Raw genomic sequence first — 72089 nt, forward strand, 5'->3', positions numbered from 1 at the left:
ATCAAAAAGTGGGCAGAAAATATAAACAGACAGTTCTCCAAAGAAGACATACAAATGGCCAAAGAACACATGAAAAGATGTTCAACATCACTCATTATTAGAGAAATGCAAATCAAAACCACTCTGAGGTACCACCTTACACCAGCCAGAATGGCCATCATCAAAAAGTCTACAAAGAATATGTGCTGGAGAGGGTCTGGAGAAAAAGGAACCCTATTACACTGTTGGTGGGATTGTAAGTTGGTACAACCACTGTGAAAAACAGGATGGAGATTCCTCAGGAAACTAAAAATAGAACTCTCACTGGATCTAGCAATCCCACTCCTGGGCATCTATCCAGAGAAAACCACGACTTGCAAAGACACATGTACTCTGATGTTCATTGCAGCACTATTTTCAATAGCCAAGCCATGGAAACAACCTAAATGTCCATTGACAGAGGAGTGGATAAAGAAGAAGTGGTACCTATACACAATGGAATATTACTCAGCCATTAAAAGGAACAAAATAACAGCATTGGCAGCAACATGGATGAACCTAGAAATTATCATGCTAAGTGAAGTCAGACATACAATGAGACACCAACATCCAATGCTTTCACTGACATGTGGAATCTGGAAAAAGAACAGACTGAACTTTGCAGAATAGATGTTGACTCACAGACATTGAAAACTTATGGTTTCCAAAGGAGACAGTTTGGGGGGTGGGAGGATGTGCTTTGGTTATGGATGGAAATCCTGTGAAATCAGATTGTTATGATCATTATACAACTACAGATGTGATAAATTCATTTGAGCAATAAAACAAAAAACCAAAAAAAAACCCCAAAACCAATATGTTGTTTACTAGAAATTGCTTCAAAAACAAACAAAACACCAAAAAAATTAAAAGAAAAATTAAATCAAATTTATGATCACCAGTGGTGGGAGTTGGGAAGAGGGGAAATTGGATGAAGGTGGTCAAAATGTACACACTTCCAGTTATAAGACACATAGATAATAGGGTTGTGATGTAGAACATGATAAATACAATTAACACTTCTGTATATAAAAATTGTTAAGAAACTCAATCCTGGGAGTTCCCGTTGTGGCGCAGTGGTTGGCGGGTCCGACTAGGAACCATGAGGTTGCGGGTTCAGTCCCTGCCCTCGCTCAGTGGGTTAACGATCCGGCGTTGCCGTGAGCTGTGGTGTAGGTTGCAGACGCGGCTCAGATCCCGCATTGCTGTGGCTCTGGCGTAGGCCGGTGGCTACAACTCCAATTCAACCCCTAGCCTGGGAACCTCCATATGCCGCGGGAGTAGCCCAAGAAATAGCAACAACAACAACAACAACAAAAGACAAAAAAAAAAAAAAAAAGAAAAAAAGAAACTCAATCCTAAAATTTCTCATCACAAGGAAAAATATTTTTTTTCTATTTCTTTAATGTAATATCTATGTAGATATGGATTGTCACTGAATGAATTGTGATTATCATTTCATGATATATAGTAGACAAATAATTATGCCATACAAATTAAATTTTATGGAGCTATGTCTACTACATCTCAATAGAACTGGAGAAAAGACAAAAATAATACATAATGTGGCTGTGTTTTTCTTGAATATTGGAATAAAGTAGATATTTGATAAAAAGTATTATAAGTTGTGTGAAAATTTTTAAATGTCACATGAAGAGGCCAAAAAAATGAGAAAAATGACATTCCAAGCCATCCTGTCCAGATGATAGCAGGTTTTATTTATATTATAGTCACCATATGCCTACTTCATATGCACTGAAGTGTTATTTATGGCCTAGATGTAGTTATATTGAGCTTATGCTCTGTTAATACATGTGAATAGATAATAAATGACTTGAGTGCTATTTGCCCTCTGGCTTCTTTTTTTCTCATACATAGTTTCTCTCCTTGTTCCTTCTTTCTCCTTTATTGTTCCTGGAATTGTTATGTATTCCCTGTTACGCATTCTCACTATTTCAGGGGAGGAAAGAAATGTTTACTTCTTTTGAACAGCAAGAATACAAATAAATTATTGTAGGACTTAAAAATACAATCAATTTAGCAATAGGAAACAGCAAATGCTCTTGAGAGTACTTCTCTTTTAAGAATTGAAATCACTTTCCCAATATGCTACAATTAGCTCCTATTATTTAATGTTCAATTAGAAAAGTGGTCTGGGAAACACTTCTATCAATGTTCTAGAATTTATAGTCGTTTATCCATATGATTTGAGAATTACCATCTAGGCATAATAGACTGATAAATTCATCTCTCTCCCAAGTCCTTAATGTATATGCTTTGCCTAGTATCAATATAATATTACTTTCTCAGCATATCACAAATATAAATGTCAGAATTAAAAGAACATTTTATTTTCATTAAAGTGCTGTTGATTTTGGTTATGTTATGAGATCTATTTATCTTTTTTCTATGGTTATATTATGTAATCTGATGAAGATTTATGCATATATGGGTCCTTATACTTACTAATTATGGCATGTTGTAAATTGCAGTCACAAAAGAAAGGTACAGTATTTTATGGAATTTTTTACTCTTTCTCATGCCTTTCAGATATTGTCAGTTAATAAAAGAGCTGTATACCAGTCTTCCAAAAAAAAAAAACCGTCCAAAATTGTCAAGACCTTTTACTTAATTTATTTCTTTCCTTCACTTTATTGTAGTTTCAGTAATACAATTATAAACTATTTAAAAATTTGAATGTGTTAAACAAAACCATACTATAGTATAAATAGTATTATCTTTTTAAAGTATAGTTGATTTACAATGTTTCTTCAATTTCTTTTGTACAGCGAAGTGACCCAGTCACACACAATTCTATGTACTGTAGTAGGGCAAAATTGCCTAACTATTCTGTTTGCATCCAGAAATGATAAACTGCCCATCCATTCCACTCTTTCCCCCATCTGGGAAACACAGGTCTGCTCCTCTTGGCCATGATCTGTTTCTATTTTGCAGAGAGGATCATCTGTGCTATATGTTTGTTTCCACAAATAAGTGATATAATATGGTGTTTGTCTTTTTCTTTCTGGCTTACTTCAATTAGTATGAGAATATCTAGTTCCATCCATGTTGCTGCAAATGGCATTAATTTATCATTTTTATGACTGAGTAGTATAGTATTGTATGTATGTACCACCTCTTATTAATCCATTCATCTGTTGATAGACAATTAGGTTGTTTCCATGTCTTAACTATTGTGAACAGTGTTGCAATGGACATGGGGTACATGTGTCTTTTTCAATGAAAATTTTGTCTGGATATATGCCCAGGAGTGGGATTCCTGGATCATGTTGTAGTTCTACACTTAGTTTTCTGAGGTACCTCCATACTGTTTTCTGCAGCGTTTGTACCAATTAACATTCCAACCAACACTGAAGAAGGGTCCCCTTTTCTCCATACGCTCTCCAGCATTTGTTATTTTTTGAATTGTTAATTATGGCCATTTTGACTGGTGTGAGTTGGTACCTCATTGTAGCTTTGATTTGCATTTCTCTAGTAATTTTGAGCATTTTTTCATGTGCATATTGGCCATCCATATGTCTTTTCTGGAGAATTGACTTTTTAGGTCTTCTAACCATTTTTCAACTGGGTTTTGTTTTTATTTTTTAGTTGTTGAGATGTATAAATTGTATATTTTGTAAATTAGGCCCTTGTCTGTTGTACCATTTGCAAAGATTTTCTCCCATTCTGTGTGTTGTCTTCTAATTTTTTAATGGTTTCCTTACCTGTGCAAAAGCTTTTGAGTTTAATTAGGCCCCATTGGTTTATTTGGGTCTTTACTGTCTTCATTCTAGGAGGTGATCAAACAAAAAAAAAGGTGTCGCTGTGATTTATGTCAAAGAGCATTATACAAATGTTTTATACTATCTGTCCTTATATTTAGGCCTTTAATACATTTTAAGTTTATTTTTGTGTATGCTGCTAGATAGTCTTCTAATTTTATTCTTTTACATTTAGCTTTCCAGTTTTTCTAGAACAATTTATTGAAGAGACTATCTTGCTTCCATTGTATGTTCTTGCCTCCTTTGTCATAGACTTGTTGACCACAAATTCTTGGGTTTATTTTTATGATTTCTCTCCTGTTGCATTGATCTATATTTTGTTTTTGTGCCAACACCATATTGTTTTGATAACTGTAGCTTTGTAGTATAGTGCAAAGTCAGGAAGCCTGATTCCTCCATTTCCACTTTTCTTTTTCAATATTGTTTACCTATATGGGGTCTTGTGTTTCCATACAAATTTTAAAATATTCTGTTCTAGTTCTGTGGAGAATATCCTTGGTAATTTGATATGGATTGCACTGACTCTCTAGATTGCCGTGTGTAGTATTATCATTTTGACAATTCTTCTAATCCAAGAGCAAGGCATTCCTTTCCACCTTTCTGCGTTGTCTTTTGTTTTTTTTTTTTTCTTCAGTGTCTTACAGTTTTATCTCCTTAGGTAGGTTTAATACTAGGTATTTTATTCTTTTTGATGTGCTGTTAAATGGGATGGTTTCCTGATTTTTCTTTCTGATATTTCATTGTTAGGATATAGAAATGCAATCAATTTCCGTGTATCATTTTTGTATTCTGCAAATGTGTCAAATCCATTAATGATTTCTAAGTTTTCTGGTGCTGTCTTTAGGGTTTTCTTGGTATAATATCATGTCTTCTGCAAATGCTGGTAATTTTACATCTTCTTTTCCAATTTGTATTTCCTTTACTTCTTTTCTTTGCTGATTTCCATGACTAGGACTTCCAAAACTATGTTGAATAATAGTGGTGAAAGTGGACATCCTCGAATAGTGTTATCTTTTAATTTTCTGATTCTATAGCTCAATGGCAACAAGATATGTATTAGTTCCTGTTGAAAATAAGCTTTTCAAATTTAGGTTATCTTAGGTATTTTGAACTGAATTTGGATTAAATTAATGAAAGCACAATAAATGTCATTTTATCTGAAGAGAGAGCAAAACTATGTAAAGGAAGTTGCTGAACATATGGGGACCCAGTCCAAAGAGTTTTGGAATGTGACTGCCAGCAATGTCCCTAGTACTACAGAAATTATTTCATTTTATTTTATTTTTAAATTAAAAACATATTAAATTATGGTAGATTCACAATGTCATGGCAATTTCTGCTGTACATCAAAGTAATCAAGTCATACATAAATATACATTATGTATGAACATAGGGGTGCATGAATTTTTTGAATTGTAGTTTTGTTCAGATATATGCCAGGAATAGGATTGCTATATCACATGGTAGTTCTATATTTAGTTTTCTGAGGAATCTCTATATTCTTCTCCATAGTGGTTACACCAAATTACATTTTCACCAAGTGTAGAAGGGTTCCCTTTTCTTCACCCTCCCTCCAGTGTGTTATTTATAGACTGATTAATCATGGCCATCCAGACTGGTTTGAGGTGGTACCTCACTGTAGTTTTGATTTGTATTTCTCTAATAATTAGTGATTTTGAGCATTTTTTTTTCATGTGCCTACTGCCCATCCATATGTCTTCTTCGGATAAATGCCTATTTAGGTCTTCTGCCTCTTTTTTCGTTAGGTTGTTTGTTTATTGTTGAATTGTATAAGTTGTTTGTGTACTTTGGAGGTTAAGCCTTTGTTGGTGCCATCATTTTGGGCTATGTTCTCCAATTCTGTATGTTGCCATTTTGCTTTGTTTATGCTTTCCTTTGAGTGATTAGGTCCTATTTGTTTATTTTTGTTTTTATTTCTGTTGCCTTGGGAGACTCACCTAAGAAAACATCTCCTGGATTTATGTCAGAGAATGTTTTACTTATGATCTCTTCTAGGAATTTTAGGGTGTCCTGTGTTATGTTTAAGTCTTTAAGCCATTTTTGAGTTTATTTTTGTCCATAGTGTGTGTGTTCTAGTTTCATTGATTTCTGTGAAGCTGTCCAGTTTTCCCAGCACCACTTGCTGAAGAGATTGTCTTTCCCATTTTATATTCTGGCCTCCTTTGTCAAAGATTAATTGACTGTAGGTGTCTAGGTTTATTTCTGGGCTCTCTATTCTGTTCTATTGACCCATATGTATTTGTACCAGTACCACACTCTCTTCATTCCTATAGCTTTATAATAGTGTCTGAAGTCTTGGAGAGTTATGCCTCTTGCTTTGTTTTTTTGTTTTATTCCCCATGCCTCCCCAGGATTGTTTAGCGATTCTGCAACTTTTATGGTTCCACGTAAATTTTTGAAGTTTTTGTTCTAGTTCTGTGAAAAATGTCCTGGATAATTTGATAGAGATCACATTAGAGTTATGATTTTATTCTAATTAATTAATTAATCATTTATTTATTTGCTTTTTAGGGGCTCATGCACAGCATATGGAATTTCCCAGGCTAGGGGTTAAATTGGAGCTACAACTGCCAGCCTACACCACAGCCACAGCAATGTGGGATCTGAGCCACATTTGTGACCTACACCACAGCTCATGGCAACACCGGATCTCTGACCCACTGACAAGGCCTGGGATCAAACCACATCCTCGTGGATACTAGTGAGATTCATTTCTGTTATGCCACAATGGGAACTCCCTACAGTGAAGATTTTAGATTAACATTGAGCAGTGAACATTTTAGTAACTACCAAATCTAAATTACTTCATAGTTTAGTTGAAAAAATTTTGTCTATTACCTCTGTGTATAATACATTTATAAACACATACACATGAATGTGTGTATAGACAGAGAATGAAGGCAACATAATATACCCTGCCTCTATGTCGAATGATGCTAAGAGTGATAAAAATAATGTCAACTTGCTCTGGAAATAACTATTCCTGAAAGAGATGTATGTAAAACAACTAATATCTTTTTTGTTATGTTTAATAATTAGCTCACCAAGATTCATATCTAGGCTCTTTCTTCTCTATGTTCCCTAATCCAAAGACATCAGGTCAAACACTGACCATTTCAAACAAGTCTTTCCCTTTGTGACTTTCCTTAAAATCATTCAGTCTCTACTCTAAAACTTAAATAACTTTCACTATTTTTTCTATTTTGAAATGTTTCCAAGATTGTGATGTATGTATTGTGTGTTTGCATTTTGACATACATATATATGCATATATATTACATTATATGTATATATATTCATATATTCTCCATAATTCTCTATTTAACTATAACTGTAAATAACTGCTAAAACTATGTCATGTGTTGGATATTTATAATTTGCCACAAAATGTGCTAGGTATTTTGTCTCTTTAATCCTATCATAAAACCTACCAGGCAAACAATAATGTTATAAACATCTTATAGGTGAGAAAATCTGAGCTTAGGTAGGTGAATTATGTGTTTACTATATCCATAAGTATTGGCAGGAATTTTTACCAAAACTTCACAAATCCAGACACCAATATGCTAAACCATATTCAATGCCATGGCTTAAGGCAAAGGGAAAATTTAATGGTAAGATGTGTTTTTATTTAAATTTTTGATATTTTGTTAATTATGAATATTTTGTATCAATTTGTTACTTTTAAACATAATTTCATTGGTATTGGTAACTGAGATTTTAGTATCCCATTAGATATATCTCTATATATTTCTATATATCTCTCTATATATCTCTCTCTATATCTCTATATATCTACCTATATATATCTATATATATATATAGATATATATATTTTGTCTTCTTAGGGCCATAGCCACTGCACAATGGGGTTCCCAGGCTAGGGGTCTGAAATGGAGATGTAGCCTCCAGCCTACGCCAGAGCCACAGAAACATCAGACCCAAGCCACATCTGCGACCTACATCACAGCTCAAGGCAATGCCAGTACCTTAACCCACTGAGTGAGGCCAGCAATCAAACCCGCAACCTCATAGTTCCTAGTTGGATTTGTTTCCACTGTGCCATTGTGGGAACTCCGGGTATTCCATTACACTTTAATTATTTTACTTTGTTCTTACCTTTGTGACATATCTACTTTGGAAATAAAGGGTCAAATTGAAATTTTTGATTCACTACTTTGATTTAATGAGCATAAAAATTCACATAATTTATTTCTCCATCAATGAAATGCAAATTTTAACACAAAACATAAGATGTTATTATGTGGATTCCCGTCATGGATCAGTGGTTAATGAACCTGACTAGTAACTATGAGGTTGAGGGTTCGATCCCTGTCCTTGCTCAGTGGGTTAAGGATCTGGCATTGCCATGAGCTGTGGTGTAGGTCACAGACATGGCTCAGATCCTGCATTGCTCTGGCATAGGCCTGCAGCTACAGCTTCGATTCAACCCCTAGCCTAGGAACATCCATATGCCTTGCATGCGGCCCTAAAAAAAAGAGACAAAAAGACCAAAAAAAAAAGAGATGTTATTATAGATACTCAGCAAGTGATTTATAAAGTACATTATAAATAATACTCGTTTTATTATATTTACTTACAGGATATTTACTACAAAGCATAAGATCAGGAAGGTGGGTCTTATAATCATTAGCCCTTACCTGTGCATATCATATTAGAATTTACAAATATTTAAATTATGTCAACAAAATAGTTTTAGTCCTCTAATATAACCATGTTAAGGATATGTGGCAAGCAACTTTATATATATTTTTTTAAACTGAGGACAATTGGACATCGAAAAAAATGAACTTAGGAATTAAATAATTCTCTTCACTTCTTAGTCCATTGCTGAATTATCTCCTTAATGCTGCTGAGCTCCAGTTACCCAATGAAAATATTGATATATCTGAAAGGTACATTGAAATTGCTCTAATTTTATTACAAGAACAGTATCATGCTTCACCTGAATAAAAAAAAAAGCACTAAGTGAACATCTTCTTTCTATTATTGACAACTCTTTATAAGTTTATGAAAGTGTGAGCTGGATTAAATTGACAACTTGCTGTGGTTCTGGAAAATATAATCATTGTGGGATGTTAAGTGTAGGATACAAACAAATTTTGTACTGTATTTGCAACTACTTTTGAGCTTTAAACTTTTAAAATAGATATTTTAAATTAATTTTTAAAAACCCTGAGAAAGAAAATTACTTGTAGGGAAGTGTCACAGACATTTTAGAATGGTTTGTGGACAAATTATATAAAAACATTATGTACTTATTTGTTCATTTCTTATTTTGAATCATGAGAATAGGGTTTTAGTAAAACAAACTTTTTTTTCAGGTGGGAGGGTATGCCTGCAGCTTGTGAAAGTTCCCAGACAGGCACCAAAACCATGCCACAGCAGCAACACGAGCCACCATGGTGTCAATGCCAGATCCCCAACCTGCTGTGTCATGAGGGAATTCCAGAGCAGGAATCTTTAAAACCTCTTAGAGGAACTTCTTTTATTCAGAACCATAATGAGAATGAAATGAATTTAAAAAAGAAATTTGCCTTAGGATAAAAGTAATCTATAAGTTGCTATTTATTGTTATATGTTATAGAAATTACATTACTATCTATATCAAATTAAGTTATATACAGACTACATAATGTTTTTGATCATCTACTAGAATCCATTACCTTCTAAAATCTTCTTCCCCAAATTTGCTTCCTCAGCTACAGTCTTTTTATCTACTTTAACTGTAGTCTATTTTGTTGTTACAGTCAGAAACCTCACTCACTCTCTGGCCTCACCAAATTAATCAAGAAGTATATTGAAATAGTTTGTTCCAATATTTCCAAAATTGTCCAGGCCTTCTTATAATTTTTGGCTTCAGGCCACTGAAGTCTCTAGTTTTGAGTTCTTTTCTGATACATTGTTTTGCATATGTCAATTCCAATATACTTTCATATGCAAAGTGGTGTGTAATAGAATGCAAATATGGTAATATCAAAGTTTTGAATTTGTCCTGATCGAACTTTCTTAAAAATGACTCTATTGACATTTTGCAATATATAACTTGTTGCTGTGTGTTAGCCACTGTTAGATATTTCACAGCAACCTTGGTTTCTACCTGCTCAATATCAGTAGTAGAGCCATCCTCAGAGTCTTGCAAATGAAAATGTCTCCTGTCATTGCCAAATGTCCCCTGCTGAGGGAAATATTGCCCCTTGTTGAGAAGTACTCTTCCAGAGTGTCAGGGGAAAATTCACATCTCTGAATACAATATATATGAGTCTCTTAATTAGGTAGCATTTGCCAATTAAAGAACTGAAAATAGAACCTTCCTTCCTCATTTATTGCAAGGTGACATACTCGTTTGATTAATGTCTTTGAAAGTAGGTGCAACTGGGTGTTTTGATTATCGTAATGTTCCAAACATATAAATTGCATAGAAATAATTTCAAGCAAATCCAATACAGGTTCCCTAGCAACACAATTATTTCTCACTTCCCTGCCTCTAGGGATAAGGCTTCTAATGAATTCTCTGCCCCATTAAGGAGATCCTCATGCACTGGAGAACTGTGATTTATAGATGCAAAGGTTTTGACAAGGAATACTGATGTTGATGCCAAACACCTTTCCTGAAGGGAAGAGCAGGTTTATACAGATAATAGAGAAAATAGAATTAACAATTTAAGTAATAAATGAGCAAATTGAGACTTAAAATATCAGATAAGTTGCCCTGTGTTTCCAAATTTATTTGGACAATTCAGGGTTCTGAATTTTTGAGTAATTGTTGAGTACTATTTCAAATAAATCAAAGAGATTTTGAAATACTAGAGAAAAAGAGACTATGAACTTCTCAATAAAGGAAAATATTTCTGCCCAGTGTAAGAGTCCCTAAGAATTATATGGCATGATAGTGCAACTGGTAAGCTATTATTTATTCATTGGTAAAATAAAACAGTATTTGAAGGTACTCTGCTTAAAGAAAGTAATATTGTTTAAAATGTTTTATTAAAATATTCAATGTTTTCAAAATAAAAACGTTTTGCACTTTTCAGGAATTTGGAATCAACTTTGAAAAAAATAGCTTTCCTAGAGATTATAGGACTTTCTTTCAACAAGCAAAAAAACAAAATTTCTCTTACCCTATGGTTAAAAAGAAAAACCATGATATAGAACTATTTTCTGAACTATAAACTATTTAAGCTATAAATTGTGAATTGAATAAAATTCCATATATCATAAAAAGATTATTTAAAGCAATTTTATATATTGTACACATATATATATCTTAAATCACTAAATATATGTTAAAATGGGAATTTATCTATCCTGTAAAATAAATCAAGTTTTCCACAAGTAAATTTATAAAAGCAGTAGTTATATGAATGCTTGAGTCTAAAAGACAGTACTGACAATATAGCAAAGTCCCTGCTGAAGCTATTTCATAGATACAATGTAGGAAGTGTTAAAATTATAAAGCATTTGGAGACTCATGATGCCATGGCAAATAATTTTTTAAAAAATTCGCAGTAGACCTAACAAAATACTATCCTCACAAGTGTGAAATATAGAGATTTTAATACTTTCCTATAGGACCTTTCTAATTTTTGTTAATCTCTTTGTGATTAATTTCTTAAGAGTATAAATTAAGAAATGGAGTTATAATATATGATCAGTGATTTTTTTTCATTATACCAAAAAATGTTATTTTAATATTTTAGAAATAACATGTGCTATATATTGTGTTTTGGTGTTGCTTAGTAAGAAAAGGATCTTAAAATATTTTTTGAAAAATAAATGATTAAATAAATTATCTAATTAATGAATAAACATCACTAACTAAAAATATATTTAGCTCAGGCTTATAGCTGACATTGGTTGACTAATTTTCTTTGGCAACTTGTGAGTGCTTTATATTAATTATCATAGCCAGTCCTCAGAACAAGAATCTGAGGTGTGTTTAATTACTCTCATTTTTTTCTGATTAAAAAATTGAGAAGAGAACCTCAAAGAAAATAAATCATACTCCACTGTTATGCATCTTGTGAAAAATAAATTAGGATGCAAACTCTATGTTTCCTCCTTCATGATTACCATATCATCTCAGCTTTTTCTACTATAACACATTGCCTCTGAATGAATAAATAAAAGATGAGTGAACTGATCACTATTCATGGCTTTACCAAGGAATGAACTTCTACAACACCTTTATTTGTATAAGTTAATTATCTGACCCCCTATTGTAGTTAGTATGATAGGTAAAATAATTCCCCTCCTTTCCAAAAATATCTGTGTCTTAATTCCAGAATCTATGCATGTGTTATGTTACATAGAAAATGGAATTACCATTATAGATGGAAGTAAGATTGCTAATCAGTTGAGCTTAAAAGAGGGAGATTATCTTGTATTATGCAGATAGACCTATATAATCACAAGGGTCATTAATAGTGGAAGCAAGAAGTACAATGTTCAAAGCAATGTAACCTGGGAAGAAATCACCCATTGCCTCTGGCTTTGAAGATGATGGAAAAGGGCCATGTATTAAAGAATGTGTGTAATCTCTGGAAGCTAGAAGGTCAGGAAATGGACTCTCCAGAAAGACACAGCACTGATGACACTTTGATTTTAACCCTTGAAATCCTTGTTAAACTGACCTACTGAACTGCAAGATAATAAACATATTATTTTAAGTCCTTAAATTTGTAGCTATTTGTTACTACAGTAATAAGGAACTAAGAGTTAAGCCTTATAGATATTGTCTTCAATAAAGTACACTGTTCTATCTAAAATAGATAAAAATGTTATTTTGCATTTAGTTAACTGTTTTAAGAGAAGCTGGCACGTAGTTTGAGTGGGTGACTATCAAACATAAAAACAGAGTTTTGACTCTTCTAAGGGGTCTGGCAGCCCTGGGGATGCTTGAACACATCAAGCAAATAAATTATTTTAAAAAATAATATACCTAGTGGAAATAAACTTATTGCTGTGTAAGTCCTAAAGCGTCAGCCTTGGCAAATAGTATTTTCCAAAAAGTTAAAGGTATGAGTATTGTAGGAATAGAGAATAAATATATGCCAAATATTGTAATCAATCACATAAGGATTCAAAAAGCACTTTGAAAGACTGGATATTGTATACTTTTAGAAATAAATATTAGAAGGAGATTGTCACAAATATTAGAAAGGAATCCTATACAAAATTTTTGGTAATATCCTACAGAGCAATAAAACTGAAACCTTGGGATTATTTTTTTAATTGAAGTTGTTTGTAATTAACCTTTTCTAGATTTTTAAGTTGGAATGTAATTTCACAGATTCTGTGCCATGAATTAATATGAAATATCTATTTCAAACATAGGACATTTTTGGAGTTCTCTTGTAGTGCAGTGAGTTAAGGATCCTGAATTGTCACTTCAGTGGCTTGGGTTGCTGCTGTGGTGCAAGTTCATCCCTGGCCTAGGAACATCCACATGCTGTGGGTGTGGCCAAAAAAGTACTCTCCAAATATAGGACATTCTCCACCACCTTTAAAAAAATGAAATAATCATTGAATATGCTTTTAACAATGACCCAGGGGTACACTGAAAAGTCTTACACTGTGTTCTCTTTTGCTTATATACAAATTTTGGATCAATTTTATTAATGGTTCCCCAATTCTGATCTCAGGTAAGATTCTAAAATTATTCCTGATGACAAAAATGTACATTTTATTGTATATTGCCCTGAGTATTTCCCTAGATGAGGCAAACAGTGACTATTAAATGTACAAGAACTCCTTGAAAGTTCAATATTAAACATCTATTGAGGTCAGAGATTTTTTTTTTTCATTAAGGAACACAAGATTAAATATTTTAAAAGACTTTTACTGGAGTTCCTGCTGTAGCACAACAGGATCAACTGTGTCTTGGGAATTCTGGGATGCAGGTTCCATCCCCGTCTGGCCCAGTGGGTTAAGTATTCAGCATTGCCAAAGCTATGGCTTGGGTTGCAACTGCAGCTCAAATCTGATCCTTAGCCTGGGAATTCTATATGCTATGGGGTGGCCCAAAAAGAAGGAAAAAAAAAAGATATTTATTTTTTCTTTGGAAGCTGGAGAACAAAGAACCTCTTCAGAGATTTCTCTTGTGATACCTGTAGATTTTTGTAGAATTTTTCTCTTTGTTCATTAAATTTGTCACTGACTTGCCAGAAAATGAACTTTATACAATTTATGAGACTCAGACACTTATATATATAGAGTAGGTATCAGACTTTCCCTGAAAGGACTCTGTAAGCATTATTGTACATGTTGAGTACGTAACTTGTTTCTTAATGATGAGCTTGCTGTAAATAATTACAAGTGAATGAGCACTTCTCAAATGTCATACTACATGGAATAAACTTTGCTGCACAATTTCACACTGCTTGTTTCTTATTTTCCCTATTCAAGTAACTATGATATCATGAAAAATCATAATTCATTAAAATTATTTGATTCTAAATTCAGAATTTTGGTGAAATTAGATACCATTTAAAAATTTGTACTTCCAAGAGTTCCCATCATAGCTCAGCAATAACAAAACTGACCAGTATCCATGAGGATTCAGGTTCAATCCCTGGCCTTGCTCTGTGGGTTATGGATCCAGCGATGCTGTGAGCTGTGGTATAGGTTTCAGATGCAGCTTGGATCCTGAATTGCTGAGGCTGTGGTATAGGCCAGCAGCTGCATCTCATATTCAACCCCTAGCCTGGGAACTTCCATAAGCCACAGCTGTGGCCCTAAAAAGACTAAATAAATAAATAAATAAATATTTGTATTTCTATTTGTAAAGTAATATTCTACTAACTTGAAAATTGTAAATGAACTAATAAGAAAGACTTTCTCATATAAACATGAGAGAATGAAACATTAAAAATAATACCAAAGATATTCCAAAACAAATAACTGCAATTAAATTTCATGAGTAAATAATTATTGTTCCTTTGAGTCTGGGTTCACCAATCAGTTTCATAGAGTTGCTTCCTTCTGGAACTGAGTCTTTGACTTTGTGTTTAAGTACAGTCTTCAGAATTGTCTCAGCAATGCCAGCTTTATGCTCTGAAACCCATGCTAATAAATACATTTCTTAGAATAACATTAATTGAAAGTACATATATTGTCTTTTCCATGAGGCTCAAGATTTTCTTTGTTGAAAACATAAAGTTTAGCCTGTAGCTTATGTATCTAAATCTTCAGGTAAGCATTAGAAGAAAGGGGAAACTTCATGTTGGTAGTATTGTTACATAGTTGTTGTTAATTTCTTTGCTGTACAATTTTCCTGTTTTTTTTTTTGTCTTCCTTCCCCCCCAGCTTTACTGACATTTAGTCAATATATAATAAGATATAAGGTTAAGGTTTACAATGTGATTATTTGACACGTATATATTGTGACATAATCAAGTCGGTTAATTTAAAAAAAAATTTTTTCTGAATGTAGGATAGTAAAATTTTCTTTTAAATAAAATAATTATTGCATGCTAATTTGAATATATTTTACTTTAAAGATAAGAACTTATTATTTATACTGAAGATATTAAGACAAATACAGAAATACAGGGTATTTTAATCCATTCTGCAAAGAGCACAATCTCTGAAACATCTATGCTAAAATATGTTACAAAATTGTCCTTTGATTTGACAGCTCTTCTCATGAAGGTCCTACAATTGTGTTGAATCTAATTGAGAAATATGAAGCATTCTAAACAAATCAAATTATCTAGTATATGTCTTTTTATACAGTGAGAAAGTAATTATTTCAAATTGCCTCAAAGGACCTCTGGGGAAATTCAAACAGAGTTTTAAGAGTGAAAGCTACACTCCTTTTTAAATATAGAATTTGCTCTCAGGGAGGAAGAATCAAAAGAATTATCAATAGAAACTTGGTCACTTGATTAAGCATGATTATAATCATCATGAAATGATGACTTCTTACTAATCAAGGTGGCAATGTAATACTTTAAATGAACACAGAAAGAAACACAGTACAAGGGACCTTAACTTTTTACATAATCAGGACATTGCAAAGTTAGTAGAAAGCCAGCAATTATTCTTGTGAGACATAAGATACTTTACGTGAAAAAATTGTGCATTTTTACTACCACTTGTTAAGATAGAATTAATGATCTCAGATCAACTCAACATTTCTCAGAGAGAAAACCTACTTCTTGTTTTGCATTAATATAATATCGGTCAGAAAAGAATCCACACGTTCCCTCCTTCTTTTTCAATTATCATATAAGAACATAAAACATTGTTTAAAAAAAGATTAATGCATTTATGCTGCTTTTAGATTTATTATTTGCAGTTGCTATAAATCAAAGCAAATTATTTGCTTTCCGAAAATTATAATTTTCTGTATTTAAATATTGTCTTTATCTTTTATATTTGGAAACAGGCAGACCATGCTTTAGGACAAAATTAGGCTCATTTTTTTTAATGGATAATAAAAACTCACTCCATCACATACATAAAAAGTTGTTCTTTTCTGCCATTTTATTTCTAGTACAGTTTTAACAAAGGCGACTAAATTTTAATCTAATTAACCAAATTCTATTTCATTAAGTCGGTCTTTAATTTTATAACTCATCTCTGACTACTTGGAAAAAGGAGGAAAATGTATTTATAAAATAAACAAATACAAACATAATTTTTAGAAATATAATCCAGATAAAATATTTTTATATATCCTTATCCTCAAGTTGACCTTTAAGATTATATTTCTCTAAGAAAAACAAATGAGAAATCTCTGAATCAAAGTTGTCCATTTTTAATTGTTACCACATAAATAGATACCTGTACTGTTTCTTAAGCAAAAGTCGTTAAAATTCCACCACAACAGCCATTACTTCTGTTTTTTTGGATCATCCCCTGGAATTTATTGTGAAACAGTATCTTCCATATACATTTTTGTTGTGAATTTTATAATGGTGGTTGTTTTTTGTGTCTGCTATAATCCAAATTAACTTTTAGTGATAATTCAAGAAAAGCATGCTACTCAAATAAATTACTTAAGGTTTTCCTCCTTTATATTGCTCTAATTTGACCCAGAAAATACTTCAGAATACAATAATTATTGGGTAAATGGATGGTTCCTCTCAGTCTCTGTGTTTTTGATATAACCACATAAGCGCTCTTACCAAAGCTGATTTATCCTCAATTCTTCCTTCCTTGATTTATGTAACTTTTGTTTACATTCTTTCAGGTTTTTTTTTTTTTTTTTTTCTTGTAAGTCCCTATGGGCCATATGTTAATATAGCATAGCAGTTTTAAAAAATTAATTAATTAAAAAAAACTTTGGGTGGCCTCGTGGTAAAGAATCTGATGTTGTCACTACTGTGGCTCTGTATACTGCTGTGGCATAAGCTTAATACCTGGCTTGGGAACTTCCATGTGACAGAGCAAAACAGAAAAACAAACACAGAGAAAAACCTCTGAATGCATATCCCCAGATTTGAATCCTGCCTTCAGCCTGTGACAACTTCTACTCATCAGTCTTCTTGTGAGCCAAAAAAACAGTGTTAATAATAGAAGCCAGTTGACAGGGGTACAATGAAAATTAATATATATGTGTACATATATACATACATGAATATGTTATAGCGTCTGACATTTCATAAGAATTTTACTAAGTGTTAGCTACTATTAATTATATATCTTGGGCACGCTGCACAAGGATGGAAGAGTTTAAACATGGAAAATAGCTCACCTGAGATTGGAAGATATATACTGTTTTGCTTTCATTACACCCTCCATTTTCAAATAGCTAATTGAAAGTGGCAAACTGCTGAGGAAATTATTTCATAAGACTAGCTGAAATGGCATCAGAAGAAAGAGTTTACATATGCATGTGTGTTTCAGTTTGGGGGAGAATTAAAGTGATACATGAGAGAGGGACAAGAATTGGTGATAAACATGGACTCCTTGGAGAAAGTTATTTTGTTCAAAAAAACAGATAAGAGAAGTCCCCCGAAAGTCCATGTTTATTATCACTCTTCATAGGGCAGAGAATTTCTTACTAAAAAGGAAGTCATAGTTGGCCACCGTGAATTCCTAGATATAGGTAAGGAGTTCAAGGAACTGTCATCAGTGAGTGATCTCTATTTTTTGCTTTCCAAAGTACTCATTTATGCCACTCACTTTTGACTGATCTCTTTACAGCTACCTGGACAGTCTGAGGCCTCTCATGAAAACTTTTTTTTTCATTTTGTTTCCTTTTTTAATCTTGCTCATAGATGTTCGTTTTCTCACTATTCATCTGTACCAAAAAAAAAAAATAAAAAAGACTTTGTAATTCCTTGAACTCCTTAATTTAAATAACTTTTAGATCTTCTACATTTTACTTGCATGCCTACACAAACAAACCATCTGGTTTACCTTTTCAGTTTAAAAAAAATGGCTCTTCTAAAATGCAGTGCACATCTGATGTCTACACAGTTCAAAGCAAAAGCACACAAACTGGAAATTCTGTTGTATCACTAGAGATTTTCTATGAGAACAAGACACAGCATGCCTTCGTTTTACATCATTAATGCACAGGTAAAATCTTTTCTTATCTTCTCCCCACCTGGCACCAAGAACATATAAGCTCTGGTTTAAAAGAAGCATATAAAGAATTTGTTTAAATCTAGATATTTGCATCCATTAATAACAAGATGAAAAATTATTTTTAAGCTACCTAGACAAAATAAGTGCTTTTTCATAGCCAGTTATCTCTTTCCTGGAAATCTATCACTTTTTTTTCTTCCCTCTCTTGCTGATATTTTCCATGTGGTATTATTATTACTTCAGGCTTTGATTATTGCAATGATTTTTAATGGGTGAATTTGATTCCTCTATACTCTAAGATATTTTGAACACTGCAACTTTTAAAAATTATTGATATAACTATGAATATTTAATTTTATTGCTAAAAATATCTACTAAAATTGACATTTTATATTTTATCATTTATTCATTGACTAAATATGTGAAACCTATTATCGTCTATTCCCGTTTCTAGGTCACATGTAAGCAGTGCTATAAAAAACATAAAATGTCTCTAATATCAGGAAGTTTAACTTATAATTTTTAAAAGTACAGTGTAATATGTTGGGGAGTGATAAGGAGAAAGCTACTTTATAAGGGTTGTCAGAGAACCCCCTCCTAATCTGCTTACCTGATCTAGGGAAGCAAGACAGGAAACAACTTTGGGACACAATATTCTAGACCAAGTGCAAAGAACCATGGAAAGACGCTGGGGAAAAAACAAATTTTGCAGGTCTGGAAAGCAGAGATTATCTGCTCTGCTGTATAGATTGAGGAGGAGACCAGAAAGAGCTGAGGTGGGCAAGGAAGGCGAGACCTGATAGTACTGAGAGGCCATACAAAAGACTCTGTATTTCATTTTAAGTGCAATGTGATGCGTTTAGAATTAGGATTCTTTTGATTTCAAGTTACAGAAGACTCTTTTGAATGAACTTTAGGAAAAATGGTGTGGAGGTTAATAGGAGGATAATAGGTTCACTCACAAAATGCAAGGCTAGCATTGGAGCTAGTTCTCAGAAACAGATGAAGGATTGGAGAGCTACTATAAAGAGATGATACCACCTCTCCATTTTGCTTCTTTCAGTGTGGCTTCATCATTCTCTCCTTGGAATGAATATATAGAATGTATATATATATATATATATGTATATATATATATATATATGTATATATATATATATACACACACACACACACATATACACATATACACATATATATATATTTGCTTTTTGTGGAACTGGTCATCAAAAAGCTCACAAGTGCCATAGGATTCTCCCCTATGCCCACACTACCTCTCACCATCTCTATCTCTCCCTGTTTCAGTCTCTCTTTCGCTGTCTGTGTCTCTCCATCTCCTTGTCTCTCTGATCCTGTTGCTTCCAAAATTTTCAGAAAGAATATTTGAATAATCAGTTATTGTGAAAATGAGACAGACAAAAACCAAGTTACAGATTTTGAAAATACTTACACTTTCTAAACACTTATTTTATACATTTTCTCTAAGCAACAGTACCAAATGGACATTAAATCAATTGTCCTACCAATTTTAGAGATAAAAATAACAATTAAATACTTAATTTCTTGCTTTAGGTTACCAACTAGCTGTTGACAATGGGCCAAATTCTATTTAAGAGACAGTTATCTTCATACTCATATATATAATGCAATCCATAAGATTAAAGAAAGTATTTTGCCTCAGCATTCATGGTCTTGATGATGTGTTGCCAAATATTGGCAACATATGCAATTGTTGACAACGGGTTACTCAGAAGTTCTCGAAGAAAAGCTACAGTCTGTATCTCCACCAAGACCCATTCCTTTAGATACTGTATACCTGTTTACTTTAGGCATCGCTTAGAGTATAAGTCTCCTTGACAGCCACATATGACTTATCCAGATATGACTCAGTATTCTCAATAACCTGATAAAACCTGACAACATTTAGTTCCATATAAAATTCCTGTTCTATCCTCTGAATTCCCTCTTAGTGATTAGAAATTTCCAATACATCTCTTGCACTATTCTCACACATTCTCCTAACCCCTTTCTTTAACTGATGTGTGGCTATTCTTTGATGATAATATTTCTCTAGTGACGCAAAAAAGCCGTAGATATTTACCAGACAATTTTAGAGAAAGATGCATGAGGGCTGCCATTCATCTCAAAATATTTATTCTTAGTTTATAGTCTCCCTTTAAACTTCTCTTATCAGCATCCACGGTGAATTCAACATCAAATTAATAATACCTCCAAGCGTATTTTTATTTGTAGTCCTCTGTGGATCTGAAATAGCCTGTTAGATATTTATCCAGCAAAGATGGCCTTATTCAGGACCAGTAGAGAATTACAGTTTGAGGTTTGACAGGATGGCACTCTACATACAAGTTTCCAAAAAGCAAGGGAAAGAAAACACGTTTATAGAAATGCAAATCAAAACTACTATGAGATACCAGTTCACACCTGTCAGAATGGCCTTCATTAACAAGTCAACAAATAACAAAACCTGGATTGGGTGTGGAGAAAATGGTACCCTCCTACACTGTTGGTGGAAAGTAAATTGGTACAACCACTATGGAAAACAGTATGGAAGTACTTCAGAAAACTAAATATAGAACTACCTTATGATGCAGAAATCCTGATCTTGGGCATATATCCAAACAAAACTTTCCTTGAAAAAGACACATGCACCATATGTTCATTGCAGCACTAATCACAATAGCCAAGATATGGAAATAACCTAAATGTCCATTGACAGATGAATGGATTAAGAAGATGTGTTACATATACACAAGGAAATACTACTAAGCCATCAAAAAGAACAAAATAATGCCACTTGTGACAACATGGATGGAAATAGAGACTTTACACTAAGTGAGGTAAGTCGGAATGAGAAAGAAAAATAGCATATGACACCACATATCTGGAATCTAATATATGGCACAAATGAACCTTTGCACAGAAGAGAAAATCATGAACATGGAGAACAGACTTGTGCTTGCCAAGGGGGAGGTGGAGAGATTGGAATGGACTGGGAGTTTGGGGTTAATAGATGCAAACTATGGTCTTTGGAGTGGATAAGCAATAAGATCCTACTGTATAGAACAGGGAACAAAATCTAGTCACTTGTGATAGAACTTGATGGAGATAATGTGAGAAAAAGAATGTGTATATATATGAATATATATCTATCTATATATATGACTGACTGGGTCACTTTGCTGTACAGTAGAATTTGACAAAACACTGTAAACCAACTACAATGGAAAAAATGAAAATAATGTAAAAGAAAAAAAAAGGAAGCAAGAAAAAAAAATCCAAAACAATTTAGCATCCACTCACAAGTTTCTGCGTCACTTTAGATACTTCATCAGCTCTTTTTGTAAAAGGTATATTAAAAGCAAATAAAACAATATGCTATTAAAGATGATCAATTAACCATACAATCAAAGGAAGTTATCAATAATCATCTATCAGTGGCAAATGCAGAACTATTTCAGGTTTAAATATTCTGTCATTTCAAAGAATATAGACAAGTCAGCTCATCAGATCTCTATAAAATGTTCAGGTAAGGATCCATGTACCTATACAACACTCCTGACTGTAGCACTTATTTATTTATTTATTTGGCCATACACAAGTTTCTGCACCAGGGATCAAACCTGAGCCACAGAAGTGACAACGCTGGATTCTTAACCCACTAGGCCACAGAGAAACTTCCTAAAACACTTAGTTTGAGCACTATTCCCTTCATTAATAATAATAATATATTTTTATTGTTGATATTTCCCATTAATAAAGTTCCTCATGTTGACCAGAAATAGATATAGCTGAATGAAAAGATTGTTGTGGCTTCTTCTGAAAAACTTTTATGGTAGTTTTGATACACAGGGTAAATGTAATCCTGATTAGGACATTGGACAGTTGACTGTTTATTACACACATGAGATTATATACATTTTTGCATAATAAAACCATTAATATCAATATGGCATAATATTCTTTATCTCCCCATCACCTATCCTCTCTCTCGCTCTCTCTCACTCTCCTTCTCTGAGACCATTGCTATCAATATGACATAACTCTCAGAGGTCCTAAGACTGAGAACGGAGACCATTTCATCTGTTTGTTCTAGGAAATTGTTAAAGAAAATAAAATTATAAACCAATTATATAATATCACACTGCTTCTAGAAATTCCTGCAGATTATTTTAACTGTCACAAATTTCTACTCAACCAGATTAGCATTTCTTATCAAGTGGCAATTTAATAGTCAAGAGTCATTCAAAACCTTCTTTCTGCAGTTTAACCAATCCTAAACAATATTAAACAATTTGCCCAATCCCAGCAAATTTCCAACTTACTGGATCCTCTTAAAATGTCTGATCTCAGGACTAAACCCTATGTATATGTCCTCAATCAAATTCTCCCTTCTAAGACATCCCTAAGATTCTGTGAAAGTTGTACTATCCCTTACTATGGTTAATCATGATTCACAGAGGTTTGCCTTATTAACAGGTTGTCTGGTGATATTATCTACTTATATACTGAAGTTTTAAAAAATAAACTACATCCAACCTAACTACTTGTTAACTGTTTATAATGAAAGTTCCATTAAAGAAAGAAACACTTCTATCCTGCTTGCCATTGTTTTCTATTGCTAGACAATACCTGACATAAAATCAGAATTCGATTAATATTTGGGAGTGAATGGAGACATGAATCATTTCTGTTTCTTTCTTTGTATCACCTTTCATATTTCCTCTTAAAATCCACATTTTATTCTCCTATAAAATTCATTCTAAATTTTACTTGATTCAGAAAATCTTCCTGGCTTTTCTATTCTGAACTGCCTTTATTTTTTTTACTACATGCCTTGGCATTAATTTACCACATGATATTTATTTATTGTGTTACTTACTATACTTTTCTACATGAATTCCTTCAAACAATTATCTGTATTAATATATTATAAGGATGAGTGTTTTCTTGATACATCTTTTCCTTTGTACCCATAGTGCTGCTCACACTTTCACCCAGTTCTTCAATATCTTTTGTACTTATAGACATCTACATATTATTTTTAATTTTAATTACAAAAATTTCATCTTCCTTTCCTGCTTGTGATTTTATCCATTATGACTTTTAAATAAGAACAGTTGGGTATATTTATCTAAATTAAATATATCTTAAAATATTTAATTTATTTAGATATGTCTTAATATCTTGAATAAATCTCATCCAGTGGAGTTTTAACTTAGTTACAGTATTTAGATAATGATGAAGTGCCTATGCTTCCAAATATCATTATAAGTATCTCGACTTGACATTCATGTTAGGGATGGTTATTAGTGTCAGGAAAATTATTCTAAGTTCAGAAATAGGTAAAAAAGAATACTGGGTGTCTTGTCAGCACAGTGTTGAGGTTGATGTGTTATTGTCTACTTCACAACTCTTCAGAGGCAGAGGTTAACTTGTAGAATAATGGCCATAGAAATGGAAGTATTTTTCATTTATTGGTGTGAATAACAATAAAGACTGGTTTATAGTCCTACTGGATATTAACTGTGAAACTAATCCAAAAATCTTGTCCCAATATCTCTTTGTTAAATTGCCTAGATTGTCAAATGTTCTTTGGTCAAGTTTTAATATCTTATTGGATCTCTCATTAATTAATGAGTTAAAATCAATTACCATCTTTAATTTATATATTTGCAAGAAGGTCACAATATTACCTTTATGAAAATTATAATGTAAGACTAGGCATGTTTAATGAAATCTTTGTTGATATTGGTGTTTTAACCAAGTTTAAAATCATTTTACCTGACTGTGATTTTTTTTTTTAGTGTAAACAAAATAAATCTGAGCAAGTCTGAGCAGCAACATAATTTAACAATGGTGCTAAACATATATTTTCTCATACAATTTGTAAGAGGAAAAAAAACCCTTCTGTTTCAAAAACATATCTAAGAAGATCATGCAATCAATCTTTGGGATTGAGGAGCTCATTTGTTTGGAAAAATGTGTTAAAATCTTTTGATAAACAAAGATATGCAAAATGTAGTTTTTTACTGGAAATATTTCAGGTCTTTCTCTTCAGGTTTCCAATCTTTTCTGCTGTTAGTAATATGCAGATTCTTGGGCTCTAATTCCAGGAATTTTGATTGAATCGTTCTGCTTGTAGTAACTTTCAATCAGCAGGTAAAGAAAATGGTACCCTGTGCAGATTATTCTTCTTTGGTACCTCTCAACTCATGTGTTTCATCCTTTTCTCTCCTGCTCTGAACACTGAGAGACTGAGTACTGTACAGATTTCATAACACCAGCTCCCATTCCCCTGGCTTCTGGTTGGCTTCGAGCAATGAAAGCATCTAGCAGGAGGTCAAATAAAGGAAAAGAATGAGTTCAGGATGCTAAGCCCCTTACAACTCTGTTTTCTTGTGGTTCTGAAAGTACCTGCATCCTCCCATACTGTAACTTCTGACAGGTGACTAAACTTACACTAGGATTCAGTGTAAGAAATGATTTCTGGCGGTTACTAGTCCTGGAGTGGCTTGAAACCTCTTACGAAACAATTTCTTTCCATCTACGGCACTATATACAGCTACTTCAATTAAGGCATTCAGAAATAACAGGTTGAGTGGGTTGTCTTTTGAGGGAACCATGGTTGATATAAACAACTGAGGTGCAGGTTGGCCTTGGATTCTAATTCCTAAGAACAATGCTCTAAAATACCTTCGCATACTTCAGCCAGTTTAAAGGAGTTTTTTCTCTTTATATCCATATGCTAGAATGGATTACTGAATAATTTTGATAATGGAGGCTCTAAAAGAATAGAATTATTTTAGTGATTACTTGTTCTAGGCTTTTTTGCCTTACCGTTTTTTATAAGATGTTAATTATATATCTTCTGTAGTAAACACACACACACACACACCAACACCCACAGACAACATGGAATTTTACATGAAAAACCTAATGGTTTTAGGTACCTCAGATGAATAGAATTCTTGCCTAGAATATAGACAATTAATCCAGCAGAAAACTTGCTGATAGGATAATGGAATTTTAGTTCAATTTTATATATTATATCTATATATATGTACAAAATTAATCCCATCAGATTCATGACATATGTTGTGATAATTGCATTAAAGGAAACATTTATAAGCATGCATAATAAGCCTGAAGAAATACCTAGATAAAATAAAAATGAGATCACAGTACCCTTACTTTCAAATCTGAGATTTCTTTTTCAATAAAAAGTTATGTGTTGGGAGTTCCCTTGGTGGCTCAGTGGAATCAAATCTGATTAGTAACCATGAAGATGCAGATTCAATCCCTGGCCTCATTCAGAGGGTTAAGGATCTGGTACTGCCATGAGCTGTGGTGTAGATTGCCGATGTGGCTCAGATCTGGCATTGCTGTGGCTGTGGCAAAGACTGGTGGCTAAAGCTCCGATTCAACCCCTAGCCTGGGAACCTCCATATTTTGCGGGTGCATCCTTAAAAAGACAAAAAAAATTATGTTCAATCACATAAAGTTGCAATCTTATTAAATTAATATAATATATTTCTTAAGTTCTTCTTTTGGGACAATAAAAAGATTCAGGATTTTATTATATAGATAATGCCTGGGAGTTCCCATTGTGATTCAGTGGTAATGAACCTGACTAGTATCCATGAGAATGCAGGTTTTTTTTTTTTCTGTATTTTTATTTATTTATTTATTTAATTTTCCCACTGTACAGCAAGGGGATCAAGTTATCCTTACATGCATACATTACATTTTTTTCCCCCCATCCTTTGTTCTGTTGCAACATGAGTATCTAGACATAGTTCTCAATGCTACTCAGCAGGATCTCCTTGTAAATCTAAGTTGTGTCTGATAACCCCAAGATCCCGATCCCTCCCACTCCCTTCACAAACAGACTTGTGGCTGCCTGATGGGAGAGGGAGGGAGAATGGAGGTTTGATACTGTCCTCACTCAATGGTCAGAGATCTGGCATTTCTCTGAGCTGTAGTGTATGTCACAGAAGTGGCTCAGATCCCTTGTTGCTGTGGCTGTGGCATAGGCCAACATCTGTAGCTGTGATTTGACTCCTAGATCAGGAACCTCCATATGCCACAGGAGTGGCCCTAAAAAGCAAATAAATAATAAATAAATAGATAATTCCCCTTTTCTCTGAACTATCAAATCTATATTCAGTTACAAAAATATAAAAGAAATCAAGATAAAACAATATTTTTGTTACACACTTTTGTAAAATTGCTACACAATTAAATACTTTCCTTTTTTAAAAATCGAGACACAATAATAGCTTTTTGTTTCCATACTCATTTGCTTTTAGGGAGCTGTCCATGGAGTAATCCAGCCTGGCATTTCATCATTGCTCACAAAAAACACAGCACCCACATCCTACAATCCTCCTCTTTTTACTATGTTGGATAAATTCATTAGTAAGTTTAAATTAGTCAAACTATTGTGTTTCCTCTCAATTAATATGAATATAAATGTCAGTTAGAAAATATTACTAAATTGTGAAATAAGACTGATAACTTGCATATTGTAAAACAGTCTCAATGGGGAAAAGATGAGATGGGGTATACAGGTAGCAAATTAGATTGATGTGCTGTCCTCGACATAATGGCATTTTCATTTCAGAGAACCCTACCAAGTCCAAAACAAAACCATTTTTTATAGTTGTTCAAAATCCCAGGAGAAATGAGTTCAGGTGTCTCAACTTAGTTTCTCATGTACAAAGGGACACATCAAAAGCTGTCATAGACTGATAGTAATTTATCACTTTCACTTTTAAGAAGCCATGGGATTACAAGCATGAAGCAAATAACAGCAAAAAGAAGTATTTCCAAAAGCATTTTTTTCCCTTTTTACTTCAGCTAGAAGTTTCTATCATATGGGAAAAACAGTCTTAAAACAATGCAAATAAAAAGGCAAGTTTGGTCATGACGTAATAATTGAAATTGTCTTTAAATATTCAGTTGTTAACATTTAAAATAGAAAATAATATCACTTGTTTACAATGAACGTAACAGCTAAGTGGTACTATCATACATCTTTAAAACCATTATAAATCAGATAGGCAAACGAAACTGAAATCTAGGTTTTCTAATAAATTTTTGTTATTCAGATGGAAGATAATAGGCTATTTAAATATACAATATTTACAGATTTCTTTCTAAATATTTTTTAAAAATTATACGATTAATGTGTTTTTCAAAGAAAGTGAACAATTGAAGTTACAGTTAATATAAATAATTACGTAAAATGCTATAGATTTTGACACCTTCCGAAGAGCAGTAATAGGACATTACAATGTGGCTACATCATTTTAGATATTTGCTGTGGATATTGAACTTTTCATGCACCTCTACTATATTATGACACATTGATCTCATGGAAATCTTAAATGTCAACAATATGACAGTCAAGAGAAGTATATCAGTATTTGAATCATTGCATAGATGTGGGTCACAAGGACAGTATACTGTGTAATTTATTCAAATAGTATTTGGGTCCTTTCTCAGATATTGACTAACGAAGAATTATTAAATCAGAGAAAAAAGTCAGAAGTATTTTTATAATATAAAATCTAAAAGTATGTTTATTACAGTGCCTTTTAATTTTGAATACAAGAAATAGAGGGACATATCCAGATGTCCTTTAAAACAAATTAGAAGAAAGAAGGAAAATGTCAGGGCTTATTAAGAAGCAGTATCTATGCTATCAAAAATGTCATAAAAAAGATAATACAGAATTTAACACTTCTTCACTGATATTGAAATAGAAAATTAGAGTAGGGATTCATAATAATTATAGTGCTGATAGTAAATTCTTTGAATCAACAATAGTTGTTTTCCTATTAGGATAGATGTATATTAGAGCCAAGATGCACAAATTGGTATTTTATATTTTATGTTTACATAGTTTCGAGAAGTCATGTGGTTGAATGGCTGAACTCATGTAAAATAATGTAATATTTACATTGGAATGAGACTACTATTGCCTTATCCATTATATAATTTTTATTAATTTTAATTACTTTTTATCACATTATGCTGAAGAGTTTAGTGGCTTTATTGTTATTCTCTATAGATAAGTAGCTTTCGCACTTTCTGACTGAGAAAAAAAATCATTATTTCCATAAGAAAATGGGCAAAAAAGTCCTTATGAGGAAAGAGTATAAGTGATGAACAGATCTAATATTTTGTTTAAAAACTAGATATAAAATACCGTACATTTCAATCAACCTTTATAAAAAGAACAGAGGAAAACTCAAAAGACAGTAAAAGGACTTTTTAAATGATTTTAATATTTTCCAAATTAGGTTAATAAAACATGTTTTCATTAAGATGGTACAGAACTAACATGATTAAATTCTCCTTAACAAATTCATGATTGTGAAAAAAACTCTTCATGAATGCCAGAGAATTACACGTTTTTATTGCCCATGGAGAAGCTACATTTTAAAATTCAGTATAGCCAATATTTTATATTTATATGGAGTATAATCTATAAAAATATTGAATTCAATATTTTGTATGCCTGACACTCATATAGTAGTGTAAGTCAACATTTCAATTTCTTTTTCAAAAGGCAACCATTTATGTTTAAGTAAGATTCAGTAGAATCCTTTCCATTTTTAAAACTAAAATCAAACTAAGACCAAAAATATAAAAAGTTCATCATTAAATTCAATATTTTATTTAAATTATTTTCCAGGTCCAATAGGTCTCATTCACTTCACATTTGTCTTTAGATATAATTAACCTCATCATTATCCAAACATCTTATGATTATTTTCAAACCTCAATATGTTACTTTACCATTTTTGCCCACTTATTTATTCTTAATACTAAATTTAAGTTTGTCTTATTACCCTTGTGTTAAATAAACACAAGAGGGAATATAATTGTGAGAGTGCATTTAATATTAAAGATAAGAAAGAGTACTTACCTCAAATCCACATTATTTTACCAGTGAAGATCAGGAGCCCACTAGATTGAAATAGACTGAAATAATATAAAGTAACCTATTTATTACTGCTAGGTTGTCTCTTTTCAAAGCTTTACTTCAGGAAATAATACTTTTCAGGTAGAAAAATTTTGCCCTTCAATTTCCATGAACAATGTCTTACTTATATTTTATCACGTTCTTATTTCAATAATTTCTCTAGGTCTTAGCTGAAAAAAAAGCCAATGTCCTAATGATAGTGTTATATGATTTCAATAAAATTAAAGTATCAATTTTTTGTAATAATTGTTCATGAAAATTTTTTTCACAAATATGAAGTTTAATTGATCTAACCTGTTTTTGATTAATTGGTTCAAATTTGAACCAAAAAGAACATTAAACTCATCAAATATGTATTTAAAAACAAAATTAAACTAGATTCTATGCAGGATACAAAAGTACATAAGAAAAACATTAAGTGCAGTAATATGTGATTATGGAAGTCTAAAGATAAGTTCATGTTTCCTTCATAATATCCCTTAAATAGTGATAACCGAGATCATTTAAAGTGATATAACTTAACTGGTTTGAAAACTGAGATCGACTTTGTCACAACTATTTGCTCGAGGAACTTCTTGCCCAGTAAAATATACTGCAAAGAGCAATATCTCTGACCTTTGCTTCAGAAAATTTTTACAGGCAATTTACCTTGCCAACAAAAAATCCTCATTAAGAAAATTGCTGTTTCGGAGTTCCCGTCGTGGCGCAGTGGTTAACGAATCCGACTAGGAACCATGAGGTTGCGGGTTCGGTCCCTGCCCTTGCTCAGTGAGTTAACGATCCGGCGTTGCCGTGAGCTGTGGTGTAGGTTGCAGACGCGGCTCGGATCCCGCGTTGCTGTGGCTCTGGCGTAGGCCGGTGGCTACAGCTCCGATTCAACCCCTAGCCTGGGAACCTCCATATGCCGCGGGAGCGGCCCAAGAAATAGCAACAACAACAACAACAAAAGACAAAAAGACAAAAAAAAAAGAAAATTGCTGTTTCAAGACAATACCTTATTTTCACCTGGAAAATAGGCTCAAAACAGTTTTCCTATCAAACTTTAAGGCATGCACCTTTTGGAGTTCCTGTCATGGTGCAGTGGTTAACGAATCCAACTAGGAAACATGAGCTTGCGGATTGGATCCCTGGCCTTGCTCAGTGGGTTAAGGATCCATTGTTGCTGTGAGCTGTGGTGTAGGTCACAGATGCAGCGGGGATCCCGTGCTGCTGCGGCTCTGGCTTAGGCCGGTGGCGGCAGCTCTGATTAGACCTCTAACCTGGGAACCTCCATATGCCATGGGAGCAAAAAGACCAAAAAAAAAAAAAGACATGCATCTTTCTATGTGAAGCGATTCTATTTTACTGCTTTATGAACTTTGCCGGCAAGCTCCCTACCTTGGATGGTGTGTTGAATCCATCATATTAAACTCTCAAACCTCATTAATACCTTAACCTAATTTCACAATTTTGAATTAAAATTAAGACTCTACCAAGGTATAGTTCTCCCTTGAAGCTACATGTTTGTATATTCAATACCATTTGATCAAGAGGTTTTTTTTCCCATCTAAGTTAGATACTGCTGAGTAGTCAACAGTGGACAACTTTGGCAATCTTGCCAAAATGGCCATTAAGACCTAAGACTTAGAACAAACTGTATTACTTGAGTTCCCATTAGTCTCCTACTTGGAGACTGACCAATGAGTGTAATGTAGGTCCCATTTTGAGACTGAGCACCTAGTTCTTTCATCTAGCTCCCAAATTCTGAGATACTTTTGTCTCTGGGAAATAAAGGAAACCTTTTAAAGTAATCTGCTAGTTTCATCAAATTAAAAAAGCCTTTTCCTTGGTCTTAGGTCAGTAAAAATCTATCCTTTTTCTAAGAGCATCATCATTTATTTTTTGAATTGTCTTTCTACTTTTGGTTGTGAGTTTTTAAAAGGAAGTTCATAGACAAGAAGATAAGAATAGACACATAAATCTGTCTGTCTTAAGGATCAACAGGTGCCAAAGGTCTTGTCACACTGGCATCTTTATAGGATACATCTTCTTGCCTTTGGTCAACTATCTTTATAAACGACAAAATTTCACCAAAATTATAATGGCCACTTGGGTAAACTTTTGATATGAGGACAATTATTCATTTGAGAAGTGTATTAAGACAAAAAATAGACTAAACTTAAAATATCAAATATTTTACCTTTTAAAAATTTTTTGAAGGAATTTCCAAAGGATATTGGACTTACACACTTATTCTGTAAAAGATATCTAGACAAAAGAGATTTTAAAGTGATAAAAGATAATATTGTTATTACTTAAGATCCTGTGATGTTAATTTTATTAATTAACTTGGCTGGGCCATGGTGAACATTTCTGTTTGTTTTTAGATGAGATTAATATTTCAGTTCTACTTCAAGTAGAACATACTGTTCTTCATAATGTGGGTGGACTTCATTTCATCAGCTGACTTCTTAAATAGAACAGAAAGATGGACTTCCCTTGAGCAAGAGTGATTTCTGCAGCAGACAGCTGTTGCGCATAACTCTAACACTGGCGCTTCCCTGGGTCTCCAGCCTTCCCTTTACACTGCAGATTTTGGCTTGCTGGCCATTCTAATCACATAAGCCCATTCCTTACAATAAATCTCTTTGTTTATATGCACGCATATATTCATTCTGGTTCTTTGGAGAACCCTGATTAATGCAGATACTCAGAGTCTGCAATTGTTCTTTGCTAGCTAAGAAGTGGAAAGATGAAAAACTAATGTGGGTAAACAATGTAGATACTCTGAGAGGGAACCAAACAACTCAGTTTTCTCTTCAATTCTCCAGAAGAGCTTTAAATAGTAAAAGATTTAGAAAAATATTTATTGATGCCGTGTGATACAATATTAACCTTAAATTTCACCACTATCACACAAAGTTACTCTTGCAAAGAATGACCACTCAGGTGGTAGAAATTTATATAGTGAACTTCATCACCCATTCATCAGCCAATAAATGTCATCAGAGTGGCTCTAACCAAGGAATATTATTTTTTTCTCTTGTGAAACTACACCTGTTAACCTAATAGAAATTGATTTATTTTGCAAATAGAATTACATCTTAATGTTCTCCCGGAGACAGATTTCTTGAGATAATCAAGGACTCTTTTATTCACAATAAAGTCAGAGGTAATCCAAATCTTGACCTACTTTTTTCTTGTGTCTAAATTAGGCTCCAACTGAAGATTCCCAAGAGTGCATGGATTTTTTAATAGTCCAAACATTCTGCTGATATTAAGACTTACTGATGTTGAATATATTATAGTTTAGATTGTCTTATTAATATATTAATACACATTTTCCCCTAAAACAAAAAGGAAAAGAAGAAATGAAACTAATAATTGAAAGCTTGGTAGAAAATAGACATCATATTTTACCAATGTCTGTGATACGCTTATCTTACAAGTCACCAACACGAGAAGAAGATATTGATTTTTTCAACATTCCAGGGCCATAAAGGAAATCAGTAATCTGCTGCTTTCTGTGATATTGAATCCAAATAGTATTTTATCTTCAATGCCACCTAAACCTATGTATTTTTACAAGTGTCTTTACTCTGCTTTATACTTTAATGCTATTAAGTACCCATTGGCCTTTTCCTGGCCTATTTTTAAAATATACCCACAGAATGATGCCTCATAGTTTTACTAAGACATTCTCCGTTTTTCATAAGTCTTTAACAAAGCCCTATCTTCCTAAATTTCCCCATGATTTTCATATGTAGTATGTTGATAATCTTTCATCATGTTCTACTGATAATGTGGTGCCTAAGATTGGTTCCACAAATTTAATCAGCTCAAAAGGAACCTCAGGCTTTTAAGGAAAAGTTACAATTTGTCAAAACTAAAGATATGACTTAATCCAGGATATAATATATTCCAAGAATGCAAATCTTTCAATTATGAGAGACTTCATATTATTAATATTTCTTTCTTTATGGTCAAGAGTTAATTAGAAGATTCCTTGGTCTCACCAACCCTGTAGAAGCAATGGGTTCATTATTTTTCTGAAGTCACTATGTACATAAAAATTTAACCAAGTATTGAATAATTGAACCCCTTAAGCAGGAGCAAACATTTTATGATTTGAAATGAATTCTTCAGTAATTTCCCATAAGTAAATGATCTGGACAAGCCAATGATGTTCTGACTCTACTATGTGGGGATGATCATACCCCAATAATTTATTACGACATTCCTTTTCACTCTATGGTGAAAGCCTACTTACCCTCTTTCACAGCAATAGTAACATAAGCTCAATTAATAAAAGCTTCTATGAAATAAATTTAGATTTTCTTTTAAATTTGATGCCTCCCCATGCTTAACGATCTTTGTTCTCATCTAAAAATGCATTATTTATCAACAAATATGTGTATCACCTATAAAATTCTTACTACTATCTCACGTTTCTAAGCATCAATGTAATTTAAAAAAATCATTCCACCTTATTTCCATAATTGGAATAAGGGGAAACAAATTACTGACTAGACTCTGCTGAGGATCATCATCAATGCTGTAAACATGCTTTTTAAAAATTCCTAAGAAAATTGTTTGTTAATGAGGTAGTCTTAGGATCAGAAAAAAGAAATGTTCAGGATTTTTAAGACAGAATTCAACTTATTCGCAGTATATGACCCTTTACTAAAGACTATATCAACCCAGATGGCAGAATACACTGAACACTCTGGATCTTGACAAATGGCTGGAGATCAGAGAGCTAACACTTATTGTAGTAGCAGACATGTTTTGCATGGAATATGTGATTTTACAATACTTTGGAGACAGCAAGCATTCCAATTCAGAATATCCAATAGATTAAAAAACTCTTTATGCCCTGATAATTTGGAAGTACATAGTTATTATAAAATTAGAAGTCTGCACACCAAAGGATAACTTCAAGGGATAGGGAAAGGTTTTTGGTAATCATTATGAAAGACAGGAGCTTTAATTAGGATCTTGGCCTCTTTAATACTCCAAAAGCCAAATCTTTAAAGAAGTTCAAAGAAACTATTATGGCATGCTAGTGTGTGGTAACTGCAATAGGAAGGAAACAAAGAAAGAAAGAAAAAAGAAGGAAAGAAAGGTGAAAGTAAGGAAAGAAGAGAAAAGAAGAAAGAAAATAAAAGAAATACTGGAAGAAATCTAGCATTATACTACATGAAAATAACTTTAGTGCTTTGAAATTAACTACTTGCTGTTCCTTCCAAAAAACATTCCGTGATTTTACATTGACATCTCTCACACAGCAAGGACAATTAGGGTACTATACTCAACCTATATCAAAGTGGAAGTTTTATTAAAATGTCTGAGGAACTTTAAATTGCGTCTCCTCTCTTATCATCATTTTCCTGGTAAACCGGTAAATATAGAATATGGACAACAGGCCTAGTCTTAGGGTACCTCTGAAGACATTCAAGTGAGTTCCACAAAGTACCTCCTATACTGATTTAAATATGTTTTGGATATTATTTGCTTACGTACACTATGATTGAAACTTTTACTTGATGGGAGACTACTGATTTAATGTTAGCAAAATATTGCTTAATTCCCAGTCTGGGGAATTCCAGTCTCTCTCTCCAGTGAAAGGAGTGACAATTTAGAGTGACTGATATTACAGAGAATTGCAGAGGCTTGCTACTTACTCAGAAATCTTGGTGTTTGAATTATATTCAATCTTCAGGAAACTTGGAAAGAACAAATGTAATTCTGAAACTACAATTTGCAAGGCACTTAAATAAATCTTGATCTTCCATGGCCTAAGATTTGTTATAGTTTTTAATTAAATAAAAACAAAAAACAAAAAACCTAAAAAAAAAACCCCAACTCCTTCTGTGATTCATCTACTCTCTCTTTATGATTTAGAAATCAGCCAATCAGCTAGGGAAATCATGCTGATTATAGACCCTGCTCCACTGCAAATAAACATGCCCAAATCCTGCAAGGGACTTGTGCAAAATACCTGTTCTTATCAGGACATATCATTGAACTTTCCTCAACATTGTTTTAATAACTCTTGCATGACTTAAATTCTGGAGATTTGATATTGTGGAATAGAAGTCAAAGAAAGACAGCCTTCAAGCTCTTATGGAAAAGACATTGCCAACAGGGTAGCAAAACTCAAAGAGGCTGGTCTTTGGAATCACAACTATTCACTTAAGAGACACAAACCATCCTCATATCAGTAGAACTTCAATAGAAGTTCTGGCTAGACTTTAAACTGAGAATTCTTAAACATTTTCCAGAAACCTACACCTCCAGGCTCATACAGATAACTGTGTAAACCTGAAGTTTCTGCCATAGAAACAGAGGACAAGATCTGGATGACTGAGAGAGTACAGTATCAGGACTTAAATTATGTTAATATTATTTATTTTATAAATATTTCATTTTTTCTTTGCTGGCCTAAGATTTTCATTTCAATAGACACTAATTAGCTCTTTACTATGATGCCCAGGGTACCCTTTTTCTAAATATTGCTTGTTGCATTTCTAGCTACTCCCTGGCATAAATCTACATCTAGCTACAGTTTGAATGTGACTTGGCTAAAATCTAAAATCCAATCTACTTGTTGGGTCATATACTTTGTGAAAACAAACTATTTATTGCCGTAAAACCTCTTTTAGCCATTCAGACCCTAAACTGAATAAATAATATTTACAATTTTTTCTCTTTTGTCACACTCCCAAATGTATATTAAATGTATATACATTTATAAGATATATTTTGGGATATTACACAGCCTTAGAGAAAAAATTCTGCCATTTGCAACAACATGGATAAACCTGGAGATCCTCAGGCTAAGTGAAATAAGCCAGACACAGAAAGACAGATACTGCATGGTATCACTTATATGTGGAAACTAAAAAGTAATGAAAAATTTGAACACATAGAAACAGAGAATAAAATGGTGGTTTCCAGGAACTAAAGGGGCGGGGGGTGGATAGGGTAATGTTGATAAAGTGGTACGAACTTTCAGTTATAAGATGAAAAAGGTCTGAAGATCTAATGTATAACCTACTGATTATATTGTATTATACATTTGAAATTTTCTAGGAGAGTAGAACGTGAGTGCTCTCACCAAATGAAAAGGAAGAAAAAGCAAATTCATGATAGATGTGTTAATTAATTTTTGTGGAATCCTATGTGCGTGTATATATATATATATAGTACACTTAAAATACATTATATATATATATATCGTGCAGTTAAAATACATTACAATTTTATTTATAATTATACCTCAATAAAACAAAAGATAGGGAAAAATTGATGATAAGTTAGCCTGGAATTAAGGTTGATATAAAGACATTATATTGCCCCAAGTACTGGAAGTAGGTGGCTAGTGAGGCCATTACTAGATTGAAGTAGTACAAGAGAACATGCTGATTTTGAGGGAAGATTCTTTCACTTTTATTACAATACTATCTGTTTTGAAAAATCTGAATTGCATGCAGTTGGCTACATAACAGAGACTGTCCAATGGATTAGATAGGAGATAGCAATTTAAGAAGTAGAAGTAAAAATATTATTGCAATTTTGAAAAAAAAGAAGAGAAGAGAGAAAATAGTATAACCCTTCAGGGACAATGGATGGATACCTAGGTACAGGAGGAAAACAAAAAACATGCCATGGAGGATAAGCTAAGCAAGGAAGGTGTAGGTGGAAAACTTTGAGTGCCAATCAGGCTTTAATGCCACAGAAACACACGTAGAACTACCTTGAGAAAAAAAAAATGATGCCATGTAATTTAAACATATAATTGAGTTTGAGGAAAACTAAGCATTCCCCAAGGATAGAAGAAATGGTGATTAAAACGGAAGCAGGAATTTTGGATGGGAAGCATCCTGTCTTAGCCTAGAGAAGCAATAATGAAGTTCTAGTCTAGAACAGTAATGTATAGAAAACAAAGCAGAGATTTGAGCCAGGTTGTTCAATAAAGGAATGCAGTTAAATATGATGTACAATTTACAGAATCTATATGACCTATATTCTGTTTCAAATTCTTTTTTTGGTTTCTGTACTATATTTACTTGATTTTCATTTTTCTTCACATATTTCATTTTCTTTTAGAGTTGAAATAGGTCATAGCTATGATCTATTATATTCTAAGCAATAGAACCTCATATAAACATTATAATGTATAAAACATTAACATTTAGCTAAAGGGACTGGGACTAACATTTAACTGGGACTGGAACTCTGAAGATATCTGAAACTTGCATAATTTATTCAAACACAGAGTAAATTACTGAAAGATACTGAAGGAAGTATTCGACTAATTTAAAGTTACCAGTTAGGACAAAGTATTATTTTGTCTTTTTCTTTAACTTCTTTGGGGAAATTCATAAGGAAGAATAGATTTATAAATAAAAAGTAATTTTTTAAGAAACTAATTATTTGTAATCTGAGTGAATTGTGAATCCTGCTACAGATTTTTCTTTCTCTGCTCTCATGCAATTCATGTATTTGGTAAAAGAGAATAGAGATCCCAGTACTTTTACTTTTAGGATGAACCATAATACCAAGTTGGCAATTGAGAAGCAGTAACTAAGCAAATGTTTATCTTGCCTTTACCAAGTTTCAAGGAGAATTCATTGTTGTAATTGTGATTAAATTTATGTTTCTGGCATATTAACATCTCTCTTAAAAGTAGATACAGTGATGGTTCTGTCTTCATAGAAGTGTATATTATAGGAATCTGTGCTTTAAAGCTAGCAGTCTCACAATGGACAAATGACTGGAAAAGATTATAGGATAGAATAACTCTGTGAATCTGAATTGCTCTATTTCAAAAGAGTAATTTATCTAGAGCAGTTCTAGCTAAGTCATATTTTTATCAGTTTCTATTATTGGTAAGGATTAAATTATTTGTATTTTATTTAACATATAATATTTGGATATAAAGTAAAACTGATTTCTTTGCAAATCTTCTTTAACATCAACAATTACCTCTGTTTTATCACCATAGTCAGAATTGAACCTGAGAGAACAAGATGATGGGAAGTTATATTTGGCATCTAGAAACATATATTTACTTCCACATAATATAATTTTGCTTCTTCTAAAAAGGAAATTTTTCAAAAGAAAGAGAAATAAAGAAAGGAGGGAAGAAAGGAAGCATGGAAAGAAAGGGAAAAAGAAAAAGGGAAGGAAGGAGGGAGGGAGGAAGGAAGGAAATAAATGAAATGTAGGTAGTAGGCATTTTAGAGGCATGCATTTGTATTAAAGTAAAAAACAGAGAACATATACAGTGTTTACCATTACTTACATAATGCATAGGCATGCATTTTAAAATTATTCTTGTGTAGTTGTTCTATTAGGTTTTTCTAAAGGGCAATACTTTGTTAAACTGTCTCTACGTATTTAATGCTATTTTGTGGCTAAATAGCCACAAATTGCTCCACAAATTGTTCCAAGTTAAAATTCTGTACAGATCTATAGCGGGGAAAATACAAATTACTCTTTTTGAAATATCATTTGTGGTTACTAAAAAGAAGGCTTTCATAATTGCTCTAATCTTTATATTGCAGCACAGCTTCCCAAAAGGAAGCCATGTTCCTTTACATGAGACAAAAACTGAATGGTGCCAAGATATCTTGCCCTGAAGCCATCTCCCTTTATTTGTATGCTTATCTTTATTTATTTTTTAATTAATTAATTAATTAGGTCTTTTTTTGTCTTTTCAGCACCACACCCATGGCATATGGATGTTCCCATGCTAGGGGTACAATCGGAGCTACAGCTGCTGGTCTACGCCAGAGCCACGGCAATGCCAAATCCAAGCTGTGTCTACGACCTACACCACAGCTCACAGCAATGCCAGATTCTTAACCCACTGAGCAAGGCCAGGGATTGAACCCACAACCTTATGGTTCCTAGTTGGATTTGTTTCTACTGCACCATGACGAGAATTCCTGTATGCTTATCTTTAAATGCTAATTGCCAGAAACCCCAGGGATAGACCCAAGTGTACTTACGGATGCTTTCTTTGCCAAGGAAAATCATTGTGTTTGAAGGGAAAGATGGAAGAGGAAAAGTTGAATGAAACATTTGGTAATGCTAATGAAGAAAATCTGGAGATAACGATACGATTGACATAAATATCACCAGTTCCCCATTGCATTTGCTGACTTTTTGTAAGAATTGGGTAGTATAAAACACAGACCAAGAGTCAGAAAGCATGGGTCTCTGACTTTGGCAAGTCACAACATTGAATTTGTTTCATGTGTTTGTTAACACTAGATCATTTACAAAAATCTTCGGCTCTGAGATGGTATGGATTCAGTACTCTTTTTGTTTTGCTATTTAATTATGCAACTCTTGCCCCACTTTTAAAGATTATTCAGTTGATAGTAAGAGAGTATCTTTCAGATGAACTTTAAGATATTAACATGAAGTGTCAAAATTGGGACATATGATGATGAAGCTCTTTATTGCATTAGTATTTAAGCATCTTCCCTGTGTGAACCAGAATTGCTGTTACAGTTGTTTTTTTACTGTCTATTTTATTAATTCTTTTTTGTAGAAATAAATATGATCTTGAGTGTGTGAGCGTAGGTATGTTTGTGTATCTTAGTTCTAAGAGGCATTCAAGGTAGTTTGGTAAGATATATAAAGCATCTCAAAAGAGAGATGTCGTCTGTGCAAAAAGTTTCTTCAACTCAAATACCTTAACTAGTTTTTATTTTTATACTATGTAAAACTTAATGTCACTGTCAGTCTTATTGGGATAAAATATTTATTGAACCAGGGTACACATTTTCTGCAAGGACTAGATTTAGAGATTTGCAAGCAAATCAAGTGATTATTAGAACCATTTTGTTCCAGATAAGCACAAAGGACATCAGCCATTTATAAGAATGCAGTGTCATGGAGTTCCCGTCTTGGTGCAGTGGTTAATGAATCCGACTAAGAATCATAAGGTTGCGGGTTCAATCCTTGCCCTTGCTCAGTGGGTTAACGATCCAGCGTTGCCATGAGCTGTGGTGTAGGGTGCAGATGTGGCTCGGATCCCGCATTGCTGTGGCTCTGGTGTAGGCTGGCAGCTATGGCTCCGATTGGACCCCTGGCCTGGGAACCTCCATAAGCCATGGGAGCAGCCCAAGAAATGACAAAAAAAAAAAAAAAAAAAGAATGCAGTATCAAATTTCCCAAGCCCAAATGTATATATGGATTTAACTTTAAATATATTAAAAATATTTATTTGGATACAGAAATTTGTAATGTGTCAAATTGAATAAGATGCCATAAAATTTGACTTAATATTTATATAATAAAATAATGAAATTCATGTTTACTAAGGACATATAATATCAATGTTTGTTTTAGAGTCACACACTTTCCCTATATATATATGTAATTATGTATTAATTTCATAATTATTATGAAAGAAGGAACCCTATGTAATACTAATGTAAATACTAATAAGGATTTCTTCTTTCATAATAATTATGAAATATATACACATAAACATACACAAATATGTACATTTATGTGCATGTTTAATATATTTATGAACATTGTTCAAATTGTAGCCTTTAGCAAACTTAGGAGTTTCATGTAAAATCTAGTCAGGATCTATTCAGTTCAGAAGTCTTGAAAAGCTTCTAAAATTAGTTTTAAAATATCAGGCTAAAAGCACAGAGATTAATGGGAAAGAAGTGGTAAAAAAAGGGATTTAATATTCATTTTGAAACTATTTATCCCTTTGCTAATTGCAAATTCTAAGGTAAAAACTCAGAAACTCTTGTTTATTATAATGAAAGTAAGGGCTGGCTTTAGAGTGCCTACTGCTTACTAATTTAGCTGTGTCAAAAGTGAAATGACTCACAAACCTTTGAGTACAGATAAAAATAAGAAACAAAATGGCAAATTGAAATTTCAAAATCAGCTTTATTACTAATGAGAATAAGAACCAGCCTAGTTGTAAAGAGAAAAACTGATATTTCCTCTCCAATCTTGATTCTTAGATGGTGCACCTAATGTAATGTTTGGGACTGCAACACAGACACACCCCTAAAGTGGTGCCTCCTATGCACTTCTTTAATGGGGAGGGAGGGGGGATTTGTCACCAGATCTTTCTGTAGAATGTATAAAGTCTGGCTACATATCCTCAAAAACAGAACAGGGTCTGGGAATACCAACCAACACTTTGAACAGGCAGACAAAATACAGAGAAATAAATTAATTAAGGCAAGTAAGTTATTCTTCATTCTATGCAAAGAATAATTTGGAATACTATTTGGGAAGTTGTTGGAAAAAAAATAGCTGAACCTAGTTGGCTCTATAAAAGAAGTTCCAGTTTAATAAGATTGAATGGAAACGCAGAGATAATAGTTGGCTCATTTACTAAATAGTTTTTACAATGAAACATAAATCTGGAAGTTTCTACTGAAGTGTTACAGTATTAAATATTAGATGGCAAAATAAGTTTTAATATATACATTCCTCTGAATAAATCAAAGCAGATATCTAAAGCCCTGTTTAAAATCACAAGTATCATATGACCCAGAAATCCCACTCTTGGGCATATAACCAGAAAAAATTTTCCTTGAAAAAGATACATGCACCCGCATGTTCATTGCAACTGTATTGGAATAGCCAAAACATGGAGTTAATCTAAATGTCCATCAACAGATGATTGGATTAAGAAAATGTGGTGTATATATACACAATGGAATACTACTCAGCCATAAAAAAGAACAAAATAATGCCACTTGCAGCAACATGGATGGAACTAGAGACTCTCATACTAAGTGAAGTAAGTCAGAAAGAGAAAGACAAACACCACAATATCACTTACATCTGGAATCTAATGTATGCACAAGCGAAGCTTTCCATAGAAAAGAAAATCATGGACATGGAAAACAGATTTGTGGTTGCCAAGGGGGAGCGGGAGGGAGTGGGATGGACTGGGAATTTGGTGTGAATAGATGCAAACTCTTGTCTTTGGAATGGATAAGCAATGAGATCCTGTTGTATAGCACTGGGAACTATATCCTGTCACTTATGATGGAGCATGATAATGTGAGAAAAAAGAATGTATACATGTATGTGTGACTGGGTCACCTTGCTGTATAGTAGAAAATTGACAGAACAGTGTAAACCTGCTATAATGGAAAAGTAAAATCATTATAAAATAAAAAAATAAAGTTCACAATCATCAGTAATAAATAGTGGAGGAAGAGAATATGAGGAAATCTTTTTATGGAGATTTAGTGTCTATGCTCCTCCCAATGGGTCTTCTCTGGGCTCACTTAGAGAGCTCATTACGTGTTCCTGGATGTTTGCAGAGCACATGTAACTAAAGCTTGACTTCAACTCCAGATGTCCAGAGCAGGGCCAGCCAACATTTTCTGTAAACAGGTAGATAGTAAAAATTTTAGATTTTGCAGGTTATATGACCTTAGTCACAAGTATTCAACTCTGCCTTTTTAGTACAAAAGCAACCATAGACTACATATAAATACATAGGCATGTGTACCAATAAAACTACATTTACACAAACAAATAATAAACTGGATTTGTCCTGGGAGCCCTACTTTACTGATCCCTTATCTAGAGGGTCAGACAACTGTCCAGATGTTAAGTGAAGCTAAGGAAACTCTCCCTCTATGTGGGTTTGTCTTTTATCCTAGTTTGTTAGGTCAAAAGTTTTGGGATATTCTAGAAAATAGAGAAATAGATTACAAGATGGAAAGCCAGTTTCAGTCATTTTACATCCTGCCAAAGAAGCCGTTAAAGTAACATGGTTGTGGCATCCCAAGAGACAGACCATTGGTATGGACTTGATCAAAACAAGTAGTTGGAAAAGGAGTAATATACTCAAGTAAATACAACATCAGCATTTATTGAAAATGCAAAAATTATTAAAATGTCATGAAAGTGAGTCAGATTCAAACATTTGCAATCTTTAGATAGTACTAACAGAGTAAAATCTTTTTTTACCCTTTAATTCTCCTCCGACTCTTCCAGAGTCAGAACTGTGGTTAGTAACATGGAGGTGGAAGAAAAATACAAGTTTGTGAAAGAGAGAAAGGTCACCTAGAACATTTTGGGAAATTCTGTGAAGTGTGTTAGAGTTACACACAGTTCTAATTACTTGGGAAATGCTTCCAAATAAACAAAAAAAAAATTCAAATAAAACTGATTTATCTGTATTTTTATTCTGTTGACTTTATTAATTAAGTTTACTCATTGTCTTTATAGTTTGTTCATGCCAACAAATTTGATCATAAGAATTTTTCTCCTAGTGTACATTAAGAGCAGTCAATTTAAAGAAGGGAATGAAAAGGGGGACTACAGGGTATTAATCATAAATATACATATTTTGGCACTGAGGTGGAAGAAACCCCTCAAACAAGCCAGAAGACAACAAATTATGAAACATTTCAATACCAATACTTCTTATAACTGTCAATTATTTTCTTAAAATACAGATTTGGTATTTTAAGTTATGCACACAAGAAAACATAATTTTGAATGTCCTATTGCAAAAGACTATATTTAACTGAATATCAAATTATAGTTAAAACTCTGATTTCTGAAATGTTCCTCATCATATATTCTTTTATTTAGGCTTATATCCTTAACTTATTTAATAACTCACTTTGTTTGTTTGTTTCTTTTTTTTTGGGGGGGGGGCTGTGCACATGGCATGTGGAAGTTCCTGGGCCAGGGATCAAACCTAAGACCTAAGCCACAGTAGTGACAATGCCACATCCAGACCCTTACTTCACCTACTGACTCACCAGGGAACTCCTTGTTTATTGCTTTTTTAACTGAAATGTATAAAAGTACATTGGAGGTTAAATGATTTCTTGTAAATAAAGTAGATTTTATGAGATCTAGAAATACTTGTTTAAAAGTTCTTAGCCCCTCATGTCCTGGGGCTACATCAAGGTATCTAAGAGTAACATAGAAAACTTTGTCCTCACTTTGCTGTCAACAGGCCACACAGAAGATAGACAATGTTACATAATCTTCCTGCAAATAAGTTTTTAATCAAATACTCATTTTTATCTTTTGACAAGGCAAGGAGGTAAGAAACAATTGCCTAAAAGACCAAATCAATATCCTCTAAAAGTGTAACTGAAATCGTACCCTTTTTCTCCTCTTGGTAAATCGCTTGCCATCTTGTCTCTTTTTGTAATGATTTTTTAATTTTTCCTTTATAGTTGGTTTACAGTGTTCTGTCAATTTCCTACTGTACAGCAAAGTGACCCAGTCACACACACACATATATACCTTCTTTTTCTCACATTATCCTCCATCATGTTCCATCATAAGTGACTAGACATAGTTCCCAGGGCTATACAGCAGTATCTCATAGCTTATCCATTCCAAAGGCAATAGTTAGCATTTATTACCCCCAGATTCCCAGTCCACCCCACTTACTCCTCCTCTCCTTGGCAACCCCAAGTCTTGTTCTCCAAAGCCATGCTTTTCTTTTCTGTGGAAAGATTTATTTGTGCCATATATTAGATTCCAGACATAAGTGATATCATATGGTATTTGTCTTTCCTTTCTGACCTACTTTACTTAGTATGAGAGTCTCTAGGTCCATCCATATTGTTACAAATAGCATAATTTTCTTGTACTCTGAGGTCTTGTCAAAGTGGTGATCTTTCTTTTCTATCTACCAGCTGTGAAAACTTTGGGCTTTGCTAGGAATCTTGAAGTTTGTTCTCCATAACTAAAGCTGCATATCACCAATATATGATTAAATCTACATAAAGAAAAATGGGGATCATTCAAAGACAAAAAAATTGAGTTAATTTCCTAGTACTTTAATTTAATAAAAAATTGATGTTTTACAATATTGCCTCATTCAGAATGAATAGCCTACTCCTGGAAGAGATACTTTAGACTTCTGATGCCTAAAGAGCAAGGCCTGATATGTCTCTTATTTCAATTGTGTCTGAAAAATTAACTTTCCAAGCCCACAAAAGCAGTGACACTAGAGTAGTAGTAGATTCAAATCTCCCCACTCCCAGGTTTCCCAGTTTTCTTTTCACTGCACCATAGCTCCCCCTGCACTCACAGCTAAGGAATGGCACCCAATTTTGCTGACAAAAAATTAATATATATTTTAATATAAAAACATAATTTTAAATAATTGATTTTATATTTATAGCATTTTAAAGACAAAACCAATGACTGAAAAAAGCTAAAAATGCTTATATAATCTTTATTTATAAAGCCTACCTTGTTTGCATTTGGTGGCTATTGTGTAACTGACCACTGCTTGTGGAAGAGAGAAAGCAAGAAGCGTCTATCTCAGCCATGTTCACTATTTAATTGGGTGCACTAGGCGAACACTTTAATAAAGGACTTGCTGGTTAATTCTAAAGGTGTTGAAATGCTCACACAGGAATTAAAGACATTAAAAGATTAGGGCAGAGCTCCAACTTCACTAAGAAGTACATGTTATAAGACCTTCAAATATATTTACAGAGACAGTAGGGGTAATTTTATTGAGAAATGCACAAAAGCAAATTAACCTTGTAGTTTAAGTTAACACATCAGTGGTCTCCAATGTGTTAAAATTTGACAGCATATTTGAGTGTTTTCTTTAATTACCACACTACCAAATGTTAATATTATAAACCAATGTTGTGGAACCCTGAATAACTTCAATGGGACTCAATCCCTCCAAGGAACAGGTTTGGAAACCACAGCTCCACTGTGCTGCATCCTACAGCCACCTGGCTCAAAGGAAGCACTTTCCATTTGCCCCTGAGTTACTCTGGTTAGGCAAGAAAGAATATGTGCCATCTTGGAACAGGCACATGTGATGGAAGAGCCAAACATGGACAACTAATTTTATCATATGTGAATATTCATAAGGCATTTCTCTGACATTTTCCAAGATTGTGTCTTTACGTAATACAATTTTGAACTGAAAGTGTCGAGGAAACACATTAAGATCTAGTCGGTCCCAGAGAAACTTTGAATAACTCTGCCACACCAGGCCAACGGGACCTCCTAGACATGGCCACGAAAAATCCTTCCTTTTTGAACATGTGAGCTTAATAGAACTTTACTCTCAGTACGGCTGAGGTTTTTCTATCCCAATGCAATAATTTTTATAATTATAATTTTTATAAGGGAATAACAAAACTGTGAGCCTCCCTATACTTTCGTGTTGCTATATATCTTGACAATTTTGCATTTTTTCTACCTTTGTAGTGCTTCTGTTAGCAGGTGGAGAAAGTCATCTCTTCGGTATTTCAAAAGAGGTGGAAAAGTGTAATTCAGCATTTTCATTGTCAATCTTGTAAGGTACAAAAGAAAGCAGGTCACTGGGGAAAAATGGGAGTGACAATGTCATTTTTACTAAGCTTGATTGCAGTTGAAATTATACTTCCTTCCTCTTTTAAAATAAGGAATGATTTCCAATTTTGCTTCAACCAGTTAAAAATGAGAAATCTCACAAGCAGAAGGTAATGGCTAATTATTATTACCTTAAGTAGAATACAAAGCAATTTTTTTCTAAGAAAATAATTCTGACAATCTCCTAAAACCTGGAATTTTCCACCATTGTATTATAAGAAAACAAGTGAATTAATTTTGGGTCAGACAAGAAGAGAGTTTCTTCTGAACTTTAGCTAAAAATTCTTCTAAGGTACTCAGGTATAGGGATATCAGGAAACTATCCTGATATATACATATCCCCATATATAGCCATTGCTATTATAATGATTACATTATTAAATCGAGACCTTTACGGAGCAAAACCCTCAGATTCACATTGACTGAGATCTCGGACAAAATTAAAATTCTATATTCTTATGTAAATTACAACTAAGCTCCAGAAAGAATTCATACTATGGCAATGCTGGTGATGTTACCAATAGCCAGTTTGCCTCTCTGTCAAGTCTTGCACATTAGAGTGGCCAATGGTGTGCGTAGATATAAAGGCATGGGAAAGACAACCTGCTTTAACAAGGCCATGGGCCCAGAGTTGATCTGGCCACCACACTTCAACCTGAAGCAGTAACGCTTGGGGCAGCAGACAGCATCACGTGTGGCAGAGGTAATGTAAACTAACATTTTAAGAAAGTCTTCTCTTTCCCTTCCCATCACACTGTTATGATAGAAATCAATATCCCTTTAGGAACAATTTCATATTTAGGTTAAAGTGCTAATTTGGTGGTAAAGGCAGCTATTACTATGAATTCCATTAGAAGTCTTATTTAGGAAGATATTCAGAGATATGGTAGGCCTGTTTTCCAGTAGTTTATCAGCAAACACAGCTCACAGTAAAGGTAGTCCAAGAGTATCTTTGTAACACAGTATATAATCTCATCTCAAGAAGCAAGTATACTGGGGTCAAAGTGTGTTCTAAACAATAATGAATAGTCTACAATTTCATCTTGGACCCTTGTCTGTTCAATATTAAATGATGTAGGATTTACTCTTTAATCACAATTTCCACAGTAGGCCAGAACAAAAGAGAGGTGACAGAGAGAATGAAAGAGAGAAGTGAGAGGGAGGGAAAGAGAAAGAAAGAAAGAAAGAAAGAAAGAAAGAAAGAAAGAAAGAAAGAAAGAAAGAAAGAAAGAAAGAAAGAAAGAAAGAAAGAAAGGAAGGAAGAAAGAAAAAGAAAGAAAGAAAAAAAGGAAGGAAGGAAGAAAGGAAGAAAGAGAAAGGAAGAAAGAAAGAAGGCTGGCCTTTGAGTGTATTTGATTCTGATGAAGAAGTCTGAAGAAATATAATAGATTTTCCCTATTCTATCTCTGAAGTATTTTTTAAGTAAACCAAAATATTGATTAAAATTACTTGTGTTTTTAAAAATGTTTTGCTTTCCAATTAAATCAATGTTTAGAACATATCTGTGTTATAAATAGGATAGTGACCCTCAGGCCTATCAATATTGTTTGGCCAGTTCTATTTACACTACGTGATGTTAGTCAGCTGTCAAAACACTAAAGAATAAGTAGAAAAATCCCTGATTTCCAGAGTCTAAAATCTAATTATAATTATTTCAAAATTCAAAATATGTTATATGACCTGACAGTGTCTTCTCAGGTGCTTAAAGAAAGAAATTAAAAGTTCAAAGTTAGAAAATGAGAGTTAGATAAGAAGAATTCAAGGTTAGATAACAAGATTGTGATTCAGTACTTGGATTTTTTAAACTGGTAATAATCATTTCCATGGGCTCTGTATCCATGTGAAAAAAATGCTTAGGAAACTATAACACAAAATAAAACTTGCTGAAACAGTCCAGTCCAGTATGCAATAGTCTGTTTTTAGTGATGACAGAGATGGAATGATTGTCAAGGATATTACATAAAATATAAAAGAATTTGCATAAAAATAAAAATGAGTTATGATTGATCAGTTAACCAAATGTAATTATAGCCAAAAGTAATTGCTTTAATGGACTTGTTGAAGAGACATGAGTTTTGGAAAGAATAGCATTTTTTCAAAAACACTAAACCCATGTTAAATAAAAGTTGTTGATGGATAACTTTGATTTTTTTTAAACATGAATAATTAATCCATCATCTATTTGACAAGTCTTTATTGCCACATTAAATGGAAAAATGCTTTTTGCATTACCATTTGTATGAATGATTATTATCAGTAGGAAATATACACTTTTATGAAAGCTTCTACACTCAAGGATCCAGTTTTACCAAGATGATTTTAAATTCTTAGTTTTTAGATTATCTCTCTAGTTAATGCTTTACATTTAAACAAAAAAAGTACATGCATTTTATATTTAGTAATTCAGTTTTAAAAGGAATAGGAAGTGGTGAAGTGTTCAGATAAATTCCTAAAGTTATTAATTTTGTTATATTCAGTTTCAATTATTCTATTTGATCATTTCTTACATTGCCTTTGAAAACACAAAAGATAAATGTGATTGAATTTCATAGAGACACTGCCTAAAAATCTCAGACTTACTGCTGAAATATTTTCTTGGGCTATTTTGATGAATTTTGGTATTTAGAAATGTGAAAATTATTGGGTACCCAGTCATCCTCTTTTCTTACATTAGTAATTTGTATTTTTTCACTTTTAAATTTAATTTAGTTTTTGAACTGATATATAGCTGACAGATAACATTATATTAAGTTTCAGGTGTATGATATTTGTAAATATTGTGAAATGGTCACTACAATAAATGTAGTTTATATATTCTTTCATATTTATAGTTTTTTTACTTGTGATGATAATGTTTAATGTTTCCTCTTTTTGCAGCTTTAAAATGTGCAATAGTATTATTAACTATAGTCATCATGATATGGAATAGTTAATTATTAATTATAGTATAATAGTAATAATGAGTCAGTTCCAGTCAGGAAATAGTAACCAAGCTGAACTTTCAAACTAAGAGTTAAGAATCTAAACAAGGGAATTCCCATTGTGGCTCAGCAGTTTAACAATCAAACCAGTCTCCATGAGGGTGCAGGTTTGATCAGTGGGTTATGGACCCAGAGTTACCACAAGCTGCAGCCTAGGTCACAGATGTGGCTCTGATCTGGCATTGCTGTGGCTATGGCATAGGCTGGCAGCTGCAATTCTGATCCACCCCTAGCCTGGGTACTTCCATATGCTGCAGGTGCAGTTCTAAAAAGGAAAAAAAAAAAAGAGCTAAGTGAGAGTTGAAACTGCAACTATACCTAGGGCTAGAGCACTAAGTCTGGAGGCATGTTAAAATATGACTGATAGATTTTGGCTAAGAAATTCTTTTATTTTTTATTGACATATAGTCAATATATATATTCCTTTTTTTAGGCCATACCTGCAGCATATGGAACTTCCCAGGCTAGCTAGATGTCAAATAGCTGCAGCTGCCAGCCTATACCACAATACAGCAACACAGAATCCAAGCTGCATCTGTAAACTGCACCACAGCTAATGGAAATGCCAGATCCTTAGCCTCCTAAGCAAGGGCAGCAATCAAACCTGCATCCTCATGGATACTAGCTGGGTTCATTGCCACTGAGCCATAATAGGAACTTCCAATTTATAATATATTAATTCAAGAGTAAAACATATTGACTCAGAATATTATAAACTATATTCCTTTTAAAGTATTATAAAATATTGGCTGTATTTCCCTGTGCTATATAATATATCCTTTTAGCTTATTTATTTATTTTATACATAGTAGTTGATTCTTCATAATACCCCATCCCTATCTTTTCCCCCTCCTTTCTTCTCCCCACTGGTAACCACTAATTTGTTCTTGATATTTTGCCACTCTGTTTCTGTTTTGTTATATACAATCATTTTTGTTTTTTTTTTTTTAGATTCCACATATTTAACTTAAAATAATACCCTCCAAGTCTACCCATGTTGTCACAAATGGCAAAATTTCATGCTTTTTATGACTAAGTAGTTTCCATTGTATAAATATAACACATCTTCCTTATCTATTCATCTATTGATGGACACTTATGGCAGAGGTAAAAAAAAGGTGCTACTATGAACATTGAGATACATTTATTTTTCAGATTAGTGTTTTCATGTTCTTTAAATTTATAGCCAGAAGTGGAATTTTTGGATCATATGTTACTTCTATTTTTAGTTTTTTCAAGGAAACTTTATATTGTTCTATGGAGTGGCTTTATAATGGTTTTATAATTTCTGCACTAACTTACATTTCCACCAATAGTGTACAAATGTTCCCTTTCTCCACATCTTTGTCATTTGTTATTCTTGTTATTTTTGATAGTATCTATTTTCACAAGTATGAGATGATATCTCAATGAAGTTTTGATTTGTATTTATCTGATGATTAGTGATATTGGGCAAATTTCAGGTACCTGTTAACAATCTGTATGTATTCTTTGGAGTAATGTCTATTCCAATATTCTGCATAGTTTAAAAAGTCAGATTTATAAAAAACTGTTGAATCATATGAGCTGTCTATATATTTTGGTTATATAATTTGCAAGTATTTCCTCCCATTCAGTAGGCTGTATTTTTGTTTTGCCAATGGTTTCCTTTGCATGCAATTGTTTTTGTTTATTTATTATTTTTAGTTTGTATTTTATTTTATTTTACTTTTAACTTTGTATTATTTTTTGTTTCTACAGTAAAGCATGTTGACCCAGTTACACATACAGGTATACATTTTTTTTCCTCACATTACATGTTCCATCATAGGTGACTAGACAGAGTTCCCAGTGCTACACAGAAGGATCCCATTGCTCATCCATCTTGAAGGCAACAGTCTGCATTTATTAACTCCAAGCTCCCAGTCCATCCCATTCCTTCACCTTCCCCCTTGTCAACAAGTCTATTCTCCAAGTCCATGAGTTTCTTTTCTGTGGAAAGGTTCATTTGTGCCTTATATTGAATTCCAGATATGTGATATTACATGGTATTTGTCTTTCTCTTTCTGTCTTACTTCACTGAGCTCAGTATGAGAGTCTCTAGTTCCATCCATGTTGCTGCAAACAGCATTATATTCTTTTTTATGGCTGAGAAGTATTCCATTGTATATATATATATATATATATATACCACATCATCCTAATCCAACCATGTATCAGTGGACATTTGGGTTGATTCCATGTCTTGGCTACTGTGAATAGTGCTGCCGTGAACATTCAGGTTCATGTGTCATTTTAAGGAAAGTTTTTTCTGGATATATGCCCAAGAGTGGGATTGCTGGGTCATTTGGTAGTTCTATGCATAGTTTCTAAGGTACCTCCATACCGTTCTCCATAGTGATTATACCAGCATAAATTTCCACCAACAGTGCAGGAGGGTTCCCTTTTCTCCACAACCCCTCCAACATTTGTTATTTGTGGACTTGTTAATGATGGCCATTCTGACTGGTGTGAAGTGGTCCCTCATAGTAGCTTTGAGTTGGATTTCTCTAATAATAAGTGATGTTGAGCATTTTTTCATGTGCTTGTTGGCTATCTGTATATCTTCTTTGAAGTAATATCTAATCAGGTCTTTTCCCATTTTTCAATCAGGTTGTTGTCCTTTTTGCTGTTGTGTTGTATAAGTTGTTTGTATATTTTAGAGAAAAATCCTTATCAGTTGCATCATTTTAAACCATTTTCTCCCATTCTGTAAGTTCTTTTCTTTATGGTTTCCTTTGCTGTGTAAAAGCTTGTCAGTTTGATTAGGTCCCACTGGTTTATTTTTGCTTTTATTTCTGGTGCTTTGGGAGACTGACCTGAGAAAACATTTGTGAGATTGATATCAGATAATGTTTCGCCTATGTTCTCTTCTAGAAGTTTGATGGTGTCTTGTCACATATATAAGCCTTTAAGCCATTGTGAGTTTATTTTTGTGCATGGTGTGAGGATGTGTTCCAGTTTCATTGATTTGCATGCAACTGTCCACTTTTGCCAACACCACTTGCTGAAAAGACTGTCTTTTTCCCATCTTATGTCCTTGCCTACTTTGTCAAAGATGAATCGACCATAGGTGTCTGGGTTTATTTCTGGGTTCTCCCTTCTGTTCCATTGGTCTGTATGTCTGTTTTAGTACCAGTACCACACAGCCTTGATAACTGTGGCTTTGTAATAATACCTGAAGTCTGGGAGAGAGATTCTTCCTTCTTGGTTTTTGTTCCTCAGAAATGTTTGGCAATGCTGGGTCTTTGTGGTTCCATATAAATTTTTGGATTGTTTGTTCTAGTTCTGTGAAAAGAGTCATGGGTAATTTGATAGGGATTGCACTGAATCTGTAGATTGCTTTGGGAAGTGTGGCCATTTTTACAATATTAATTTTTCCAATGCAGGGGCATGGAATATCTTTCCATTTCTTTACATACATCTTCTTTAATTTCCTTGATTAATGTTTTATAGTTCTCAGCATATAAGTCTTTAACCTTCTTGGTCAGGTGTATACCCAGGTATTTGATTTTTGGGGGATGCAATTTTAAAGGGTATTGTATTTTTTATTCTGTTTCTAATATTTCATTGTTAGTATACAGAAATGTGACTGATTTGTGAATGTTAATCTTATATCCTGCTACTTTGTTGAATTTGTTGATCAGTTCAAGTAGTTGAGTCTCAGTGGGTTGAGTCCTTGAGGTTTTCTCTTTATAGTATCATGTCATCTGCATACAGTGACAGTTTTACCACTTCTCTTCCGATTTGGATTCCTTTTATTTATTTTGTTTGCCTGATTGCTGTGGCTAGGACTTCCAATAGTATGTTGAATAACAGTGGTGAGAGTGGGCATCCTTGTCTTGTTCCAGATTTTAGTGGAAAGGCTTTCAGCTTTTCTCCATTGAGTATTATATTTGCTGTGGGTTTGTCATAAATGGCTTTGATTTTGTTCAGGAATGTTCCCTCTATACCCATTTTGGGAAGAGATTTGATCATGAATGGATGTTGATCTTTGTCAAATGCTTTCTTTGCATCTATTGAGATGATCATGTAGGTTTTGATTTTCTTTTGTTAATATGGTGTATGACGTTGTTAGATTTTCATTTGTTGAACCATCTTTGTGCACCTGGATGAATCCCACCTGGTTGTGGTCTATGATCTTTTTGGTATGTTGTTGAATTTGGTTGGCTAAAATTTTGTTGAGAATTTTTGTGTCTATATTCATCGACGATATTGGGTGATAGTTTTCTTTTTCAATGGTATCTTTGTCTGGTTTTAGAATTAGGGTGGTGGTGGCATCATAGAATGTCTTTGGGAATGTTCCTACTTCTTTAACGTTTTGGAAAAGTTTAAGGAGAATGGGTATAACTTCCTCTTTGTATGTTTGGTAGAATTCACCTGTGAAGCCATCTGTTCCTGGACTTTTATCTGTAGGAATATTTTTACGACATATTCAATTTCATTTCTATTGATCACTCTGTTTAGTTGATCTATTTCTTCTTGACTCAGTTTTATTAGGCTGTAAGGCTCTAGGAAGTTGTCCATTTCTTCCAGGTTTTCAAATTTGTTGGCATATAATTGTTGATAGTATTCTCTCATGTGTTTTTTTTTAATATTTTGGTGGTATCTCTTGTGAGTTCTTTATTTCTTTTTTTTTTTTTAATTTGGCCTTTTTCTCTCCTCTTCTTGGTGAGTCTAGCCAGAGGTTTGTCATTTTCTTTACCTTTTCAAAGAACCAGCTCTCAGTTTTAGTGATTTTTCCATTGTTTATTGAATCTCTTTTTTATTGATTTCTTCTTTGATCTTTATAATTTCCTTCCTTCTGCTGACTTTAGGTTTTGTTTGTTCTTTTTCTAATGTGTTTAGGTGGTGGGTTAAGTTGTTGAATCAAAATTTTTCTTCTTTTTTGAGGAAGTCCTGTATTGCTATCAACTTCCCTCTGAGCACTGCTTTTGCAACATCCCATAGATTTTGAGTGGTTGTGACTTCATTATCATTTGTCTCGAGGTATTTTTAATTTCCTTCTTGATTTCCTCATTGGCATATTGTTTTTTTTGGTAGCATGTTGTTTACTCTCCATGTAGTAGGTTTTTCCTCATTTCTTTCCCTGTGGTTGATTTCTAGTTTCATGCCATTGTGGTCAGAGAAGATACTTGAAATAATTTCTATACTCTTAAATTTGTTGAGGGTAGCTTTGTGCCCCAATATGAGATCAATTCTTGAGAATGATCCATGTGCACTTGAGCAGAATGTGCATCCTAATTTTTTTGGATGTAATGTCCTGAAAATGTCGATTAAGTCTAATTTTTCTATTGTGTCCTTTAGGATCTCTGTTGCTTTATTGGTTTTCTGTCTAGAGAATCTGTCCATTGTTGTGAGTGAGGTGTTAAATCTCCTACTATGATTGCATTCCCATCAATTTCTCCTTTTATATCTATTAGTATTTGTTGTAGGTATTGGGGTGCTCCTATATTAGTGGTATATATATTGACAATTGTAATATCCTCTTCTTGAATGGCTCCTTTAGCTATTAAATAGTGTCTTCCTTTTTCTTTATGGACTTCATTTTGAAGTCTATTTTGTCTGATATGAGTATTACAACTCCTGCTTTCCTGTCTGGTTCATTGGCATGAATATATTTTCCCACCCCCTCACTTTCAATCTGTGTGTCCTTTGCCCTAAGGTGAGTTTCTTGTGGGCAGCAGATTGAAGGTTTTGCTTTTTTACCCAATCTACCACTCTGTCTTTTGATCAGAGCATTCAGTCCATTGACATTTAAGGCGATTATTGATAGATGTTTATTTATTGACATTTTAAACCTTATTTTCCAGTTGATTCTATGTTTCATTTTCTTCTTTTCTTTTTTTTGGTTGAACGGTTTCTATTTATTTTATGCTTGAGTACTTTTCTTTTCAGATTTTGTGAATGTAATATTTGGCTTTGATTTGAGATTGCCCTGTTTTTTAAGCACATTAAGCCCTTCCTATATCTGCTTGCTTTACCCTGATAGTCATATACACTCAAACACATCATTAAAATAGAAAAATAATCTATTTTTTCTTACTTCCCTTGCCCACTTTGTATGATTTTGATGTCTTTTTTTTTTTAACATCTTCATGTTTAGATCTATATGCTGGCTTATTTAAGTGACTGCTTTCCACTTGTGGTTTCCTCCATCCTAGTTTTTCCTCTTTTTTTAATTTTTATTTAGAGAAGCCTTTTCAGTATTTCTTTTAGAATGTGTTTGTATTGCTGTACTCTTTAGCTTTCGTTTGTTGGAGAAATTCTTTATTTCACCTTCTATTTTAAATGATATTCTTGCTGGAATGGAGTATTCTAGTTGAAGATTTTTTCCTTTCAGCATTTTAAATATATCTTGCCACTCCCTTCTTGTGTGTAGTGTTTCTGTAGAGATATCAGCTGATAGCCTAATTGGGTTTCTCTTATAATTAACGCTTTGTATTTCTCTTGCTGCCTTTAGAATTGTCTCTTTGTCTTTAACTTTTGCCATTTTTATTATGTTATGTCTTGATGTGGGCCTGTTTGGGTTCAACTTTTTTGGGGCCTTCTGTGCTTCCTATATCTTGATATCAGCATCCTTTAGTTTTGAAAAGTTTTCAGCCATAATTTCTTCAAAAATATTTTCAATCCCCTTTTCTTTTTCTTTTTTCTCCTTCTTGAATTCCTATTATGAGTAGATTGCCCCACTTTATATTATCCCATAGGAATCTTATATTGCTTTTATGTTTTTTCATTTGGTTTTCTCTCTGCTGTCCTGTTTGGGTGATTTCCATTATTCTTCCTTCCACATCACTAATTCATTCCTCTGCATTATTCATTCTGGTCTTTATTGCCTTTAGCTCAGTTTGTATCTCTGCAAATGAATTTTCTAGTTTTTCTTGGCTCCTCCTTATGTTTTCTAGCTCCTTTCTGAGGAGCTGTTCTTATCCTTTCTTAATTCCTTCAGTATATTCACTATCTCCCTTTTAAACTCAAAGTCTGTCAGACTGCAGAGGTCTGTTTCATTGTTGATTGCTTTAGGTGAATTCTCCTGTTGCTTTCACTGGGAATGGTTTATGAGCTTCTTCATCTTGCTTGTGCTTTTCTTTTTCTGTGAATTTGGGGAAGCCAAACTAGTTTGGCACAGTCCAGGGTGGGCTAGCAAGTGGCTTCCCATGGTTAGGGGGACTGGAGTGTGGTGGACTGGTGAGCAGCTTCCTGTGGCAGGGGGGTCCATAGGGGATGGCAAGTGGCCTCTGGCCACCTGGGAAGGGGGAGCTGTACTGGGCATGCTCTGCCCTCTGTGAGCAGGAGGGCAAGCATGCACACTAGGGCACAGACGTTTTCTATGGTGGCCCTCCCCTCCTCCTCTCCCCTCCTCAACAATGGCACCTTGTCTCTCCTGTGGTTCCAGACCTTCTCCCAGGTTCCCTCTGCCATGGCTTTCCACTCTCCAGACCTTAGTATACCACTCCCCCAACCCACAGCACATCTCTCTCTAGCCCCTTAGGCTGTCTCCACCCCACTAACCCCAGCCCACTCCCAGGGATCTGTAGAGCCTGAGTCTCAGTGCCTGGCCCCACCTGAGCGTCTCAGGCTGTGGTGTCTCTGCCAGTGGTTCAGATGATCTGTGTGACTCTCATTCTGCTTTTCTGTTCTCAGACCTGCTGCTGCACTTTTCTCAGCATCTTGGAGATCCCTTTGACTTGGCTTATCTTTCTGTTGGTTAGGTGGCTTCCCAGGGTGTGGGTCCCCTTTCTCCTTCACAGCTCCCTCTCAGAAATGCTAGTCCTGTCCTGGTTCTTTCTCTCTCTCTCTCTCTAATTTTGCTTTGTTCTACCCAGTTATGTCGAGTTTCTTGCCCTTTTTGGAGGCTTAATTTCTTCTTCCAGCATTCAGTTGATGCTTTGTGTGAATTGTTTTACATGTAGGTGTGTTTTCTGATGTGTTGGTGGGAAAGCATGGGCATGTCCTTTTACTCTTCTACCATCTTGCCGCCTCCCCAAAAAGTTTTTAATTAGGTCCCATGTGTTTATTTTTCCTTTTGTTTTTCTCGCCCTAGGCAACATTTCCAAAAATATAGCTACAATTTATATCAGAGTGTTCTGTCCATGTTTTCTTCTTGAATTTTTATGATTTCCAGTCTTACACTTAGGATTTTAGACTATTTGGAGTTTATTTTTTGATATGGTGTGAGAAAATATAATTTCATTCTTTAACATGTAGCTTCCAGGAGTTCCCGTCGTGGCGCAGTGGTTAACGAATCCGACTAGGAACCATGAGGTTGCGGGTTCGGTCCCTGCCCTTGCTCAGTGGGTTAATGATCCGGCCTTGCCGTGAGCTGTGGTGTAGTTTGCAGACGCGGCTCGGATCCCGCGTTGCTGTGGCTCTGGCGTAGGCCGGTGGCTACAGCTCCGATTGGACCCCTAGCCTGGGAACTCCATATGCCGTGGGAGTGGCCCAAGAAATAGCAACAACAACAACAACAACAACAAAAAGACAAAAGACAAAAAAAAAAAAATGTAGCTTCCAGTTTACCCAACATTACTTATTAAAAGACTTGTATATTCTTGCTTCCTAGATCAAAAATTAAATGACCATAAGTATGAGAGTTTATTTTTGGACTCTTTACTCTGTTCTATTAATCTGTATTGGTTTTCTGTGTCAGGACCATACTGTTTTGATTGCTGTATTTTTCTAGAATAGCCTATAATTAGGGAGTATGATACTTCATCCTTGTTCTTTCTCAAGATGGCTTTGGCTAACCAGTGTCTTTTCTATTTCCATATAATATTTAAAATTATTTGTGCTATTTCTGTGAAAAACACCATTGATATTTTTATAGGGATTTCATTGTTAAAATGAGCATACTACCCATACTACTTGGGTAAAAGATGTGTTTATTTTAACAATATCAATTCTTTCAATCCATGAACAAAATGTATCTTTCCATCTGTGTCATATTTGATTTCTTTCATCAGCATCTCATAGTTTGCTTTTTCTTTTTAATGGCTGCACCTGCAGCATATAGAAGATCTCAAGCTAAGGACAGAATTGAAGTTGCAGCAGCCAGCCTAAACCACAGCTACAGCAATGCTGGATCTGAGCTGCATCTGTGACTGATGTCACAGCTTGCAGCAATGCTGGAGACTTAATCCACTGAGCAAGGTCAGGGATGGAACCCACATCCTCATGGACACTATGTCAGGTTCTTAGCATAAGTCATAAGAAGAACTCCTCATAGTTTCCTAAGTACTTGCGTTTTACCTCCTTATTTAGATTTATCATTAGGCATTTTATTCTTTGTGATGGAATGGTAGATGGAATTAATTTCTTAATTTTTCTTTTCAATACTTCATTGTTAGTGTACAGAAACATAGCACATTTATATGTTAATTTTTATCCTGCAGGTTTACTAATCCATTCATATACTGTGATAGTTCATTGGTAGCATATTTAGGATACTATTATGTCATCTGCAAGCCTTGACATTTGTACTTCTTCCTATCCAATTTGGACTCTTATTTCCTTATTCTGACTGAGTGTTGTGGCTAGAACTTCCAATACTATGAAAGTTTGAACAAAACTAGCAAGAGTGGGCACCCTTGTCTTTGAAGAACTGCTTTCAGTTTTCATCATTGAATATTATATTAGTTGCAGGCTTATTGTACGTGGCTTTTATTATGTTGAGTTGTGTTCCATCTATAGTCACATTGTGGAAAGTTTCTTTAATCATAAATGGACATCAAATTTTGTCAAATGCTTTTTCTTTATTGAGATGATTATATGATTTTTATTCTTCTGCTTGTTAATGTGATGTAATAATGATTAATTTGAATGTACTGAATCATTCTTGTGTCTTTAGATAAATCCTACTTAATCATGGTGTAGAATCATTTTTAATGGACTGTTGAATTCAGTTTGCTAATATTTTGTTGAGGAATTTTGCATCTATGTTTATAAGGGATATTGGCCTCCAATTTTATTTTTATGTGTATGATATCATTGTGTGTTTTTTGGTATCATGGTGATGCTGATTTTGCAAAATGCGTTTGGAAGCATTTCATCCTCTGCACTTGTTTGGATTAGCTTAAGAAGGATAGATATTAACTCTTTAACTATTTGGTAGAATTAACCTGTGAAATCATATGGTCTGAATTTTGTTTGATGGAAGCATTTTATTATTACTGATTCAGTTCTACTATAGATAATTTCTTTTTTTTTTTTATTTTTATTTTCCCACTGTAGAGCAAGGGGGTCAGGTTATCCTTACATGTATACATTACAATTATATTTTTCCCCCACCCTTTCTTCTGTTGCAACATGAGTATCTAGACAAAGTTCTCAATGCTATTCAGCAGGATCTCCTTGTAAATCTATTCTAAGTTGTGTCTGATAAGCTCAAGCTCCCGATCCCTCCCACTCCCTCCCCCTCCCATCAGGCAGCCACAAGTCTCTTCTCCAAGTCCTTGATTTTCTTTTCTGAGGAGATGTTCATTTGTAGATAATTTCTTATATGTTCAACTTTTTCCTGGTTAAGTCTCGGGTGATTGTACATTTCTAATATGTCCACTTCTTCTAGGTTGTCCATTTTATTGACATATAGTTGTTCAGAGTAATCTTTTATTTTCTGTAGGTCAATTGTTATTTCTTTTGCATTTCTAATTTTAATAATTTCAGCTCTCCTTTTTCTTGATCAGTCTGGTTAAAGCTTTACAAATTTTGTTTATCTTTTCAAATAACTAGCTCTAAGTTTCACTGATCTTTTCTATTTTTTAACTAGTGAATTCATTTATTTCTCCTCTGATTTTTGTGAATCCTTTCTTCCTACTAATTTTTTAAGTCTATGTTGTTTGTTTGAGATTTTTCTTTTTTCCTAAGGTTGTCTTGTAGAGATATAAACATTCCTCTTAGAACTGCTTCTGCTACATCCTATAGATATTGGATCTTTCATTTGTCTTCAGGTATTTTTTTATTTTTTATTTCTTTAGTAATTCATTGTTTAGTAGCATATTGTTTAGATTCCGTGACATTGTACATTTTGAAATTTTTATTTTATAGTTGTTTTCTAGCCTCATAGCATTGTGGTTGGAAGCATGATATAATTTCAATTTTCTTAAATTACTGAGACTTGTTTTGTTGCCTAGCCTATGATCTACCCTTATAGACATCCTGGATAGTCTATCCATTGAAGTGTACGAAAGTCCTTTATCAATATTACATTACTATTAATCTCTCCCTTTATGTCTGTTAATATTTAATTTATGTTTTTAGATGTTCCTATGTTTGGTACATACATATTTACAACCATTATGTATTCTTCTTGAATTCTTCCCTTGATCATTATGTAATGTTTTTCTATACTACATATTACAGTGTTTGTTTTAAGGTATATTCTGTCTGATATAATATTGCTACCTAGCTTTCTTTTCCATGGAATACTTTTTACATCCTCTTATTTTTACTTTTTTATTTTTTTATTTTTTGTCTTTTTGTCTTTCAGGGCCACACTGCAGCATATGGAGGTTCCTGGGCTAGGGGTCTAATTGGAGCTGTAGCTGTAGGCCTGTGCTAGAGCCACAGCAATCCAGATCCAAGCTGTGTCTGTGATCCACACCACAGCTCATGGCAATGCCAGTCATTAATCCACTGTGCAAAGCCAGAGATCAAACCACAGTCTCATGGTTCCTAGTTGGATTCATTTCCACTGTACCACAAAGAGAACTCCCATCGTCTTACTTTTAGTCTCTATGTATCTTTAGATTGAATTGAGCCTCTTGTAGGAAGCATATCAATGGTATTGTTTTTGTATCCATTCAACCACTCTGTCTTTTGATATTAATTTACATGTAAAGTAATTGTTGATAGATATACACTTATCACCATTTTGTTACATATTTTCAGTTTATTTTTGTTCTTTTTTCTTTATTCATTTATTCTCTACCCATTTGAATTCATGACTGTTGTTAGTGTTATGTTTCAATTTCTTTATTTTTTATGTGTACCTATTATAGATGTTTGTGGTTGTGGTTACCATGTGATGTATATAAATAGATTGAATGGAATACATATATATATATCATATTAAATGGAATATTTATATAATATATAATTTCATAGGAGTTAGTGTCATGGTGCAGTGGGAAAAAAAATAACTAGGAAACATGAGATTTTGGGTTCAATTCCTGGACTCGCTCAGTGGGTTAAGGACCTGGCATTGTAGTGAGGTGTGGTATAGGTCACAGACACAGCTCACATCTTGCATTGCTGTAACTGTGGTGTAGGCTGGCAGTTGTAGCTCTGATTTGACCTGAGCCTATGAACCTCCATGTGTGGCCCTAAAAACAAAACAAACAAACAAACAAAGATCAAAAGAAAAGGCTATATATTTATCTATTTTTTTAATTTTATAATTTTTATTTTTTCCATTATAGCTGGTTTACATTGCTCTGTCAATTTTCTACTGTACAGTGAGCTGACCCAGTTACACACAGATGTATACATTCTTTTTTTCACATTATCATGTTCCATCACAAATTATAGATATAGTTCCCAATGCTATACAGCAGGATCTGATTGCTTATCCATTCCAAAGACAACTTTTTGCATCTATTAAACCAATTCCCAAACCCTCCCACTCCTCTTTGACAACCACAAGTCTGTTCTCCATGTTCATGATTTTCTTTTTGGTGGAAAGGTTCATTTGTGCCATATGTTAGTTTCCAGATATAAGTGATATCATGTGGTATTTGTCTTTCTCTTTCTGACTTACTTCACTTAATATGGAAAGTTTTATCCATATATATGCCAACAGTGGGATTGTTGGGTAATATGTAATTATATATATTTTTCAGGTACCTCCATACTGTTGTCCATAAGGGTTGTACCAACTTACATTCTCACCAACAGTGCAGGAGGGTTCCCTTTTCTCCACACCCTTCCCAGCATTTGCTATTTTTGAAGTTATTAACGATGGCCATTCTGACTGGTGTGAAGTGGTCCCTCATAGTAGCTTTGAGTTGGATTCTCTAATAATAAGTGATGTGAGCATTTTTTCATGTGCTTGTTGGCTATCTGTATATCTTCTTTGAAGTAATATCTAATCAGGTCTTTTCCCATTTTTCAATCAGGTTGTTGTCTTTTTGCTGTTGTGTTGTATAAGTTGTTTGTATATTTTAGAGAAAAATCCTTATCAGTTGCATCATTTTAAACCATTTTCTCCCATTCTGTAAGTTCTTTTCTTTATGGTTTCCTTTGCTGTGTAAAAGCTTGTCAGTTTGATTAGGTCCCACTGGTTTATTTTTGCTTTTATTTCTGGTGCTTTGGGAGACTGACCTGAGAAAACATTTGTGAGATTGATATCAGATAATGTTTCGCCTATGTTCTCTTCTAGAAGTTTGATGGTGTTTGTCACATATATAAGCCTTTAAGCCATTGTGAGTTTATTTTTGTGCATGGTGTGAGGATGTGTTCCAGTTTCATTGATTTGCATGCAACTGTCCACTTTTGCCAACACCACTTGCTGAAAAGACTGTCTTTTTCCCATCTTATGTCCTTGCCTACTTTGTCAAAGATGAATCGACCATAGGTGTCTGGGTTTATTTCTGGGTTCTCCCTTCTGTTCCATTGGTCTGTATGTCTGTTTTAGTACCAGTACCACACAGCCTTGATAACTGTGGCTTTGTAATAATACCTGAAGTCTGGGAGAGAGAATTCTTCCTTCTTGGTTTTTGTTCCTCAGAAATGTTTGGCAATGCTGGGTCTTTGTGGTTCATATAAATTTTTGGATTGTTTGTTCTAGTTCTGTGAAAAGAGTCATGGGTAATTTGATAGGGATTGCACTGAATCTGTAGATTGCTTTGGGAAGTGTGGCCATTTTTACAATATTAATTTTTCCAATGCAGGGGCATGGAATATCTTTCCATTTCTTTACATACATCTTCTTTAATTTCCTTGATTAATGTTTTATAGTTCTCAGCATATAAGTCTTTAACCTTCTTGGTCAGGTGTATACCCAGGTATTTGATTTTGGGGGATGCAATTTTAAAGGGTATTGTATTTTTTATTCTGTTTCTAATATTTCATTGTTAGTATACAGAAATGTGACTGATTTGTGAATGTTAATCTTATATCCTGCTACTTTGTTGAATTTGTTGATCAGTTCAAGTAGTTGAGTCTCAGTGGGTTGAGTCCTTGAGGTTTTCTCTTTATAGTATCATGTCATCTGCATACAGTGACAGTTTTACCACTTCTCTTCCGATTTGGATTCCTTTTATTTATTTTGTTTGCCTGATTGCTGTGGCTAGGACTTCCAATAGTATGTTGAATAACAGTGGTGAGAGTGGGCATCCTTGTCTTGTTCCAGATTTTAGTGGAAAGGCTTTCAGCTTTTCTCCATTGAGTATTATATTTGCTGTGGGTTTGTCATAAATGGCTTTGATTTTGTTCAGGAATGTTCCCTCTATACCCATTTTGGGAAGAGATTTGATCATGAATGGATGTGATCTTTGTCAAATGCTTTCTTTGCATCTATTGAGATGATCATGTAGGTTTTGATTTTTCTTTTGTTAATATGGTGTATGACGTTGTTAGATTTTCATTTGTTGAACCATCTTGTGCACCTGGATGAATCCCACCTGGTTGTGGTCTATGATCTTTTTGGTATGTTGTTGAATTTGGTTGGCTAAAATTTTGTTGAGAATTTTTGTGTCTATATTCATCGACGATATTGGGTGATAGTTTCTTTTTCAATGGTATCTTTGTCTGGTTTTAGAATTAGGGTGGTGGTGGCATCATAGAATGTCTTTGGGAATGTTCCTACTTCTTTAACGTTTTGGAAAAGTTTAAGGAGAATGGGTATAACTTCCTCTTTGTATGTTTGGTAGAATTCACCTGTGAAGCCATCTGTTCCTGGACTTTTATCTGTAGGAATATTTTTACGACATATTCAATTTCATTTCTATTGATCACTCTGTTTAGTTGATCTATTTCTTCTTGACTCAGTTTTTTAGGCTGTAAGGCTCTAGGAAGTTGTCCATTTCTTCCAGGTTTTCAAATTTGTTGGCATATAATTGTTGATAGTATTCTCTCATGTGTTTTTTTTTAATATTTTGGTGGTATCTCTTGTGAGTTCTTTATTTCTTTTTTTTTTTTTAATTTGGCCTTTTTTCTCTCCTCTTCTTGGTGAGTCTAGCCAGAGGTTTGTCATTTTCTTTACCTTTTCAAAGAACCAGCTCTCAGTTTTAGTGATTTTTCCATTGTTTATTGAATCTCTTTTTTATTGATTTCTTCTTTGATCTTTATAATTTCCTTCCTTCTGCTGACTTTAGGTTTTGTTTGTTCTTTTTCTAATGTGTTTAGGTGGTGGGTTAAGTTGTTTGAATCAAAATTTTTCTTCTTTTTTGAGGAAGTCCTGTATTGCTATCAACTTCCCTCTGAGCACTGCTTTTGCAACATCCATAGATTTTGAGTGGTTGTGACTTCATTATCATTTGTCTCGAGGTATTTTTTAATTTCCTTCTTGATTTCCTCATTGGCATATTGTTTTTTTTTGGTAGCATGTTGTTTACTCTCCATGTAGTAGGTTTTTCCTCATTTCTTTCCCTGTGGTTGATTTCTAGTTTCATGCCATTGTGGTCAGAGAAGATACTTGAAATAATTTCTATACTCTTAAATTTGTTGAGGTAGCTTTGTGCCCCAATATGAGATCAATTTTGAGAATGATCCATGTGCACTTGAGCAGAATGTGCATCCTAATTTTTTTGGATGTAATGTCCTGAAAATGTCGATTAAGTCTAATTTTTCTATTGTGTCCTTTAGGATCTCTGTTGCTTTATTGGTTTTCTGTCTAGAGAATCTGTCCATTGTTGTGAGTGAGGTGTTAAAATCTCCTACTATGATTGCATTCCCATCAATTTCTCCTTTTATATCTATTAGTATTTGTTGTAGGTATTGGGGTGCTCCTATATTAGTGGTATATATATTGACAATTGTAATATCTCTTCTTGAATGGCTCCTTTAGCTATTAATAGTGTCTTCCTTTTTCTTTATGGACTTCATTTTGAAGTCTATTTGTCTGATATGAGTATTACAACTCCTGCTTTCCTGTCTGGTCATTGGCATGAATATATTTTCCCACCCCTCACTTTCAATCTGTGTGTCCTTTGCCCTAAGGTGAGTTTCTTGTGGGCAGCAGATTGAAGGTTTGCTTTTTTACCCAATCTACCACTCTGTCTTTTGATCAGAGCATTCAGTCCATTGACATTTAAGGCGATTATTGATAGATGTTTATTTATTGACATTTTAAACCTTATTTTCCAGTTGATTCTATGTTTCATTTTCTTCTTTTCTTTTTTTGGTTGAACGGTTTCTATTTATTTTATGCTTGAGTACTTTTTCTTTTCAGATTTTGTGAATGTAATATTTGGCTTTGATTTGAGATTGCCCTGTTTTTTAAGCACATTAAGCCCTTCCTATATCTGCTTGCTTTACCCTGATAGTCATATACACTCAAACACATCATTAAAATAGAAAAATAATCTATTTTTTCTTACTTCCCTTGCCCACTTTGTATGATTTTGATGTCTTTTTTTTTTTAACATCTTCATGTTTAGATCTATATGCTGGCTTATTTAAGTGACTGCTTTCCACTTGTGGTTCCTCCATCCTAGTTTTTCCTCTTTTTTTAATTTTTATTTAGAGAAGCCTTTTCAGTATTTCTTTTAGAATGTGTTTGTATTGCTGTACTCTTTAGCTTTCGTTTGTTGGAGAAATTCTTTATTTCACCTTCTATTTAAATGATATTCTTGCTGGAATGGAGTATTCTAGTTGAAGATTTTTTCCTTTCAGCATTTTAATATATCTTGCCACTCCCTTCTTGTGTGTAGTGTTTCTGTAGAGATATCAGCTGATAGCCTAATTGGGTTTCTCTTATAATTAACGCTTTGTATTTCTCTTGCTGCCTTTAGAATTGTCTCTTTGTCTTTAACTTTTGCCATTTTTATTATGTTATGTCTTGATGTGGGCCTGTTTGGGTTCAACTTTTTTGGGGCCTTCTGTGCTTCCTATATCTTGATATCAAGCATCCTTTAGTTTTGAAAAGTTTTCAGCCATAATTTCTTCAAAAATATTTTCAATCCCCTTTTCTTTTTCTTTTTTCTCCTTCTTGAATTCCTATTATGAGTAGATTGCCCCACTTTATATTATCCCATAGGAATCTTATATTGCTTTTATGTTTTTTCATTTGGTTTTCTCTCTGCTGTCCTGTTTGGGTGATTTCCATTATTCTTCCTTCCACATCACTAATTCATTCCTCTGCATTATTCATTCTGGTCTTTATTGCCTTTAGCTCAGTTTGTATCTCTGCAAATGAATTTTCTAGTTTTCTTGGCTCCTCCTTATGTTTTCTAGCTCCTTTCTGAGGAGCTGTTCTTATCCTTTCTTAATTCCTTCAGTATATTCACTATCTCCCTTTTAAACTCAAAGTCTGTCAGACTGCAGAGGTCTGTTTCATTGTTGATTGCTTTAGGTGAATTCTCCTGTTGCTTTCACTGGGAATGGTTTATGAGCTTCTTCATCTTGCTTGTGCTTTTCTTTTTCTGTGAATTTGGGGAAGCCAAACTAGTTTGGCACAGTCCAGGGTGGGCTAGCAAGTGGCTTCCCATGGTTAGGGGGACTGGAGTGTGGTGGACTGGTGAGCAGCTTCCTGTGGCAGGGGGGTCCATAGGGGATGGCAAGTGGCCTCTGGCCACCTGGGAAGGGGGAGCTGTACTGGGCATGCTCTGCCCTCTGTGAGCAGGAGGGCAAGCATGCACACTAGGGCACAGACGTTTTCTATGGTGGCCCTCCCCTCCTCCTCTCCCCTCCTCAACAATGGCACCTTGTCTCTCCTGTGGTTCCAGACCTTCTCCCAGGTTCCCTCTGCCATGGCTTTCCACTCTCCAGACCTTAGTATAACCACTCCCCCAACCCACAGCACATCTCTCTCTAGCCCCTTAGGCTGTCTCCACCCCACTAACCCCAGCCCACTCCCAGGGATCTGTAGAGCCTGAGTCTCAGTGCCTGGCCCCCACCTGAGCGTCTCAGGCTGTGGTGTCTCTGCCAGTGGTTCAGATGATCTGTGTGACTCTCATTCTGCTTTTCTGTTCTCAGACCTGCTGCTGCACTTTTCTCAGCATCTTGGAGATCCCTTTGACTTGGCTTATCTTTCTGTTGGTTAGGTGGCTTCCCAGGGTGTGGGTCCCCTTTCTCCTTCACAGCTCCCTCTCAGAAATGCTAGTCCTGTCCTGGTTCTTTCTCTCTCTCTCTCTCTAATTTTGCTTTGTTCTACCCATTATGTCGAGTTTCTTGCCCTTTTTGGAGGCTTAATTTCTTCTTCCAGCATTCAGTTGATGCTTTGTGTGAATTGTTTTACATGTAGGTGTGTTTTTTCTGATGTGTTGGTGGGAAAGCATGGGCATGTCCTTTTACTCTTCTACCATCTTGCCGCCTCCCCAAAAATTTTTAATTAGGTCCCATGTGTTTATTTTTCCTTTTGTTTTTCTCGCCCTAGGCAACATTTCCAAAAATATAGCTACAATTTATATCAGAGTGTTCTGTCCATGTTTTCTTCTTGAATTTTTATGATTTCCAGTCTTACACTTAGGATTTTAGACTATTTGGAGTTTATTTTTTGATATGGTGTGAGAAAATATAATTTCATTCTTTAACATGTAGCTTCCAGGAGTTCCCGTCGTGGCGCAGTGGTTAACGAATCCGACTAGGAACCATGAGGTTGCGGGTTCGGTCCTGCCCTTGCTCAGTGGGTTAATGATCCGGCCTTGCCGTGAGCTGTGGTGTAGTTTGCAGACGCGGCTCGGATCCCGCGTTGCTGTGGCTCTGGCGTAGGCCGGTGGCTACAGCTCCGATTGGACCCCTAGCCTGGGAACCTCCATATGCCGTGGGAGTGGCCCAAGAAATAGCAACAACAACAACAACAACAACAAAAAGACAAAAGACAAAAAAAAAAAAATGTAGCTTCCAGTTTACCCAACATTACTTATTAAAAGACTTGTATATTCTTGCTTCCTAGATCAAAAATTAAATGACCATAAGTATGAGAGTTTATTTTTGGACTCTTTACTCTGTTCTATTAATCTGTATTGGTTTTCTGTGTCAGGACCATACTGTTTTGATTGCTGTATTTTTCTAGAATAGCCTATAATTAGGGAGTATGATACTTCATCCTTGTTCTTTCTCAAGATGGCTTTGGCTAACCAGTGTCTTTTCTATTTCCATATAATATTTAAAATTATTTGTGCTATTTCTGTGAAAAACACCATTGATATTTTTATAGGGATTTCATTGTTAAAATGAGCATACTACCCATACTACTTGGGTAAAGATGTGTTTATTTTAACAATATCAATTCTTTCAATCCATGAACAAAATGTATCTTTCCATCTGTGTCATATTTGATTTCTTTCATCAGCATCTCATAGTTTGCTTTTTCTTTTTAATGGCTGCACCTGCAGCATATAGAAGATCTCAAGCTAAGGACAGAATTGAAGTTGCAGCAGCCAGCCTAAACCACAGCTACAGCAATGCTGGATCTGAGCTGCATCTGTGACTGATGTCACAGCTTGCAGCAATGCTGGAGACTTAATCCACTGAGCAAGGTCAGGGATGGAACCCACATCCTCATGGACACTATGTCAGGTTCTTAGCATAAGTCATAAGAAGAACTCCTCATAGTTTCCTAAGTACTTGCGTTTTACCTCCTTATTTAGATTTATCATTAGGCATTTTATTCTTTGTGATGGAATGGTAGATGGAATTAATTTCTTAATTTTTCTTTTCAATACTTCATTGTTAGTGTACAGAAACATAGCACATTTATATGTTAATTTTTATCCTGCAGGTTTACTAAATCCATTCATATACTGTGATAGTTCATTGGTAGCATATTTAGGATACTATTATGTCATCTGCAAGCCTTGACATTTGTACTTCTTCCTATCCAATTTGGACTCTTATTTCCTTATTCTGACTGAGTGTTGTGGCTAGAACTTCCAATACTATGAAAGTTTGAACAAAACTAGCAAGAGTGGGCACCCTTGTCTTTGAAGAACTGCTTTCAGTTTTCATCATTGAATATTATATTAGTTGCAGGCTTATTGTACGTGGCTTTTATTATGTTGAGTTGTGTTCCATCTATAGTCACATTGTGGAAAGTTTCTTTAATCATAAATGGACATCAAATTTTGTCAAATGCTTTTTCTTTATTGAGATGATTATATGATTTTTATTCTTCTGCTTGTTAATGTGATGTAATAATGATTAATTTGAATGTACTGAATCATTCTTGTGTCTTTAGATAAATCCTACTTAATCATGGTGTAGAATCATTTTTAATGGACTGTTGAATTCAGTTTGCTAATATTTTGTTGAGGAATTTTGCATCTATGTTTATAAGGGATATTGGCCTCCAATTTTATTTTTATGTGTATGATATCATTGTGTGTTTTTTGGTATCATGGTGATGCTGATTTTGCAAAATGCGTTTGGAAGCATTTCATCCTCTGCACTTGTTTGGATTAGCTTAAGAAGGATAGATATTAACTCTTTAACTATTTGGTAGAATTAACCTGTGAAATCATATGGTCTGAATTTTGTTTGATGGAAGCATTTTATTATTACTGATTCAGTTCTACTATAGATAATTTCTTTTTTTTTTTTTATTTTTATTTTCCCACTGTAGAGCAAGGGGTCAGGTTATCCTTACATGTATACATTACAATTATATTTTTCCCCCACCCTTTCTTCTGTTGCAACATGAGTATCTAGACAAAGTTCTCAATGCTATTCAGCAGGATCTCCTTGTAAATCTATTCTAAGTTGTGTCTGATAAGCTCAAGCTCCCGATCCCTCCCACTCCCTCCCCCTCCCATCAGGCAGCCACAAGTCTCTTCTCCAAGTCCTTGATTTTCTTTTCTGAGGAGATGTTCATTTGTAGATAATTTCTTATATGTTCAACTTTTTCCTGGTTAAGTCTCGGGTGATTGTACATTTCTAATATGTCCACTTCTTCTAGGTTGTCCATTTTATTGACATATAGTTGTTCAGAGTAATCTTTTATTTTCTGTAGTGTCAATTGTTATTTCTTTTGCATTTCTAATTTTAATAATTTCAGCTCTCCTTTTTCTTGATCAGTCTGGTTAAAGCTTTACAAATTTTGTTTATCTTTTCAAATAACTAGCTCTAAGTTTCACTGATCTTTTCTATTTTTTAACTAGTGAATTCATTTATTTCTCCTCTGATTTTTGTGAATCCTTTCTTCCTACTAATTTTTTTAAGTCTATGTTGTTTGTTTGAGATTTTTCTTTTTTCCTAAGGTTGTCTTGTAGAGATATAAACATTCCTCTTAGAACTGCTTCTGCTACATCCTATAGATATTGGATCTTTCATTTGTCTTCAGGTATTTTTTTTATTTTTTTATTTCTTTAGTAATTCATTGTTTAGTAGCATATTGTTTAGATTCCGTGACATTGTACATTTTGAAATTTTTATTTTATAGTTGTTTTCTAGCCTCATAGCATTGTGGTTGGAAGCATGATATAATTTCAATTTTCTTAAATTACTGAGACTTGTTTTGTTGCCTAGCCTATGATCTACCCTTATAGACATCCTGGATAGTCTATCCATTGAAGTGTACGAAAGTCCTTTATCAATATTACATTACTATTAATCTCTCCCTTTATGTCTGTTAATATTTAATTTATGTTTTTAGATGTTCCTATGTTTGGTACATACATATTTACAACCATTATGTATTCTTCTTGAATTCTTCCCTTGATCATTATGTAATGTTTTTCTATACTACATATTACAGTGTTTGTTTTAAGGTATATTCTGTCTGATATAATATTGCTACCCTAGCTTTCTTTTCCATGGAATACTTTTTACATCCTCTTATTTTTACTTTTTTATTTTTTATTTTTTGTCTTTTTGTCTTTCAGGGCCACACCTGCAGCATATGGAGGTTCCTGGGCTAGGGGTCTAATTGGAGCTGTAGCTGTAGGCCTGTGCTAGAGCCACAGCAATCCAGATCCAAGCTGTGTCTGTGATCCACACCACAGCTCATGGCAATGCCAGTCATTAATCCACTGTGCAAAGCCAGAGATCAAAACCACAGTCTCATGGTTCCTAGTTGGATTCATTTCCACTGTACCACAAAGAGAACTCCCATCGTCTTACTTTTAGTCTCTATGTATCTTTAGATTTGAATTGAGCCTCTTGTAGGAAGCATATCAAATGGTATTGTTTTTGTATCCATTCAACCACTCTGTCTTTTGATATTAATTTACATGTAAAGTAATT

The sequence above is a fragment of the Sus scrofa genome, chromosome 11 (genome assembly GCF_000003025.6).
Source record: "Sus scrofa isolate TJ Tabasco breed Duroc chromosome 11, Sscrofa11.1, whole genome shotgun sequence".
Lineage (NCBI taxonomy): Eukaryota > Metazoa > Chordata > Mammalia > Artiodactyla > Suidae > Sus > Sus scrofa.